Here is a 72,089-nt window from a genome sequence, read left to right on the forward strand (position 1 = left end):
TACTATGGCTGGACCACCTCCCTTTCTTCTCCACTTGATAAACTTCCGGTCATTCTTGAACACCAAGTCAGTCACAGCCCTCTCTTGGGCTCCCAGAACTCTGTGCACTTTTTCTTTCAGAGCATCTGGCAGGGCTGGAATGGCAGATGTTGGTCCTAGGTTGGCTTCCCTGGGAGACAGACTCTGAAATCAGTCGGGAATGAAGGCGGGCAGGGGCAGGGGCAGGGTACAATTATTAAAGGAATAACACAGCAGTTAGCACCAAGATGACAGGAGCTTCAACTCCCAGTAGATCTTGAGCTTCCGTATACACTCTCTGGAATACAGTAGCTGCTAAACGGTCCTCCCACAGGTGCCAGGGCAGTTTCAAGGCAGCCCATCAAAGGTCAACAGGTGGGTGATGGCCTACGTCCCGGGACTCCCCGCCCCTTCCCCGAAGCAGTTGGAATAACCCTCCCACGTGTTAGCGTATGAAGCCACTGAGCCCATGAAAACTCACCACCCCCACCCTGCGCTCTCTTTCACGCTCGCTCTCGCCTTCGGAGGTGGCGTGTATGGGGCGTGTGTTTACTTTAACCTTAAACTAAACACCCCCACGCCTCTTGGCCTCTCTCTGGCCTCCTGAGACAGCCTGCACTCTGTCTGTGGTTTGCAAATCTCTGACAAATCTACCTTCACTCCACTGAGGCTCACTCTTGAGTTCTTTCCTGCGTGAAGCCAAGGACCCTGACTTGGTGGGCGCGTCCCAGGGACTCGCCTGAGACCTGGGACCCGCCATCCTCTCCCGCCCCACTTTCACTGTATCAAGTCTATTTGTAAGAAGCATGTTGGTGAGGTTTGCTCATACGTAGGTTCTGTCATCAAGTTCCTGGATTCTGCCCTACATTTGTGCAGCCTCGTCCTTTCCTGCAACCCAACAGGTCTGTCCAGATTCCTGAGCTTTGGATCCTCTGGCCTGGTTCATCCTGTTACCAACTGAAGGCCTCTTCTTTCTGTCCTTTCTTCATTCCCTTGAACACATGGAGATGGTGTGATGTGTTGTCTCATGCTTGGTGCCGCTTTGCCAAGGAACACCAGGTCCTTCCCAAACCACAGGCTTGGTGGGGATCATGGGCCGCCCGGGTCAGAAGCCAGGCCGGGACCAGGGGGAGGATGATGTGGTGTGTGTGACCCTGTGGAGTCTGGCCCATTTAGAGCTGTGAAGGGACGAGAAAATCTTGGGAGATCCCACACTGGTGGCAGAGCAGTCTCATCACGAGCCAGGAGCAGCATTAAGTTCTCAAGTTCAGCCCCTAGTTAAGTTACGTAATCTTTGCAATCATTTCTAATTCAACATTCTTACGATAAAATCTGAAACGCAAAGTTGGTTTCCCTGGCAGCTACGATTTGTGGCTCCACTGGCATATCTCATTTTCCTGGTAAAGATCCACACGAGGAGAAGGGTGTCCCCTCCTCATCGCATAGCTGACTCTGTGCTGGACTCCATCCGAAAGGTCACAGCCTCCCGACAGCCTGCTCTGTCTTTGTACTTCACCAAATAAACAGCCTGTTTTTCTATCAAGTCCAGTCCTTAGGGGATATGCTTAGTGGGAATTCAGTTATTTCTGACTGATAATGAACCCGATGAATGTGGAGACGACTGCTCTTGGTTCCGTTCTCAGGAGGAATAAATTAAAATGCTAAAAAGAGAAGTAGCCGATTTGGCATCGCCCAGGACTCAGACCTAGAGTTTCTGAGAGGGGCAGGTGGAAATCTCCCGACATCGCCTCTATCTACAGATGAAAAGACACTGTCTTTTTTTCAGGGATGTTCTCCTACTGATATCCAGTAAAGAAAAAAAGAGCAGAGATAGGGCAGTGTGTAAGCACTGTTAAGCAGCTAAAGGAATGTTCACCATTGTACCCATTTTTACAATTGTTTTATGCAGGTGTAAGTTGGGGAATGGCGTATACATCTGATGGAAGTAACTGAGACTAGTCGTTATCGGAGTCAGAATGCAGTAGGTTTTATGCAAAACTACAACTCTGCTGGGTAGGATTTCCTCTTTCTTTGATGATTCAGGAGGCACTAACGTCTTCTGCACAGCCCCAGGGTGACTGTGGGGAGCGCTAACTATCACTGTGCGAGCAAGAGCCAGTTAAAATAAATTCCTAGTTGACTGCTTCTTATTACCGGGACACATGAGGTCAGAAACAACATCATTTAAGTAGTGACGCGGCACAAGAAAATGTTTTGGAGTTACAGGGTAAACTCTCTTCCCCCGTGGTAACTGACTTGAAAATGATTTTCACAAACATCAGGTGTCCCCACCAGGACTGGAGAGTCAGGGCTCCCTGCAGGCCCTGGGGACAGCCTCCGAAGGCGGGTTTCCTGGGCCATCTCAGGACTAGCGCTCAGTCTGCAGGGTCTCTTGGATTGAGAAATGATTTTGGAAACGGATCTGTTTAACAAACAACCTTTACCAGGTTAAAAAATAAAAAAAATGCAGTGTAATGGGTTGTTTTAAAACAGCTATAGATGCAGTTGATTTTGTAATTAGCCAACCTTTTACCAAATTAGCTTCCTAAAATGAAACTCTAACCCACTAAGAATAAAATAGAATAATATTGTATGTCACTTGTGTGTGTGTGTGTGTAAAACTGGAATTTTATGCAGGGTGTATTTAGATTATGGCTAAGTATTTCAGAAGGTGCAGCACAGGTAGGCATATGTCTTTTGTTTCTAATTATTCACGTGTACTATTTTAAATGTTTATCAGACCCACCACCTTGTAGGTATTAAGGCCACAGTCCCTTCAATCTGGGTGTCTACACTGAGGGCCTGTCCTTGTTTCTTCATCCCACAAAGCCACCAAGTCCACCTTGTTGTTAGATCCAGTGTCATTTTCTTTAGGCCAGTTGGACATTTTCCCACAGTCGACACTTTGTTCATTTCCCGAGTCTTGGTATTTCCTTCCAGGTGTCAGGCACGGCGTTAGCTGTTTGTACACACCATCTCATTCAATCTGTGTGATGGTCACCATTATACCAAACCCAGCATTATCGCAAACCAGACTCATCTTCCTCTCTCAGCTTCTATTTTTTTTTGATTCTTTGAATTTTTTTTCAATTGCAGGTGTTTTAATTGCACATCGTGGCTAACAATTTTTCCCTAAAGCTGAAATAGGAAGTTATACTGTTCTGCTTAATAAATTTAATTTGCATACTTTTAAACTGGAGTCTAGCCAGTTTACAATGTTGTGTCAATTTCTGGTGTATAGCATAGTGTTTCAGTCATACATGAACATACATATATTCCTTTTCATATTCTTTTTCATTATAGGTTACTACAAGACACTGAATATAGTTCCCTGTGCTGTACAGTAGCCCACTTCTTATTTTAAACCACTTTAGGTTTAGGCTAGGAACTTTTGTCTGCTTCTTCATTATAATTTTTATGGGTTGGGAAGACATGGGAATAACTCCTTAAACCTGTCCCCGGCTTTATCCACTGCTTCTTTCTCTCCTCCTCTGTCTCTGGTGCAGACCGCGGTCAGTCAGCACGTGCCTTCATGACAGCGACCGAGTCCTGTGTCCTTCCCAGCTCCAGTGCCCTTCCCTGTGGTCCAGCCTGGGTACCACCGAGAGGCTGAGCATCCTAACACTGCTTTCAGTGTTCCTGCTCTAATTCTCAGGTCAGAGAACTAACCAGTCATTTCTCAGCACTCCTCCACATACTTAGTCACCAATGTTACTGTTACTTAAGAAATAAGCTGAATGTGGAAATGTTTTTACTTCTGCCTTCAGAATGGTTATTCGATAATACGAGCGACTAAAGTTTATTATGACAAGTAATGTGCCAAACACTGGGCTAAGTGCATCTCAAGAAATCACTATGATGCTTACATCCCCAAAGAGGGTACCATTCTCCTCAGCTAGCTGACGAAGACACTCAGGTTGACTGTAGCTTGCCCCAGCCCCACGACCAGAGGATGACACTCATGTGCCTGGGGACAGGCCCTGCGGCGTGAGTCGCGAACCTCATACCACCAGGTCCCCGTCCAGCTGCTGCCCAGCTGTGGGTTTTACCTTGGCTCCCGCTGGCCTCCTAAAATGGTCTCCTCCTCAGTCTCCAGGTCCAGCTCTCCCACAAAACCTTTCCTGCTGTTAAACTATGGTTATTTCTTGTCAATGCTTCTGATCCTCATAAAAGAAACTTAAATCATCTTCCTAAAATATAGTATGAGATAATCACTTACGACTGGTCCCTTGCTGTCTGGAAACCCCCATTGTAATAACCACGCACTGGAAAGGCCAAACGGCTTCCTCGTTTTTACTGTGTAAGGCATCCTGTAACATCGTGCCTCTGAGATTCATCCTAGTTTGGGGTTTGAAAGCTCCCAGTTCATGAACTGTGGACATAAACTCTTACTAAATACTGTTTTACTGATTTGGTTTTCTTTTTTACTATTTCAGGTTTTTCTTTGACACTGTCCACCCCACGCCTGGAAGCCCTCTCCATCCTTTGAGTTCATTCTTATTTTCTATTTGCAGGATGCTGCGTGGCATTGGAATCTGAAGGCCCTGTGTGGCTGGCCAATTGGTATGTGTTTCTTTTCCACCTGAGAAACCGGGGATTTCCTTGAGAGCCTGCATTTCCATCACTTCTACAGCACTAGGTTTCATTTTTCTCCTGGAGGAAAATGCCTGAAATCGGCTTTAATAGCAGCAGCTAACAATCATGGGAGTGTTTGCTACTACCTGCCAGGCTCTGGATGATGGTTTTCCTTCACCGTCTTACTCAGCCCTGGGGACACCGAGCCCGCCACCTGCGGTCAGCCCAGATGTACCTGTTTCCACAAGAACTGAGCTTTTCTTAGGCCCAAACTGGGCCCGGAGCTCCTGACAGGGGCCCCATGGGTGATCTGTGAGCCACGCGCAAAGAACTCTGTAGGGACAGTCCAAAACCAAAGTGTGCAAAGAGGTCAGTTACTGGGAAGTTTTACACGCCCAGAGACTCCATCTACTTACCTATAAAGGTAACGATTCACTGTTAAGTTTAGTTTAGTTTTGTTTTTTTTAGTTTTGTCCAGTATCCTGATTTTCAAGTCACTGCTTATATTTTTGAGGGGGGGATGGGGGAAGTTTATTTTATTTTTATTTTTATTATTATTATTATTATTATTATTATTATTATTATTATTATTATTATTTTTAATGGAGGTACTGGGCATTGAACCCAGGACCTTGTGCATGCTGAGCATGCATTCTACCACTGAGCTGTACCCTCCCCCTTCAATACATTTTTAAAACTGAAACAAATCTAGGCTCTCAGATGATTTTTGTGGCTTATACTGGAGTTTTTCCCTTTACCTGTAAATATACTATATGACTTACTCAGCAAACTCTATTCTGTGTCTGCCCCCAAAGACAGCATCTTTCTTTCTCCTTAGCACATTCCTGTCAGGAAGTCACACTCACACCCATCTCTTCTCAGAGAGTTTCTCTGGCTCACAGGTTCGGTGACCACAACCTCCCATGTGTCACGCGCTAAGGGAAATAAATACACACTGTTCAACCATTTTATGCCTGAAGTAAAAAGCTACTTATAAGCACTTGACCAGCTATTCAGCACAACACTCATAAAATACCTATTTTCTTTCTGCCTTAGAAAACTTAAGATTTGCAGGCTTAAGTGTCACTGGTCAGCCAGAAAGGCAAAATTTGAAGAGTCTAGGTTCTTTGACTTTTTAAGTGCCTCTGCCGTGATCTGAAAAGTGTTCTTGGTGGTACAGCAGGGTTCCACAGACAGATGGATGGGACATTGTCCTGCACCTGCAACCAGCATCCCTTCCCGGGAGCATGTCACCAGCGGGGACATATGAAGTCATCGCCTGGCACTGCCCCGGGCTCTGCTTCACTCTGCCCTAAGACAGGAGGCCTTTCTCAGCTCCCCAAATTCAGAGGGAGCAGCATGGGGGAAATTACAGACCAGGACAAAACAGGCAGTCTATTGTACCTTGTAATAAAGTTACACATGCCATAAATTACAGTGACCTTTAAAATCTAGCTTAGTCACTGCTGAAGGGCTGGGACCAGGCTTCCAGTTTCAAGGTCACATTGTTCTAAATTGCAGTCATCACGCCGTGTACCAGGTTGGAAACACCTACACAGAGGAAGGTTTTCATTATGCAGGTGAGCACAGAAAAAAAAGGGCACTTCTCCCAAGAATGCAGCAATTTGAAGTAAAAATGTTTACACAGAGCAGGAATAAAGTAATGTGGGGGGTTTCGGGTAATTACGCTCATGTCTTTGAGCATCTGTGAACTCATTAGAAGGTTAAATATTGATGGCTAATGGGCTCCAGGTTTCTAGCCACTGCTTAGACATGGAAGTGAAGCAGTTATATACATAAATATCCACATATGTATATATATAATTAACATAAATAATGGGGGAAAATATAAACACCCTCAACACTCAGCTTCAACTAAAAATAAATAATGTAGATATTTAATTTATTTGCCAAAGACATTAGCCATAGTCTCATCTTCACACGTAAATGACAACAAGCCTAGCTATACACTTGTGGGACCTCATTCATGTTGGAAAGGAAGATGCCTGGTTTAAGCGAATTCCCTGGACAGTGGAAACTGTCATTTAAAAAGCAAGCCTCTTAAAAATGGAATTGAATCATTTTGTATGGAAATGCATCTTAGTTTACTCTAGCTCCTTAAACAGAAGAGATGAAACATAGTTTAACACTGTTATGAAAATGGTGTTATTGAAATAACATCAATTAAAATTCTGTGCTGTGATGGGGGCTGTTTGCCCCTGCCTGAGAGCTCTAGACGGCAGGTCTCTTCCTTTTTTTTTTTTTTTTAATTTAAATAGTCAATGTCAGTGCTGTGTTAACTTCTGGTGCACAGCACAGTGATTCAGTTATACATATATATATTCCTTTCCATATTCTTTTTCATCATAGGCCATTACACGGTATTGAATATAGTTCCCCGTGCTCTACAGTAGGACCTTGTTACTTATCTATTTTATATATGGTATTCTGTATTTACAAATCTAGAACTCCCAATTTATCCCTCTTCATCTCTTTTCCCCACTGGTGACCCTAGGTTTGTTTTCTATGTCTGTGAGCCTGTCTCTGTTTTGTAAATAAGTTCGTGTCTTTTTTTTTTTTTTTGGATTCCACATATAAGTGATATCATATGGTATTTTTCTTTCTTTCTGGCTTTCACTTAGTATGACCATCTCCAGGTCCATCCATGTTGCTGAAAATAGACTTACCCTATGACCCAGCAAGCCCACTCCTGGGCATATATCTGGAGGAAACTCTAATTCGAAAAGATACGTGTACCCCAGTGTTCATAGCAGCACTGCATACAATAGCCAAGACATGGAAGCAACCTAAACGTCCATCGACAAGATGACTGGATAAAGATGTGGTATGTATATATATACAATGGAATATTACTCAGCCATAAAAAAGAATCACATAAGGTCTTTTCTTCTTAATCTGGGTCTGTCTCTCACATCAGGCCCCCAGCAGCAGCGGCTGCTCTTCTTGGTGTTCTTACCAGCAGTGAGCACAAGGTTCTCAGCCAGGGTGGCAGTGAACTCGGATCCACCAGCCACACAAAGCTGGCCAAGCAAACTTTAAAAAATTTTTTTTCAAACTTTTTTTAAATGGAGGTACTGGGGATTGGATCCAGGAGTATACATACTTGTATACTGCCCCAAGTATTTATACGTTTACCATCATAGTGACCTGAGTGTGTCTTGCCATTTGACTTAGAATGGATACAATTTGCTCTGAGTAAGTGAGAAGTTGCCGGGTTCCCAGAGCATGTGACCATTCCTTGTTCCTTCCAAGGACACGGAGGGCTCAAGCAGGAAACTCTTCTTCCCAGGTGCAGAGCGCCAGAGGCCAGAGGTGGCACAGGCACGGTGGATGCTTTTATGCAAGTTGAGAGCCAGCGCTCATTTAAGGCTTCGTAAGCAGTTGTCCAGTAATTATTGCCAGCTTGCAGCTTGAGACTTTTAATTTTTTATTTTCACTGTGCCACCAAAAATTATAACATGGTAAGCATGCAAAATCAAAATCTGTGAACAATTGGGTAGCAACACGCCCCTTTATTTTCTGTGGATGGGGAAACCAGAGCAGTAATTTAACTAGCGCTGTGTGCAAAGGAAGTATAAGCCCCGAGGGAAGCAAAGAGGGGGCTTTTTTAATTAAACCTGCTTGACTGCTGAGCTGGGAAAATGCTTAAAAGCGCTTTTACTTATTTCTGGGCTCCTTATTGCATTTTAGAAAGCTGAGGCTGCCTGACAGTGTGTACTCGATAAATGAGCTGTTTCGAATATCGTCTTCGGCAAACCATTTGAGTGTTTTGCCTCACACACAAAAAAGCTTGGACGTACTGAATTTTCATAAAGTGAAAACACTTGAAAAATAAGACATCACCATGGGGAAAACTTTAAATGGACTAAAGAGACAGATTTGAAATTTTACTGGGCACAGTGAAATACGGTAAGTGGTAAAGACTATGTTATTTCAATTTCAGCTTTCTAAGGAAGTTTTGTTCCTAAATTTGCCCAGGGATGATCTGTTTGACCACGTACATGTTTCTGAAACGACACCCCCCAAAGGACTGCCTTCCTGAATTGAGGATATTAAGGTACCCCACAGCGCTCCTCAGCACGGGAGCTTTGAAGGTCAGTCGCCCCGTGGGTGCGCCCTGCCAGCCCATTGGCAAGTTCCTGGGCTGATAACTCTAAAGGGTTAAAAAATGTTTTGCATCGACTATTTCAGTTACCTTGACATCTCCAGATTTTCCAAAATTTCCATTCATTTTCCAAAAGGCCCAGAAGGCAGATCGGTAGGAAGTAAGGCCATGACTGATTTCCAGGCAAGAAAGTGACCTCGTCTTAGGAATTTAATCATTCCCAATTTTCCTGAAGTCACTCATGAATGGAGTCATTGGGGCCAAAGGTATGTCCCGTTCTTTTTTCTAATTGAAGTATAGTTGATTTATAGTGTAGTTTCTGGGGTACAACATAGTGATTCAGTCATCATATATATATTCTTTTCATTATATATATATTCTTCTCATATATATATTCTTTTGCATTAAAGATTACTATAAGATATTGAATACAGTTCCCTGTGCTGTACAGTAGGACCTTGTTGTTTATCTATTTTATATACAGTAGTGTGTATCTGCTAATCCCGAACTTCTAATCTATCCCTCCTCACCCCTTTCCCCTTTGATAACCATGTTTGTTTTTTGCGCCTGAGTCGGCTTCTGTTTTGTCAGTCAGTTTATTTGTCTAATTTTTTTAGATTCATATCATACAAGTGGTACCATATGCTGTTTTTCTTTCTCTGGCCCACTTCACTCAGAATGACAATCTCAAGGTCCATCCATGTTGCTGCAAGTGGCATTATTTCACTCTGTTTTATGCCGAGTAGTATTCCATTGAATATGCACAGCACATCTTCTTTATCCAGTCATCTGTCTATGGACATTTAGGTCGCTTCCATGTCTTGGCTGTTGTAAATAGTGCTGCTGTGAACATTGGGGTGCATGTATCTTTTCAAATTAGAGTTTCTTCTGGATATATGCCCAGGAGTGGGACTGCGGGGTCACAGGGTAAGTCTGTTTTTTTGGGAGATGACTCCCATGTCTTGGTCTACAGTCTCTTTGATTTCTGCAAGGTTGAGAATTCTTACTCTGAGACACTGTTCTCTCTTCATGTTGCGTGTGTCTGCCACCCCAGTGCACCCCTGCCCTGGGCTCCCACCCTTCAGTAACACTCCACTCATGCTTAGGACCCTCTCCTATAGTGTGAACTTTGACCTCCACCTTTATACTCTCTCACCTCTGGCCAGAGGGTTCCAATGACAGTTCCAGTCCAGTCACACTGCCATGCCGCCCTCTACAACCTGCCCCCAGAGGAGCCTGTGCCTATTCCCAGGTTGACATGGCTCACCCCTCCCTCAGGGCCCCAGGGCGGCATCTGCCCCTTGGCCGGTGACAGAGAGTCCGGGGAAGACACACTCCCATTTCATATCTGACAGGTGTGGGAGGCAAAACTTGCTCCAGTATTTGGACCTCATACTTCACATTAAAAATGACAAAAAGAAATTAACACAACACTGTAGATCAGCTATACTTCAATTTAAAAAAAATGGCAGAATTTGCTGATTCTGTTTACAAACCAAAACAGACTCACAGACACAGAAAACAAACTATAGTTACCAAAGGGGAAAGGGCAGGGAGGGACAAATTAGGAGTTGGGGATTAACAGACACACACTACCATACATAAAATAGATAAACAACAAAGACTTAGCACAGGGAATTATTTTCAATGTCTTGTAATAAACTATAATGGAAAAGAACCTGAAAATACAGGTATATATAATTGCATTGCTTTGCTGTACACCTGAAACTAACACTGTAAATCAACTACGCTTCAATAAAGAATAAAATTTTTTAAAATAAACAAGGACCTACTGTATGGCACAGGGAACTTCAATTTCTTGTAATAACATAAAATGGAAAAGAATCTGAGAAATATGTATTTTTTAACTGAATCACTTTGCTGTACACCTGAAACTGACATTGTAAATCAACTACACTTCAATTAAAAGTTTAAAAAAAAAAAAGACAAAAACAATGTGACAAGCAGTATGGTTTAGTGTAATCTCTACAGATTCACAAAAGCTTTGAAAGTTAAGTCCTGCTGCATTCTACTGCTTATTAATGACATCCTGATTCAGAATTTTCCCTTTAGGCTCTTCCTCATTTGCTGGACTTTGCACTCTCCTCTCAGATTACAGCCAAGGCGTCATTTTTTATCCTGCGTTGAGGGAAACGTGATATTCTCCAGGTATAATGCACTGATTCTGTGATTTCTCTTTCAGACTCCCTGTACCATCCCAAGTGTCACAAACCCCGTGAACTTCCCAAAGCCAGTCCTGACCATGAAGTGTGTCCCTGTTCTCCAAGGAGTCTCTACCCTACTCCTTAGCCAGTTACTGGCCCAGGGTGAGCAGTCTTCCACTGTGGAGACAGAAATGTGCTTATGGGAAGGCGTAACCCAGCTCAATGGAATAGAGTGACATGTTTGGAATTAAACAATGGAAAGGATCTGCTGAGGACAGTTCACCATCACAGGAGCTCTGGAGGGGCACGGGGGCTACAGAGGTAATGTACTTCCTTCTTACGGTTTGGCTGCTCTCACACCAGATGGGATTTTATGTAATAAAGAAGGGCCCTGTTCTAAGTCAGGGGGTACAGCGTTTGAAGGCTGACAGCAGTGAGCAGGACGGGGCTGGTCAGGGGGTTCCCTGGCGCGGCGCATAGACTTCCGGGAGAACCCCCAAGGTGGGGATGCTCTACTTGGTTAGCTCACCAGCAAGTTGATTTTACCAACACTTCAAGCACCACCTCCTGAGCAGTTGCCAGGGAGATGAGGCTTGGTTAGCTGGTCACTGAATATTAGTTACCACACAGGGCTCAATTTTCTGTCCTAAAATTCCTAACAGTTTCCTGAGTTCAGCCCTGAAGTATTGCCTTTATGGTTTCTATAAAGGCGTGCAGTGCAAACATATTATCTACAGGGAGGAAGACTTTTCTTGCTATATTAAAGCAAGAGGTGGCAACCAGCTATGATTTTTATTTCTTTTAGCTTATAAATTAAAAAAAAACAAACCTCTCACACTAATTTGACAGAATCTGTTCACTTGGGGTTTGTATGTTCACAGCCTGTGCTTTAGTGCAGGGGGACTGCAAATCACAGCGCACTTTCAAAATAAAAATATCTTAACTATTTTTGTTTTAGTCTTCATTTCTTGCTCATTTCCAGAGAAACGCTTTCAAACATTTTAGACATTTGATACCATACTACTGCAAGAGGGTAGAAACATTTATTGTAGCAGAATACTGAAGTAGCTCACTCATAAGTGCATTATTATGCTCCTTACTTTATTACAGCAACTCTTGATTCTTTAGTATAAAGAGAAATCAAAAGGAAAAAATCTCTACAATCTTGGGTTAAGAAGTGTGCTGGGATCTGGCGTCCTAAGCCATATGTACAGGATATAAACATATTTATACTTTATATGTACACAGTTAATGGTTATTATCTAGTCATTATAAATAGTAGGTTTAACTTAGAGTCTACAAAAATAATGACTTTGGATGGGCCCATGCAAATTGGTACACATAAACTTATTTATAAAACACTTCTATGCGTCTTTTCTGCTTTTAAATATAAATGTTGCTGTCTGTCTCCCCACCAGCTAAATGATGTAAATGCAAATCCCGAAGTCCCCAGCGAAAAGGGTAAAATCTGTTTCTGTCCACAGCGGCACCTGGCTTCAAGCATTCTTCACCGATTAGTAAAAGTAAAGTCTGGATAATTTGGGACTTACAGGTGCATACCCCGTTTCCTCAGATTTTAGACAAGTCCTCTGGAGTAAAAACTTCCTTTGTTCTATTTCACCCCCCAAAAAAATCACAAATGGGAGATATCTGTTAAAATATCACCTTGGATTTTACATTCTCATAAAAACACACAAACTGCAGCCTCTTCCGCGGCGCTGCCCCGGGCTTACTGGCTTGTGGACCCATCGGCCATGGCTGGCGACGGAGGGGCCACAAAAGGCTCGTTCTGTTTCTGGTCCTCCTTGGCGCCGGCCGCCTGGTCCGTGATGGAGGAGAAGGACAGCTGGTCGTGCTCGATGATGTGCACCTGGTCCTCGTCCTTGTCCTTTTTCACGTAGAACATTTTCCTGAATTTCTTCAGCTCGTGCAGCTCGCAGAAGGTCTCCAGCACGACCAGCATGGCGATGAGGCCGAGCAGCAGGTAGCCTGCGTGACAAGGACAGGGTCTCAGTGGGGTCAGGTCACGACACAGCCTGTCTGTTGATGCGTCAGTTCATTGTTGCTTCTCTCATTTCTTAGGGATGTTTTGGATTCCATGGGTCAAAGAAGGACAACCCAGAGGAAGATGCCGAATGACTTAACCTCCTACAAATCTGGATTATTCAGAATCACGTGCTAAGGCGGACAGGGTATAGCTCGGTGGTAGAGCATGTGCTTAGCATGCACGAGGTCCTGGGTTCAATCGCTCCATCAAAATAAATAAATAAACCTAATTACCTGCCCTCCCCCAAAAAGAATCACATGGTACAATTTTGGGGGGAAAAACGTTGGGGCTGCTGTGGCACCGTTAAAGACACATACTCACACAGGGGTGACCACCACCTCCACTGGAGAACCAGTCCCTCACAAAAAGCCAGTGACGTTTCAGAAGAACTTTTGATTTGTCTCGAGTGCCTGGAAAAATGTTTGGCACCCTTTTCACACTCCAGGCTTTGATTATTTATTTCACAACAGAAGAAAGATTTTGGCAATAAAAATTACAGTGCAAGCTAGATGAAAATTATTTTAAGAAGGAACATAGATATTAACAAGGTCTTGGTGTGGCTATTTACACATCCATTGAGATCCAGCAGCAAACTAATGTCTCCATTATGGGACAAGTCATTAAAGGGGCACATGGACCACTCATCGAATAACTCTACCAGCTTCTTGCTCCGAAATAAAAGACAACCTTTTGCTCTTCCTTGGGATCAGTAATGGGAAAAGGGTCATTTTAAGTCAGTTCCATGTGTTTAAAGTCAGTTTTTAGGGGAAAAAAATCATCAGGGAGAATAAAAAAGTGAAAATGAAAACGCTTAAGAATAACAGGAATCCCCATTTCACGTCCCAGTGGTAAAATGTTCGAGGGAAGATTTTCAGAAAATAAATGAACCAGAGAAGCCAGAATAAGCAGTGTCATAGGAATAAGGAGGCTGATTAGGTCCAGAATGCAAAGTGACAGTCACAGTATCTTTAGAATTTGCTGTTAAGTTTCCATAATAATACAGCATATTTTAGAAACAGCAGTGACACCGTTAGACTAACTGGCAAATCTCCTACTTTTCCTTTATCCATTAGTCAAACTGGAGGGCTGACAAAAATACCCATGGGGTTTCAAACAAAAGCTGTGGGGTTTTAGCCTATCCACAAACGAATATACCTTTGGAACATTCATTTGCTCCACCCAGCATATACACTATGTGGACTGCCTTAAAAATACACATTGTAACAAGTGTTAAAATGTTCTACAAGGACTTAGTGCTGTATGAAAAACTGAGGAAGTTACACTGTTGGGCAGAATTTCAGAGAAGACAATTAATTAACCCAACAGAAAAATAGAGCTAGCAAACATAATTAATGACAGAAACATACTCAATATACGTAAGTCATGAAAAAATTAAAATCAGGAGGTAACATTTAACCCTAATGTAGGAAAAGAAAGTGAACATGATGTTCATCTGTGCTATCAAATTCACAACAAAACCCTCTACTGTGCTGCTGCTGGCCCACACCCCCCAGGACTCCTGCAACGGTTGCACTCAGGAAATTCTGGTGATCGTGTAAATTCGTAATGCCTTTTGGAAGGCACTGGGTCAACATGTTCCATGAGTCACAAAAGGGCATGTTCACTTTGGGTCAGCAATCCCACTTCTTGGAAAGATACCAAAGTAGAGAAAAATGTAAGCATACAAAAATATTAACTGCAGAATTATTTACAGTGTCCCCCAAACTGGAAACAATCTAAATATTGGACAGTAGAAACATGGCTAGATTGTGGTATCGTCGCCTGGTAAAATATTATTTGGGTATTAAAAATAAATACGGTAATTAGAGAAAATATGAAATCTCCTTTGTAACCATTTAGCAAATATTTCTTGGTAGCCAGGCACTGTTCAAAGCACTGGAAGTTTATGAGTGAAGCCTTTTTCCTGGGTGAGCATGATTTAATGGAAATGCTGAAATACATAGTCCAAGTAAGCATTTTGTTATGTTAAGACTTTAGGAGAGGGCCAGGACAGAACATCTGACTGCTTCAATGTGTTCTGTGATTTCCTAGAAGACCTGGCATAAGCTGAAACTTGAAAAATTCTAGAGAAGGCAGAAATGAAAACTCTGTGCACATTATGATGCAATTCTATGCACTGTGAAAAGACTGGAAAGGGACACACAAAAATAGTTGTCTTGCAAATGGATTTCCAAGTGTTTCCATGCTATTATACTGAATTTTTATAAACTGTTTAAAAATGGTAAGTCACTGGCCATCTGAATTTTAATGCCTGTTTTCCACCTAAAAAAACCTGAAATCTTCCAAACAAACAAAATCTGAAAGTGGTGAACATACTCTTAACTTCAAAAAAGAACCAGATGGATAAACGAGATTAGCAACTGTTTTAAGATGTTCCTTGACAAATTAAAGAACAGGACTGATTGTAACAGGCTACATCCCAGCCCCAGTTTTCTTGAGCCTTAAATATTTAATAAAGTAAAGCAACTTTTTTTAAAAATGAAAAGCTGATTATCAAGCATATTCTGAGTGGCGCATTTTTACACTAATTTATAATGCCTATGACATTATTAGTAAGAAACTGGTACTTTGAAAGTGCCTGGGAAAAATAACTCTCAGTAATAATAAGATCTTTTGCATAAAGGGTTTTGAAGGGACTCGTGATGAAATGAAATCGTTTCAGTCAGGCGGAAACATGGAAGACTTATCCATGGAAAGCAGTCAGAGCTCTGACGAGGGACGGCAGATGGGTATCCCCCCAGGCAGAGGCTGTGAACCTGACCTCGATACTCACACGTGATCCCGATCTTGTAGAGCTCTCTGAACTTCTGATTGTAGCCCTCTCCGGGAACGTAGTCCCCCAGCCCAATGGTGCTCAGGGAAATGAAACAAAAATAGAAGGACTCGAGGAAGTTCCAATCATCCTCCAGGACGGAGAACACGGCGGCTGGGATGAAGAAGAAACAGGACACAGTGAGGAAGCCGAGGAGGACAGCATGGACGATGGCCACCACCTGCTTGGAGAAGCCCCAGCGGACGTGGACGTAGAGGACCGGCCTGCGGGTGACATGGATGGTGACGCGCTGGACCACCGCCGTCAGGAACAGGAGGGTGAACGGGATGCCGATGACGGAGTAGACGATGCAGAAAGCCTTGCCCCCGTCGGACAAGGGCACGGTGTGGCCGTAACCTGCAGGGGCAAGAGGAGGAGGACACCTGGTAAATAACATCACCTGCTGTGCCCCCCTCCCCCTTCAAACCCTCGGGAAGCGCCAGATGAAACTGAGGTGGGCACCGTAAAGGCTCCCTCGTAACTGTTACTACAGTAAAGTTAACGGGATGCCAGGCATTCGCGATGTCCACCACTGGATCACGTCTGACCGGCTCCTCCCACACATCCGAACCTGGTTTTGAGTCCACTGTCGGGCAGAAAGAAGCTCCGTGTGCTAGGAGCTAATGCTGCGCTGTCTTAAGCCATCAGGGGAGACACATGCAAGAAGCCTAGCTCACCGGGAGGACGCACTCCCCTCCCCAGTCCTCATTAACGGCCCAAACGCCTGCCTTGCGTCCAAAACAAACTGCTCACAGCACGTTCTAGCAGGGAAGACTGTGACAAAGGCGCGGGGCAAGAACCAGGCGGAGGAGGGAACGGTGGGAGGGCGGCCACAGGAAGAGAATGGGAGGTGAAAACACACCAGCCAAAGCACGGGGCTGGACAGTTCTTTCCAAATATTCCGTTCAGAAATACTTAGAAATAAACCTGACCGAAGAGGTGGAAGACTTATACCTGGAGAACCATAAAATGCTGCTTAAGAAAACTAAAGATGATTTAAAGAAATGGAAAGATATCCCATGCTCTTGGATTGGAAGAATTAATGTTAAAATGGCCACATTAACCAAGGCAATCTACAGATTTAATGCAATCCCTGTCAAATTACTGAGGACATTTTTCACAGGACTAAAACAAATAATCCTATAATTTATATGGAATCACACACAACCCCCCCGCCCCCAGAATTACCAAAGCAATCCTGAAGAAAAAGAACACATATTTTGTTCAATTGTCTGGTTAAATGACACATCCAAAAACTAACATTTTCTTCCCTCTTGCCATTTCTGTAGGTTCCAAGAAGCTCTATCTTCCACAAAACAGACATCAAAAAATCCTGCCTTAGGGCCAGTGGTCAAAACATATGTCTGTTTTATTTTCTACTAGGTTTGAGTCATTCCCAAATCAAGGCAGTCAGGAGAGTCTTCATCCAACAAATGGCGTCAGAGAGAAGCCAGCTGGCCGTGAGGCTCAGCTGACCGTTTTTAAAATCTAACAAGCATTTCATCCTGAAAGGACCAACATGTCTAAACAAGTCAGTTCAGGAAAAAGCCAACTAAATGCATTTTCTGTGAAATCGGCTTCTGGACAAAAAAAAAAAAAATCCAAAAAAACCTCACTCATGCTGTGGTAATTGAAAAGTGGTTTCAAAATCTGATTTCTAAACTCTCTCCAGCTTAGAAATAACTCTGAAAAGCCTTTCGCGTCAGATCTCCCAATTCTCTGCCTTCTATCAGTTTCCGAGTGCAGGCCAGGTACCTGTGGTCACTAAGAGGTCGCCCATTATTCCTGTGCACAGTCTCAACACAACAGAGTGGTTGACCCCAGAAAGTTACGAATGAGCTACAGGGAGTCCCAGCAACCCCCTGGAATTGTATCGACTGGAACCTCTCCGCACACGTGTGTTCTTCTGCACGGATTCCGGAGCTTAGACTCTCAGAAGGATTGAGAACCAACGTTCTGAGCATCAGTTCCTGAATTCGTCTAAGTCCTTGCATCACCAGCTGCTCCTGGAACCTTTGGCTAATTCTGGCATAGTTCTAGAGGGATACAAGCCAGTCAGAGTTCCCAGAGAGTAACAAAGGATGGAGAAAGCTTGCCGAATAAGGTTCATGAAAAAAAAAAAAATAGGAAGCAGGAGAAATGTAAATGTTTTACTTTTGAGAAAAAAAATAATGTGACAAAGAGGAATTAGACTTTGTGAATAAAGCAGCTCACATCCCAGGAGACTGGAGCCAATCAGAGCTATGCCAGGCATTAACAAAGGGTTTTTTAATGGCCAGAGATCCAGAAATAGAATCTGATAATGGAATTTTATTTACCCACAACAAAGCCAACTGGAAAGTGATGCACAAATTTGGTTATGAGCCCGTAACTACAAGTACCAGGATGGGGGAGGGTACAGCTCAGTGGTAGAGCGCATGCTTAGCATGCACGAGGTCCTGGGTTCGATCCCCAGTACCTCCATTAAATAAATAAAATAATTAATTTGGCTGTGCAGCTGTATCCTTTTGCTTAACACATTTCCCCCTTCTGCTAAAAAATAAAAATAAGAATATTAAAATAATAAAATAAAAGTGCCAGGAGACAACAGGGCTCACACAGAGATAGCAAGGGATGGATTAACTTTGGCAGGAATTTTGTAGAGAAAACCTAAGATCAGCTGAATCAGTTGAACTCGGTAAAAGCCTTGAAGCCCATGTTTTATTATTGTTTGGCAGTAATGTTATGAATTATCTTTACTAAAAGTGTAACACACCTATTTCACAGAGCCCACCTCTTTTGTATCATCCATTCTAATAAATGGCATGATTTCAGTTCTAGTAGAAAAAAATAAACGAATTTCTAGTTTTAAAAATTTTTAGGATATAATTTTTTACTCTCAAATGACAATAGCTCTTTTACCTAGAATCTTCACTAAATTTCCACTTACTAAAATGGTATCTCCAAGCAATAAAGATAATCATTACAAGATTCCAGGATGTCTCTTCTGCAGTAAGACATTTTAATGAGAATAATAAGGTTCCCACTAAGAGGTTAAAAATCACCAAAGTGTAGATCCTTATTGAAAACCAGCATCTCCTGATGTTTACATAAATCATTTTCATTAATGGAAAGTATAATGTAAAATTTACATCTCATGCACAGTCACTTTCAGTGCTGGCTGCATTGGGAGAACCGTCGTCTGTGCCGAGTACACAGCACTTCTTCGGCAATAGACAGCTTAATGCATCAGATGGAAACCTTCTGTCCTGGTGAGTTTTAATGAAGTGGTGAATAATTTACTCAAGTTCAGTCAACTGAATCCCCAAGTAAGTCATAAAGCAAAGCTCATATTTTAAAATCTTATAACCTTATGAGAATCCTTTTACAAACTATGATGAATTTAGCAAAATGTTAATAAACCTGACATATCTGGTGTTCCTTAAATCTTTCTAAGGCTATGCATATAATTTGGGGGCCCTAAAGATTAAGCATAGCCAAGCCTACTGAAAAAAGGAACTTCAAAAACTTAGGATCCTGAAATGAAACTGCCATGTACCACTGTCCTTGTGTTGTAGCCTCCTGCCCCACAGGTGCTGGGCTTCCTCTTACAACTCTGCACCTGTAGGGGTGTGTGTGTGATGGGGGGCCGGTGGGGATGGACTTCACACCGATGACAGTCTTCTAAGAAATCTGACTTCACAAATTTGTCACTGTAACTGCAACAGCCCTGGCACACGGCTAGCTAACATCCAACCTGGGGCCGTGCCATGCTTCTGGCTGTTAAGGCCTTCTGAACGAGGTCCATGAGAACGTCTGTGGTCTCCTAGTCAGACCATCAGAGCAAGAGACTAACGTGCGATGTCTCCACATGTCCCCGATGCTTTTGAGAGAAGTGTCGCTCACCACCCCGCACATATAATAAATACTCTCATTTATTCACATGACTTAGTAGAATATGGTACCATGTATACATTTTCCATTAAGTTAGCTGGATACATGCTATAAAAAGAGAATCTCCACCTCTCGATCCCAGCAGAGATACTGAATGAAACTGCATGGTCTTCTCTTCCGTAAAACAGACTTTAATTTACAATCCCGGCCTTGGGCTTTTTTGCTCCCTCGTTCCCACTGGACTGAGCCCCACAGTGGGGAGGTCACGTCCCCCTCTGCTGGGGGTCTCTCCACACTCCCCGACCAGTGCCGGCCAGTCCAGGAGGGCAGCAGCACTGGGACTGTAAGTGACTTCAAATTCGGGAGAGCTAGAAACTCACTGTACCTCAGTGAACAGCCTTCAGGTCACGTTGACTTTTTCTGCCACTTTAATCTTACCTTTTACTTGAAGTTCGTTTTTGTCCCACCGTGGCAATAAATGGTTAACTTCTGGATACCCTGCACACTTCTCCCTTTACAGCAACCCTCCTCAAAGACTCACACACGGATAAACTGTTCGCCCCTGCCATCAGAGCCGTCTACGCAACAGGGGACGTACAGCTTCTGTTACTTTGCTTAGAAAAGGAAGTTTGTTTACCAGGGAGAGACAACTCAAGGGACATCTAAACCAGACCAAGGAGAAACGGTGGCGAAGACTGAAAGTGACAAAGGGGTAGCAGAGGTAAGAAGTCACGGGAGGTCCGTGTGCTTTTCTCAGCATCCCCTTTCGCCGGCCTGTTCGTTCAGTGCTTTGCTGTGGTCGCTTCACTCAGTCACGGATGGTTTCTCCACATCCGAGGAGAGAGCGAGTGGCATTCCTAGGTAGGAGACGGTTCTGGCTCTTTACCTTACAGTGGCCATCTCTAAGAGACGGACCGTGTTGACACACTGCATTTAAAAATCAGGGGATCCTAGCAAATGGCTTGAATGTCACAGATGGAAACACCCGGCACTTTTTTTGCAGCGGACGTTTCAACCAAAAATGGCAGCAAGGTGAAAGAACAATTAGAAATAATAGCTGAGGCAAGGGACACCTGCCACAATGCCATCAGTCTGAGGAGACTGAGGTTCTGGAAGGTTCTGAAAGGAGGGAGGCGAGCTCAAAACTGCCACCATTGCTGCCTGTCGTGTGTGTGTGTGTGTGTGTGTGTGTGTGTGTGTGTGTGCGCGCGCGCGTGCGCGCACGCAGAATTGTGAATCTCCCTAAGATTCAAACCCTGAAGTTATATTATTTCTTTTCTGGGGGAGGGGAGAGGTAATGAGATTGACTGACTGACTGGGTGGAGGAACTGGGGATAGAACCCATGTCCTCATGCATGCTAGGCACGAACTCTATACCTGAGCTCACTCTCCCCATCTAAAGTTATTATTTCTACTTTACAAATAAGACTGAGTTTCTGAGAGCTTAGCCAACTTGCTCAGTCATACAAATAAACAGATCTCAATCTTTCTGCCGTGCCACCCCGACGTCTTATGCAGTACAAAAGCCGGTGACGCCTCAAAAGTCAACTTGAGCCCTGGTACTACTTCTCAGGAGCCCGTGATCACAAGGTGGTCGTGTTGGCCGTCACTGAGAAGGAAGAGCCATCATGTTTTTCCGGCAGCTCCATGGGGCCAAACGTGAGAGAGTGAGACTCTGGAATGAGTGGGCGGGAGAGATGGAACATGGTGTGCAGGGAGGGACAAAGGCCTGTGCAGCTCTCACCCAGAGATGGCAGGTGAACCAGAGCCCGGGGTCACTCTACAGTATCAGGAGGCAGGGCAGCACGAAACCCCTCAGAGGACAGAGAATGTGGGTGTGAGCCACATGGGTGCCATATGCTTGAATTCCGGCTTAGAAGCCACGTGGATGAACCACTATGGTAAATGGTAGGTCATCAGTGAAGAAGAGGACAGAGGAGTGTCCTTACATTCTGACAGGAGAACACGAAGTCACAACAAAATAGTGGTGTCCTTGGAAAACAGGGTTTCAGCGGTCGTAACTAAAATCAGTGATGTAAGAATAGAATAAGGAGGGTGGGTATAGCTCAGTGGTTGAGCACTTGCTTAGCATGCACAAGGTCCTGGGTTCAATCCCCAGTCCCTCCATTAAAAATAAATAAAACCTAACTACCTCCCCCTGCCAAAAAAAAAGGTAGAAATAATAATAAAAATAAGTTTAAGAAAAAGAATAGAATAAGGTCCAATACAATTCCTATATTCCTGTTTAACTGTTAAACGTAACATTGATAACTCCATATGGAATCCCTGTCTGTAAATCCAGAGGCACCAGTCAAGTAAGAGAGGATGTCCAGCGGCCCCGATGATGAGTTATAGTCCAAAGATGCCAATGTAAATATCAGGTAAAAGTTCAAATCAAAATTGTACGTTGTAAAAATGATCAGTTACACAATACATAAAGTACATTTTCACTGGAAAATCTGCAAATACTGATGAAGCCAAAATGTCCCTGACCACCCACCTCCCCTTCAGTTCCAGATCTCTAGAAGTTCCTGTTCTGAGTTTGTAGCCAAAATATCTGAAAATTTTCTAAGCGTTTAGATACATATACATATACTTCCAGGAAAACAGTTTTATTTTGTTTCTATCAGAAAGAATCTACCACAGGGCTTGTTCTAGTGTTAAGTTTTCTTTGAACAATACATCCTGGAGACGGCTCTGTGTGAGACTGTGGAGACCCACCTGTTGCTGAAAGGCAGTGTTCTAGGCTACGCCAACACCCTAGCTGATTACCCATCCCCTGGCTGATGGAATCTGGGTGTTCCCGGTTTTCCATAGTAACACAGGTCACAGGCAACCGAGTTACGTCTTCAAGTCACTGGTTGAGAGCAGGACACAGTGGGGTCCGTGAGCTCAGACATTCCCTCCTTTATAGATTTCCAGCTACTTCTCAGCAGAGACCTCAGCATAACTCCTCCACTGCTGAACAACCCCGGCGCTCCCAGCCGAGGGCTCTCCCCACTGCTCACATGCACGGTTCCTGGGAGGTGTTTGCACAAACAGTGCTCGGCCCCTGGACTTCCTGGTGAGAACTGGCCCACCGCCCTGAGGAAGGTGCTCACCTCTCCCTTGTGGCTTTTCCCCCTTGGCTTCCTCACGGTCATGTGGATGGTTTTCCACTATTTAAGTAAGGGCTTGCTGGCAATGCTATCATTTTCTTTCTTGGCTTCGAGTCAGCAGACAATCTCTTACAAACAACTGCTTTTGCTCTGATGGTTCTGCTTCAGTGGATCATTTTTCATTGTTCACTATCTGCTTATTGTCTGTCCCGAATGAGCCCATCGAAAATATCTAATTTTCGTTTTTCCCAAATAACTCAGCTAACTTAGGAATTCCTAATATGCTTTATTATTATGTACTATAATTTATCATATTTGTATATTGTTTATATTATATAATATTTATGTTTATATTATTATACATTTATATTCTTATATAATATATAAATATATATTATACATTTATATTATAGAATATAAATATACATTTATAATATGTAAATATATAAATATGTAATTTGTTTATATTATTATATAACATATTCTATTATTATTATTATTATTTATAGTAAAATAATGATCATAGGAATCCCTATGCTTTCTTTTCTAAGCATTAACAGTTTTCAGGGTTCATCTCCTGTGACTATAAAACATGGGCTTACTCATTTTACCCCTTAAACTAGTTAATACTAATAATGCCTAACTCTGAGTGATCTCAGTTACTTCATTCCTACGTGTTTTCTTCGCCCTAGCACTGTTTCTTAGTTGAACTTTTAAATTTCCTAAATGACCTGTTTCAGCTCCAGAGGACAAATGATGATGATCTTTTTTTTTTTCTTTTTTTCCTATTTTGGGAATTGTTCCTCAGTCCCTTTGTAAGACATGGATCCTATAGCATCTTCCCACCCCAGCCTCTGCATAGTCTCACAAGCCAAGATCACCTCACAAAGTGCTCCCTCATAAAACTGAAGTTTTCAAAGGAGTAAATATGTTGCAAGAACTTTTTCAAACTGTCCCTCCTCCTTCCTGCCCTGCCCTCTGAGTAGGTGGGTACCTGGCTGACAGTCCAGCTTCTGCTCCACCTGGTCCTCCTGTATGGTCCTCACTCTGTGAAGATGCTAACAGGCCTGCTCACACTGTTCAGTCATAATTTTTTTTTTTAGCATGTGCTGGAAAACTTAGTGTTTATTCACCAGGCATACAACTTGTTTCAAATCACACTGAGTAACAGATTCTCCAGGTCCTGAATCTGAGTCCTAGAATTGTTTCAATCTCTCCATCTCCTCTTGGCTCTCTGTGTAACGGCCAAGAATGGTGCTCACTACTCAGGAAGGCTGGGTGTCTCTGAGTTACAGCCATTTAGACAAGGAGCACAAGCCACCTTCTCACCCACTGACCCATAACCTCTGATTTCTCATGTCTGCCCTCTTAACTCTGTATCCTTCAGTTTTTTTCAAAAGCACTTTTTTTTTTTTTCTCATTCTCCGCCGGCAAAGTTTCTTCTTCTCTCAAGTAACATTTGCAGGCAGATGTTACCTGCCACGGTATTGCTGCAAAGGAAGCAGTGGCTGCGGGCGTGTTTCACTAATCATCATAGTAATACTTGTTCCCTGTGAAGAAGAATCAGGTCATAATCTTCCCAAACAGCAGCTCCTTCAAGTGGCTGCCCACTGAGCAATGTCACTAATGCCCTGGCTGGCTTACGAGAGGCAGAAGAAGTCAGCACATGACCCAATAACCGAGATGAGATTATAACTGGTTACTTCAAGTTTTTAGTACAGCTTTCCCAGAATTCCAGGCAGTCACATTTCTTGTGGTTTCCACAGGCGGCAGGGCGGGGTAAACAGGCTTAGGACTGGCTGGTTTGCGTGATTTCAGGGGGCTCTGGGACACAGGGGCTGGGGTAGGGAGTACCAGGTAGCACCCTGGCCCTAGACCAGCGAGACAGCATCCCTGAGACTGAGAGCCAGATTCTGGGGTGTGGGGTCTGGACTGGCAGGTATGAATACAAAAGCACCCTTGCAGGTGAGCCCTTTCTTATCTAGGAGTTGGCTAACCCTGGGAGGGGCAGTTTCTGTCAGGACCAGCAAGGCTCCAAGATAACAATGCATCACAATTCAAAGACACACTTGATGCAGAAGGAGAGCAAGACCAGATAGAGCCTCGCTCTAGGAAGGCACGGCCTCTGGGCTGGCCTAGAGGCAGTGACAAGTCCAAGGAGCTCATTCTACGACCAAACCAGGAAGCACCCAGCATGCTGGATTACAGGGCGGAGAGGCGCTGGAGAGCATTTAGGAAAAGTCAGGGAATACAGTTGACAAATAATGATAAGGATACTTCCAGTTCCTAGAACCTTTAAAACATCCTCATGTTTGTTACTGGTTAACTCTTTTTTTTAAATATTATTTGATTTGATTTTTGTATAGAACTGCAGTTGATTTACAATGTTAGTTTCCAGTGTACAGCATACAAAGAATGAAATCACGCCACGTGCAATCAACGTGGATGGACCTAGAGATGATCACACTAAGGGCAGGAAGTCAGAGAAAGACAGATGCCATATGATATCACTTACATGTGAAATCTAAAACAAGATACAAGTTGTGTTGTTGGTTAACTCCTGGTTCCCCCGCAGACCTGGGAGGAGTATTCCAAAGAGAAAGTCAGTGGAAAGCGTTCGGTATGTTATGACCCAGGCGTATGCTCTAAAAGCATCATCTCCTTTAACCTTCGAACAGCCGTCTGCGATAAGCACGAAAGTCCGTATTTTACAGAAAAAAGAGACTCTGCAATTACATCCTTTACAGAAACTCTAACAGCAAGCACATGAGGGAGGCAGAATCTGAATCACGTGCTTCCCAATCTTGTAAATCAGGCCAGAGGGACTGTGATGAGGAGGGGTGATAGCTGACTATGTGGGAAATAAAAGCTGGAGAAATCCTCTGAAATAGATCTGACCTAAGGCAGTGACCACAGGGCCTGGCTAACCCACTCTGGGAGCTCCCAGAAAATCACCTTGCCCTGTGGATCCAGTGCCCTAGTGAGGGCTAGGAGGCCTGGGCAGCACACTGGCTTGTCCTGATCCTTTGCTGGACCCAGGACATCCACTCAGCCCAGCCCGTTTGTACTGGCTGTTGCCTTCGCCTGGGGGTTACTTCCCAGGATTTCTTACCACTTCTGCTGTCCACCTTTGAGCTAACCTAGATGAAATGTTCAGGTCATCCCTGGTCTCCCCGGTCCCAGTTCCACGAGGTCAGAGGGTTTATACGACCTCATGGTGAATGCAAGCCACGTCAGTGTCTTGCAGGCATCACAGCCCGCTGTAAAGGATGCGCTACCCACAAGTGCCCGGGAACTGTCACACCAGGTGCCACCGCCGTGCCCTTTGCAGCACCCCCTCCCACCCCTTGTGTAGGGGTGGGCACACCTGCACAGGCCCGGTGACACACAGACCCACCCTTCCACCCCCAGGACACTTGACAGGAAGAGTTAGAATCCTGACCCGCAAAGCCTGATGTGCATGGAAAGCCCCACAGCTGCAGAATCAAACGTTATATTCAAGCCTGTCTTTTTCAGTATTTATTTTGGTTTTCCTCTCTCACTCATTTCTGGCCATTTCCTTAGAAAGTTCTGCCAACAGGACAACAATGTGGAGAAAAACTAAAGAAAACAACAGAACAACCATTGGGTTCGTCCTAAAGCGCCAATATTTTAAACGAGGCTTTCTGATCTATTAAACCTGAATGGGATTTCCTCCACCTGCCTCTTCCCTCGGGTTTGCCTTCGGGTCTGGCATAATTTTCCTGCGGCTCTCACTTCCCTGAGGTTGAAAAGTCACTCTGCTGTGAAGGCTCCCGAGTAAGGCACTTTTGGAGCAGGGTTTTCAAATTCATGCTGCGGCATTTCTCCCCATGTGCAGATGCTGTGCAGGCAACTTAGGACTCAGGATTTCTCTTCCCTGGGAACGGCGGGCACTTTGCCCATGGAAGACAGGCTTGAAAGATAACCAGGAAAATGCTGGATAGCAAGGCGAAGACACACCGTTGACTGGACCCTGAATTTCCAAACCCTAGCCCTGCAGATAATCAACATAGTTCTCACTCGGCCCAAAGCTTAACTCCAGACTAGAAGTGGTCTTAAACTCCTGTATGGTGGAAAGGGGTGGGGGAGCCCTGGACGTGCTGAATCGAACCACCCTTTTCTGCCCAGAGACTCAAAGCGGTGATGTCCCAAGGCTTCTGATGACTCTGGCAGGAAAACACAGGTGTCCACTTCACCTTGTGGAGAGAATCTCTACACCTTAAAGGCAGAGGTTCCTACCCACAGACTTACAGTCAATCTTCAACAAAGGAGGCAACAATATATAGTGGAGAAAAGACAATCTCTTCAGCAAGTGGCGTTGGGAAAACTGGACAGCATGTAAATCAATGAAGTTAGAATACTCCCTCCCACCATACACAAAATTAAACTCCAAATGGCTTAAAGACTTAAATACAAGACCAAACACAATAAACCTCTTAGAAGAAAACATAGGCAAAACATTTTCTGACATAAATCTCAGCAGTGTTCTCCTAGGGGAGTCTACTCAGGCAATAGAAATAATTAAGCAAAAATTAACATATGGGACCTAAATAAACTTAAAAGCTTTTGCACAGCAAAGGTAACCATAAGCAAAACAAAACAACCTACGGAATGGGAGAAAAATACTTGCAAATGATGCAACTGACAAAGGCTTAATTTCCAGAGCATATAAACAGCTCATACGACTTAGTAACAAAAAAAGCAAACAATCCAATCCAAAAATGGGCCTAAGACCTAAACAAGCAATTCTCCAAAGAAGGCATATGAATGGCCAATAGGCACATGAAAAAATGCTCAACATAGCTAATTATCAGAGAAATGCAAATCAAAACTACAATGAGGTATCAACTCACACCAGTCACAATGGCCATCATTCAAAAGTCCACAGATGATAAATGCTGGAGAGGCTGTGGAGAAAAGGGAACTCTCCTACCCTGTTGGTGGGAATGCAGTTTGGTGCAGTCATTATGGAAAACAGTGTGAAGATTCCTCAAAACACTAAAAATAGACTTACCATATGATCCAGCAATCCTACTCCTGGTCATATATCTGTAGGGAACTCTTAATTTGAAAAGATGTATGCACCCCAATGTTCATAGCAGCACTGTATACAACAGCCAAGACATGGAAACAGCCTAAATGTCCATTGACAAATGACTAGATAAAGAAGTTGTGGTATATTTATACAATGGAATACTACTCAGCCATTAAAAATAAAAATGCCATTTGCAGCAACATGAATGGACCTAGAGATGGTCATTCTAAGTGAAGTAAGCCAGAAACAGAAAGAAAGATACCATATGGTATCACTCGTATGTGTCATCTAAAAAAAGAAAAAAAGAGGACACTAATGAACTCATCTACAAAAACAGAAACACTCACAGACATAGTAAACAATCTTATGGTTACCAGGGGGGAAGGGGGTAGGAAGGGATAAATTTAGGAGTTTGAGGTTTGCCACTATATATAAAAATAGATTAAAATATTAGCCATTATTTATAAAAACAGATTTAAAAAAATACCCAAGTTTCTTCTGTATAGTACAGGGAACTATAGTCAATATCATATAATACCCTGTACTGAAAAAGAATATGAAAATGAATGCATGTATGCATGACTGGGACACTGCTGCACACCAGAAATTGACACATTGTAACTGACTGTACTTCAATAAAAAAAAAATAGAAAAAGAAAAATAAAAGCAGAGGTTCCTGGAATCAAGTAAACCTTTTTCCCCCTTTTCCATTAGACTTTAAAGACTTTGAGTCTCTTGAACATCGAGAACACAGGGAAGGAAGGTGCAAACAAGAACAGTCCTTTGCAATATCACATTTGTAAACTGAAGGCGGTGATTCAGGGAACGGACTGAGGAATCTGACTTCCTAATTCAGATTTTATGCCTTAGTTCCCTCATTTGTCAAGTATGAATAATACTTCCTAACACCTATTGGAGGTGTTAATGAGGATTACGTAAAATCGTCCAGGTAAATAAATCCAGATGCTCACGCACAGGAAGCAGAGAGAAGTAAACTCTTCTGTTGATGCTGAAAGGGATTAACTAGCTGAATGATCGACACTATGCACGCTCTCTCGGACTGGACACTGGGCACACGAGTTAGAGGTTGTCTGTATTCACTCCTCTGTCCTCTGCACACATGTGAATTTTCCCTCCGTCCTGCAAGATGTCCTCTTCCATCCACACTGGTGGTCAGAGCAGTTCCTGGTAACAATTAGAGACCTGACAACACACTGAGGGGAACAACCTGACATACAGGAACCTTGTGGCCTCTCTGTCCTTTGGGAGAACATTAATGCGCCCCCAACCCCAATGGAAAAATCCAAAGGCTCCCTGTCAACTTCTCACTCCCTTCATTGTAAACTGACCTAATAGGACGGGCATTCACTACAGCCACATTCTTACGGGGACACCCCAGTGGGGCCTGAGGGTTGAAGCTGGGGAGAACTGTAGCCCACCCCTCCCGTGAAACGTCTCTGCTAGGTGGTGTGTGACAATGAAAAGAGGCACAAACTAGTCCCACCAGCAGCTCTGAGCTCAGGGCAGTTCAATTCTCCCTCCTTTAGGTGCAGGGACCAGCAGTCACTGGAAAGGTTTGGTGGGGGCAGACACAACGCTGTTCAAGAAGCCAGGTTTCAACCACCTCCTGGTTAAATCAGGTGACAGAACCCTGAGGATCCCCCGTGAGGTGACAGAGCATTCCCTGAACCGGATGGAGTCCCAGAGCTGGGAGACTACACTGAAGGACCTCCATCTGCTGGGTTCAAAAGATTTGATACCCCTTCAGGCAAAAGTAGAGGAAAAACATCTCGAGTCAATCTACGTAACCTGGAAACCACCCACCTCACCCAGGCAAATTACTTCTAGGGCTCCTTATGCGACCTAAGGGACTGTCTAGCTATTTAGGCCCTTGTTGAGCCATCCTTAGGAGAGAGGATTCCAGGCTAAGGTCTTTCAAATGCTAATTACTTCCCCTGCAGGACACATCCCTAATGAGGGAAGTCCGAACTTTACCTCCCTGCCCCTGGAGTACACATTAATGGATAGGAAGCTATCACACTACCTCTGTGGGAAAATACAACACTTCTTTGCTTCTCAGATGGTCTTACAATGGGACTGACTCTTCCTTTGAGGAAATGTCACTTCTCTGGGCTCTGACTCACAGCCAGATCGGTGCAGGATCTCCCTCACGGACAACCAGAAGCTGGTCTTCCCGGAGGGGCCTGTCTTCCTGCCTTGGCCCCGGAGCAAAGCCAGTGAAGAGCAGAGCCACATGGACCCACAAAGGACACGTGCCTTTGTTGCTGGAAGCCACTGAGATTGGGGCCATGTCACCACAGCATCGCCTGGCAAAAAATTTACTCACACAATATGCCAGGAAAAACTGAAAAGCAGGTTGAGAGGTGCGTGGGATGGATGTTACGCGGGTGGGAAGATTCAGAGTGCTGACAGCTGGCTTGTAGGCACATGGAAGGTTCATTATGCAGCTCTAATTCTGTACATATTTGAAAATAAGCTAGAATAATACATCTAAAGCTGAAGGCTTCGAAATGAGGGTGTAAGAAGACAGTTTTTCATCTAGATAACCTCTAGGAGGAAGTTCTAAGATTCTTCTTTACTCCTTAAAATCCTGCGTTTGTGTGGACGGTGCTGGGAGTTCGCACATAAACAGAAGATAAATTATGACCCAGAAGTGCAGCACCTACAAACATTATGGTACAGTCAAATGTGCTTCCTTAATTTAAAGCCCTCCAAATCTGTAACAGTTCCATAATCTCCTTGGACAGATGGGTTAACACTTCAAATTGTTCTCTGAGGGCACAAACTTCCAGGTTATGGGCAGCTCCAGCGTGCAGGGGCCAACTGGTGGAAGGTGGGAGGAGGATAAATTCTGGGGCTTCCTCAGGAGAGTTTCCGGCGGGTTGGTGCACACCAGCTGTCTGCTCTCGTACGTGGGACACGAGCCTCAGGTCCATCTGCCAGGCTGGAGGGGGTGCAGCTGAGGGAGCATCTCCTGGTCCTGCCAACCTGTCACTGATAAGCAGTGTTCCGGAAAATGCTATTTCTCTAAGGCTGCAGGAACTGCAGTCCCCGCCTACATGCTGAGCTTGACTGCATCATCCTGTGAAACCCCCAGGGTTATACAGGATTCTTTGAGGGCGGAGGGCCAGAGCGGAACCGAAGATTTGTAGCCAAAACTCAAAGGCGAGGCAGCCCGCCCCCCTCACTGCTCAGCATCGTGGCAAGTGGCAGAACGGGAGAGGGAGGGTGGTGAGGGTGGTGGGGTAACGTGGAAAGGGCCAAGTACTGCCATCCACCAGAGTGGCTGGGGTGCCCTCCTCCCAGGGGACTTCCAGATGTGCAGTTGGCTCTCCCCGGGGCAGCTGGGTCTGCCTTAGGCTTATTTTAGCCCTAAATTTCATCTGACCTTTGCTGAGCCCTGTCTGTGGTCCAGGCAGTAAGGGCTGACAGCCCTATATTTACATCTGGGTCTGAAGCAGCTGTGGTGTGAGTCGTTAAGCAAGAATCACCTTGCTCAAGAGAAACCAGGCAGTGGGGAGGCTATAGCTCAGTGGTAGGGTGCATGCCTAGCATACACAAGGTCCTGGGTTCAATCCTTGGTACTTCTATTAAAATAAATTTAAAAAATAAATAACCCCCCCCCCCAAAAAAAGAGAAACCAGGCAAAGCCCGCCGGTTGCACCTACCCAGGGAGAGGATCTGTCTGTGGCAAAGTCAGACTAGAAAGAAAAAGATTTAAATGGACAGAATAGGGGCGCACATAACATCCCATTTGTAAAGCTGACACATTAACAACGGGAGTCAGGTACCACATTCCCAAAGATGAAATATCGTGCTCAATAAAGTCACTTCAAATAGAATTTTCTAGCTCACAGATACGCCAGCTTCTAAGAGGGGAAGGCTGAGCAGTGTGCCAATCAGAAGCCTCCCTCACTGCTCCAGGTTTGACCCAAATGCACTTTCTTCCACTGGTTTAATCCACCCAAACCACTCTGGTGACACAGGGCTGCCTTCCATCTCATGAAATCCCCTCAGGAGAGCTATCCTCACATTTCTCAACTGCTAAGCGCCACTTGACCAAGCTGACTCCCCCTCCCTCTTGAAACACTTTCTTCCCTTGGCTTCGGCCCCGCCCCTCTCATCCGCTGTCCCAGTGTCCCTCGCTGGTCCTTGCTCCTTGCTGTGCTCACCATACTAGAGTCCTCCAGGACTCTGCCCTCATGCTCCGTCTACACTCACTGCCAACCCCACACTCCCAGAGGGATCAGAGTCCCTCTGCCTGTGATCTGTCAGCAGCATCTTATCTTTCAGGCAGCCCTGTCCTGGATGATCTTATCCAGACTCAAGGCTTTTTTTTTTTAAACTGGAGGGACTGGGGATTGAACCCAGGACTTTGTGCATGCTAAGCATGCACTCTACCACTGAGCTATTACCCTCCTCCTCCAAGACGTTAAGTATCAGCTTTATATCTGTGGTTCTTCAACCTGGCTGCATGTTAGACACACCTGCGAAGCTCTTAAATACCTAAGAGAGTTCCCTTCAGTGGGTCTGGGATGGAGTGCACATATTGGTACAGATTTTTTAAGCTCCCCGAGAGACTCCAGCGTACACCTAGGATTAAGAACCAGTGATCTATGCTATAGTCATGGCTTCCAAAGTTACTTGCCCTCGCCGTTTTTCTGACCTTTAAATCCATCCATGCCTAACATTCTATTCAAAAATCCCATCTTGGAAGTGATACAGGCGTCTCCAAATGAATAGGTCCACAAAAGATTTCTCGATTATGTCACACTCAGGCCCCCACCATCACCACTCACCCTGACCACCTCAGCCCAGAGTTGCCCCGCTCCTGGCCTCCCTCATTTCAGGTAACAGTGCTGGTATCTGGTTAGCTCTTCAGAACAAATACCAAGGAGATTTTTTAAAATTCTTCTTTCCCTTGTCCCCAGCATCTCATCTATCAGCAAATCCTCCTCGGTCTACTTCCAAAAGAAATTCTAAGTCAGAGCACTTCTCATCATTCTTACTGCTGTTGATCCAAGCCATGTGGTTTTTCTCCTGGATTACTGTAACAGCCTCCCACTTCTCCCCACAATTCCACTCCTCCGGACCCTAACATAGGCCAATTCTAGGGCTGGAGCCGCCTTAACACATCCCCACCTACCTGGTGGCTTAAAACAGCAGAAATGTATCATCTCACAGTTCTTGGGGCCGTAAGTCTGAATCCAAGATGGCGGCTGGGCTGCACACATGTAGGGACCACTCAGATAACCCAGATGATGTCATCTCGAGATCTTTCCCTCAGCTACACCTATAAGGACCCTCTTTCCAAATTAGGTCACATTTACAGGTTCCAGGATTAGGGCAGGAACCTAAATTGGCGGCCACCATTCAACTCACTTCAATTGAACCCAGGACCTTGTGCAGGGCAGGGTTGCCTTTTCATAATGAAAATCTTATTACATCACTCCTTAGATTAAAATCCTCCGGCGAATTTTTACTGCAGGGACTGGAAATAGAATGCAATTTTAAATTCCTTGCTGTGGCCTATAGGGCTCTGTAGGATTCTCTGACCAAATTTCCTCCTTTTATTCCCCTCAACTTACCCTCTGGATACACCAGCCTTTTGCCTACTCTTCAGGAAGTCCAAGCTCCAAAAAGGAGTGGCTTCTTTTCTTCATTCAGGACCCAGACCAATGTTACTGCCTCGGAGAAGGTTCCAAGTCTCCCTCTCTAAAGTGGTCCCATCACCCTGAAGCCATGACCCTGTTTCAGTTTCCTGTGGCACCGACCACCAGCTTACTTGGTTATGTACCAACTAAAACGTCTTGTCTACTGTTCTATGCCTAAGTGCCCGGGGGGCCGCTTGGCCAGTAGGGGTGAGCTTAATAAACATTCCTCATTGCCTGCTGAATTAGTTGAGTATCTGTTTGAGAAGCACTGTGAAAGCCCCTGAGGTGGGTGGCAGTTTTATTGTAAAGACATGAGAACTACAAGAGCTCTTTTGGAATTGGTGCGGCACAGTTGATTTCTGTCTCCTCCACCTTCTAAATACTCTACCTGAGCGTGGCTAGGGGGACAAGGTGGACTCAGACGATGCTGGCTCTGGAGATTCGGCCACTTCACACCAGGCAGTGGTGGGGGGGAGCAGCCATGGCTGTTCCAGACAACCTGGTCTTAGACCCCACAGGCATCCCACACCCAGTTAAGAGGGTCTCCGTGCCACCCCTTCTGACTTCTATAAACAGGAACAGCGGGGACCGGAGTCTGAGGGCTCAATCAGGAAGACAAGCGGAGCCAGGGACGAAGTGCAGTGTTTAAAGGGGGCTCACTCCGGGGAGAGTGCTTACTCTCATCGGGAGCTCATCAGAGAAAACCTCTGAGGGGCGTGTAGAACCACGAATTCACGTATGGACATGAATTCTGGTCAGTGTTCAGTGAATGACAGTGAGTGGGCCACCCTCTCACTCCGGAACTCCCACCCAGACATTTGACTTCAACTAGTACCTCCAGGCTCTCACTGCCACACACACACGACACCTCAAACCCCCATGTCTCTCATCCAACCCAGCCCTCCATTCCCAACCACCTGGGGGACGAAGGTGCGATCGCGACCTCTGACCCCACAAATCTACAAATGAACTAGCGAGCTCAGCCCTCCTGCCAGCTTGGAGATGGGCTCCACCTGCCGTCCACCCACCCGCTGCTGCAGAGTGATGCCTGGCTCACACGCAAGTGCACGCCGAGGGCCCCTGACTCTGGGAGAATTTCCCCGACTCATCCCTTTTTTTCTCTCCACTGCAGTGTCACAGTTGAGGATTTTATTGTCCCTCCTCTGAACACAGAGCCTGGACCAGCTCTTCTCCCACTGTGCCCATCCCTGGCTGCACAAGGTTAAAACTCAGACCACCCCCCCTCCCGGGTGAGCTCTTGGTGTCCATCTGTGCAGCCTCACTGCCTGCTCAGGGCTGCATCAGAATGAACCCGGAGATGTTCTCAGAACATCTTCTGCTCTTCACAGTTGTGTGATTTCACACGTGCTGCTCCCTTTCGTCTTTCCGCCCTGTCCCCAGGCCCCTCAGACCTCACGGCTGAATAGAAGGTCGGTGCCGAAACATGAAGTGGGGACTTTTTGAAGACTTTGGGCAGAGGAAACTAACCATCCTTGGGCTTACGTGTTATTTTCTCAGACAGTGAGTGGGCAGTGCCCTCAGGGAGCAGAATCGGTGGATACGCACGCTACCCCGCAGAGCCAGGTGCACGAAGGGCAAGCTGCTTGGCAGAGTCACGTGAATTCCTCCCTTTCTAAAAACAGTACTTTCTGGCACTTAACACTTTGCTGAGTGTGGTTCAACTCGGTCACGGAGCCCAGGGACGCAGAGATGGGAGAGTCATCACCACCTGCTTCCTTCCCACCAGCTAGGTCCCCACGCCCTGCATCTGCCAACAGGGTGGCTCAGCCAGAAAGAGCGCGGGAGAGCCTGCGGGAGAGCCTGCGGGAGAGGAGGCTGGGAGGCTGGCGGGCTCCACACGCCCCCGCTGCTCTGCAGCCTCCAAAACCCGTCAGCACTTTGCAAAGCTGCTGCACAGCGAGCTCCTTCCGCTCGGCTTCCGCACGGCTTCAGTCCCATCGGTCTCAGAAGACATTCTCACTTCAGCTAAACCATCATTTCCTGAGCTGATCACTTCTTTCTTGGAAAATGATCATTAAATAAAAACACAATGAGAAGAGGGTCACCTTTTTTTTCCTTTTCCTAACCCACATCTTTGAAGGAGGGGCAGCGAGTTCCCTGTTTGGGGGGGGGCACACTGTAGAGCCAGGGGCAGTAGAGGCACATGGGATCCCCCCCACTTTTAAGCATCTCAAATCAGACCCTCATCTGGCTTTGTTTTGCCATGCCAGACAGAAAGAGTGAGTATCCAAACTGGTATTTAACTTTAAAAATCAATGCTCCCTTTGGATAAACAATACAAGGAAAATAAATCTATCATGGGCTGGGGGGTCGTGCCGCTAACTGGCAGGGGAGGGGGTGTTAAAGATAACCGTTGATGTTTTTCCACACCCCAGAACATCCTCTTAAGCATTAATTTCTGTAACTTGCACTGTAATAGGGAAGAACAAATCTGACTCCGTACTGGATCAGTTTCTTTGAAAATACCTTTGTATTCCATTGCTTTTGCTTCAAATTAAGAGTGCTGCTTATAGCTTGAAATACAGAGAAGAGTCCATTCTCAGGGCTCTGACCTTTAAAGGTGCAACACTTTCCCATTCACACAGAGATAAAAAGTTCCAGAACAGAGTATAACATTTGCCTTATTGGAGGTTTAGAGTAACATCATGACTAGGTGGACAGGTGCGAAAGCAAAGGATTCCGACACCAAGAAGTTTGCACCAACCAACCACACACCCTCCCCTTTTATTGTAAGACGCCTGAATTCTAACTCGGGTAAGAGGGTTCTTTGGAACACTGGTCCACCATCTTCTGGATCTGCTGGCTCTCCCAATAAAGCCACTATACCTTCTCCAACAAGTCATCTCTTGATTTACTGGCCTGTCGTGCAGTACAAGCTTAGACTCGGTAACAGCATGTTAAATAATAAGTATAAAACATAATACTTAGTATTCAAACTATACATCCTTCTTCCCACATAGCCACGGAGAACCTCTGGTCTTAAAGCCCTTATGTGTTGTTTCTAATCAGCCCAATAAATAGAACTACTTAAAATGTAAAACCAGTTTCTTGCCCCTCAAATGGCCGGGCTGGACTTACATTTAATCCAGAGTTTCCCAACAAATATACATTCTAACCACTTCATGTACCAAAAAAGCAGACTTCCCATTGTGCAAGTTTTGTACAGGTGCAATCTCACCACTGGTCAGCCCTGGGAAGTACACCACCGTCAGAAAGGACCCTCTGAAAGCTCGGTACCTCTGTATTTATGAAAAGATAAACCACCCCTTTCAGAGGCTAGCTTGAAAGAAACAATGGTGAAAACAGAGATGGGCTGGAAAAACTGGTTACGTATATGGGTGAGGTTTTAAAGAAGTAAACACAGGCGAAACATTCTCTGACATAAATCTTAGCAATGTTCTCCTAGGGCAGCCTCCCCAGGCAATAGAAATAAGAGGAGAAATTAACAAATGGGACCTAATGAAACTTACAAGATTTTGCACAGCAAAGGGAACCATGAGCAAAATAAAACGACAATCTACGGGATGGGAGAAAATATTTGCAAAAGTCCTTTTGTTTCAGATTCTCCTTGCATCTTCATCTCGTGGAGAAAACAGAAGCCAAAAGAAAGGACTTCCCACGGGAACAGAGCTGCACAGCTCTCCACCCATAATGATGAGCGCCAGGCTTTCTCTTCTGCTTGAGGCCAGCTCTCTAGCCAGGCACGAGGTCCCAGCCCCACTCAGCTACCAAATACTCAGCCCAGGACTTCCACCTTCTTTCCACAAACACTGTTACTCTCCCATCTTAAATGAACCAGCTAACCCTTCCCTCGAGCCTCCACTCCCCGACCAGCGACTCTCCATTTCCCTGCTTCTCTGTGGAGCAAAACTTGAAACCAGTCTCTGCCTCCTACCTCCAATTCCTCTCCTCTCTCTCTCTCTCTCTCTCTCGTTAATAGCCTTTACTTTTTAGAGCAGAACAGTTGGCAGCAAAATTGAGCAGAAGGTACAGAGAGCTCCCATAAACTTCCTGACTCCACACAAGCACAGCCTCCCCCATGATGAGTGTCGCCCACCAGAGTGGTGCCTCGGCTACAGCCCACGGACCTGCACTGACACGTCATTATTGCCCAGTGTGAAGGTCACCGTAGGGTGCGCTCTTGGTGGTGTGCATTCTATGGGTGTGGATAAATGTAGGATGACATAGATCCATCATTACAGTATCATATACAGTAGTGTCTCCCTGCCCTAAAAACCCTGTGCCCCACCTATTCACCTCACCCCCAACCTCTGGCCACTTTTTCCTGTCTCCATAGTTTTGTCTTTTCCAGAATCCTGTCTTTTCCCTATCGTTGGAATCCTACAGTATGTAGCCTTTTCAGATCAGCTTCTTTGACTTACCCAGGTGGATTTACGATTCCTCCGTGTCTTTTCATGGCTCGCTAGCTCATTTCTTTTCAGCACTGAATGATGTTCCCTTGTCTGGAGATTTCTCCATTCACCTCCTGAAGGACACTCTCTCATTTCCTTCTGAATCTTACTCAGGTAGGGCTTTTAACCCCCACCCACTCACTGACCGGGCCACTGCTAAATCCAGTGGCCAGTCTCAGCCTTCACCTGACTGAGCTGTCAGCAGCCCTGCTCACACCTCCATGCAAGACCTCTACCGCTGATCTTTGACCTCCAGGCAACCACCGGGTTTTCCTATGAAACCACTGACCACCTCTGGGTCTTTCTCATTTGATTCCTCCTTTCTGACCTCTTAACGGTTGACAGCCCAGACCCACACATCCATCCCCCACTCAGTATCTCCACTCAGCCATCACACGAGCATCTAAGCCACACATCCATAGCAGAGCCCCGGATTTTCTCCACCAACTCCCAACTCACTTCTACCTGGGTTCATCCCCCTCTGTCAGCGGCACCTGCAACTCCATCTCACTGTGGCTCCAGCCAAAAGCCCTGCAGCTGGATCTCTTCTCGTTTGCTCTTTTTTACCCACGTCCGATCCACCAGCAAATCCTACAAATGTCTCTGCCATTAAAGGATGTCCATATTGGACCAGTTCTCACCATCCCCCCCCCCCCGCCTCTGCTACCTGGGTCCAGGCCACTGGAACCTCCCTGATGATCAGAGTGATGGTCAACCAACTGGTCTTCCTGACCTGTCCAGCCTCTGCTCTCCAATCAGCAGCTCAGTGACCCTGGGAAAACAAGTCAGATTGTGTTTTTCCTCTGCTTCAAATCCTCCAGCACGCCCTGCCTCACTCTCTCACAATAAAACCCAAGTCCTAATCATGGCCTGTATGATCCTACCTGTGTGACCCCCCCCCCATCTCTAATTTCATCTGCTACTACACCCTGCTTTTATTCAGCTCCAGTCACACCAGCCTCCTAACCCCATGGTAGGCTCAGTCCCGACTCAGGGCCTTTGCACATGCTGTCCCTACTGCCTGGAACGGTCTTTCCTCAATTATCCATTTGGCTGGCTTACTCACCAACTTCCGGTCTTTATTCAAAAGTCATCTACCCGGAGAAGCCTCACCAAGGCACATTATATAAAATAGCAATGCTCCTCTCAGTGCAAACCTTGTATCACCCTCCCTGCTTTATTTTATTTTCCCTTAGCACTTATTTTATATAAAATATTTTATAACTTTGTAAGGTACTTATACTGATTACTGTCATTCTCCTTTTCTAGAATGTATACCCCATGGCAGGAATTTGGGTCTACATTGTTCGTTGACATCCCTCAGCAGTTAAAAATGCTCCTGGGACAAGGCAGGTGCCCAGAAGGTATTTTACCCCAAGTATGAATGAATAAATGAGGGAGTGAATGGATGGTCTTCCCTTGGCAGGAGCAAATTCAAAGCATAATCTTTAACAGAAGCCCAAGCTGCTGGTCTTGGTGGCTCATTAACATGTTATTAACCGGATCCCATGTGAAGCTGCAGAATTTCAAATAAAAATATACAGCTGTGGTGCTCTGCTGGCTTAAGCTTTCCATTTTTATTCAATCATTCAAAAGTATGAAAAACAACAAAAACGGGATGATCCGGAAGCCAGAATCCAGATTCCCTCTGGGCAAGGACTGTTATGTGCTGTTTATTCCTATATTTCAATCCTAGGAGAGGCTGGCTCTCAGTGGGAGCTCCGAAGATCTCTGTGGCCTGAATGAACACTAAATAAGGCTTCTATTTTACAGCAGTTAAGGGTCATTATTCACTGAGCTCTGCTAGGGTGAACACACCCTCAGGGGTACTCCCCCCATGCAGGTATATATGTAAAACATTTATACAGAAAAGAGGATTATTTTTCCATTTACAACTTGATTATTGCTATTAACAGAAAATTAAAGTAGCTCCTGAAAAATGAAAGTAGGTATTTACCTACTTCAGCTATTATGAGAATTCCATTTTTGAAAAAGACTTTTGTTTTTTAGAGCAGTTTTAGGTTCATGGCAAAACCGAGCAGGAATTACAGAGCGTTGCCACGGATCTCCTGCCCGACACATGGACAGCCTCCCCCAGGATCCACGCCCGCCACCAGAGTGGAGCCTCTGTTACCACTAATGAACCTGCACTGACACATCGTCATCACCCAGAGTCCACAGTTTACATCAGGGTTCACTCGTGGTGGTGCACGTCCTTTTTCATTACTTAAGTATTGTTGATTTACAAATGCTGTGTTGGTTTCTACTGTACAGCACAGTGATTCAGTTAAATATATATATATATATATATATATATTCTTTTTCATTACTACAAGATATTGAATATAGTTCCCTGTGCTGTACAGCAGGACCTTGTGGTTTCTATTTTATATATAGTATCTACAAATCCCAAACTCCTAATTCATCCCTCCCCCTTCCCCTCTGGTAACCATGTTTGTTTTCTATGTCTGTGAGTCTGTTTCTGTTTTGTAAATAAGTTCATTTGTGCCATTTTTTTTTTAAGATTCCTTGGTGTCATACATTCTATAGGCTTGGATAAATGTATAACGACATTATAGTGTCATCCAGAGTAGCCTCATTGTCCTAAAAATCTTTGGTGGCTCTATCCACCCCTTCCCCACCTCAAGATAATTCCATTTTAAAGAACTGGCTTAAAAACAGTGGATAAGTTGGACCAGACTACTTCTATTTCAACATTCTCTTCCGGAGTTGGGCCGATGGGTAGAAGCCTTAAATATCCACGAGGGTTATAATATGTCCATTTAACTTCGGAGAGAAACGGCTGTTTCTTTCTATTTCATTCCATCTGGACAAAACGACCACTTTATACTCAGATGCTCAAAAGATGGTCTTGACTTTATTTCAACTTTACATTAAGTGATTCGCAGGAAGGTAAGGACACGGTCATTAGCAGCAGTGGAGGTCCCCTAGTGACCCAAGAAGAACCAGAGGAGCTTAATAAACTTAAAAGTCACCGTACGCAGGGCACTGAGTGGCCATGACCCCAGGAGCCCCGCTTCCACCGAAGGTTCTGGTCTTCCCTCCTTGCCGACTCCCCCAAAGAGCCTCCCAGGACTGTCCGAGCACTGGGGTTTGAGTCACAGTCCACTCCTAACTGCTCCCGGTTAAACAGGACACTTTCATTCCCATCGTTAAGACTACAGGGATAACTGAGGGCTGCCCTGCTGTCCACACACTTCAACAATTGAAGGATGCAGTGTTAGCGCGAGCAGTTTGAAAAACCAAAATGCAAATATTCTCATTGTTTAGATTTCTTATCATCTCCTGATCTCACACCCTGTCACTGCCAAACACTGCTCTTCACAAGTGCTTGTACCCAGCAAATACTCGGTAAGTGAATAAATGGAACCATTGTTTGGTGGGAAACCTGACAATGTTAACTCCCTCTTCATGGTCCTGAAAGCAAAAATGGTTTTCCTGGGCACCAATGGGGAGTGAGCATGAGTGTTTTCTTCTTAAATACTGAGCCTCTGGTATCAACTCATTTCCAACTGTCTCCTCTCTCTCAAACCAAAACCAAAAAAAAAAAAAAAAAAAAAAGGACTTCTTAGAAACAAAACATGGCATTTTAGACACTGGAAACTACTCAAGCTTGGCTCCTTTTCAGACTGTCCCTAAACACTAAGTCAATACAACATTTTACAGGGTACTAGTCAAGATTTTAGATCAATGAGCATCACGAGTTTGTTCTTCAAAAGAGAAGGCTCCAGTGGGATTCCAAATTCTGTCTTACAAAACTGACAGTTTAAGGAATGTAACAAATATTGTCAGCTTTGAGACTATTTCTGGGATTCCTCAGAAAAATAAACATTAGGTTTAATGAGCTATCAACATCTCCCAAGTCTATTACGTTAATCTGGCTCTTTTAAATGTGCTGACCTACATGAGAATGCCCTGGGGAAGAGACCTAAAATTCATACTCTAAAGGAGTTTTCTTCTTAAAATGCTAATTTCTGTTACATATTTTTTCCTGTTTCATACCTGTCAGAGGATGGAAGTGCCAAGTCCATCTATTACATCATTATATAATATATAAAATAGTTATTACTATGTATTTTAATAAATGCTAAATATTTGATATTAATATAAAATGATTAAATCTACCTCATAATACATAACATACAATAAATATTTAAATACATATTTTGATAAATATTTGATATTTAATAATTAATATTTAATAACTATTAATATATAATAAATATAATTAAGTCTACCCTATTATATATTATACTACTAATAGGTAATATTATATATTATAATACATAATACATCTAAATATTATAGGATAGAAAGGTATAGAAATCTATCCTATAACATATATTATAATATAAAATATAAATTATTAACTATTAATATATAAATATTAATACATACACATATAATATTAATATTACAACATATATTACATATATAATACGGCAGATTACTAAGAGTCAAAATGAAACTGTACTGCTTTGAATGTCCTCTGCATCCCATGTTTATTACAACATTATAATATAAACTATATTATATTATAGGGTAGATTTCTAAGGGTCACAAAATGAACCTGTATTGCTTGTAACCTCCTCTCCACTCCAAGTTTCTCAAGGAGCCCACAGCTGTTTTCACACAATTCACTCAAAGCCATGAACACAGCTTTCACTGAAACACAGGGACTCAGACCAAAGCTGACAGCTAACCTAGCCTTGGAAGGGCCAAGGAGGAAGCTCTGGCGCAGAGTAGACACGAAACACTGGGAAGACAGATTTCAAAACATTTCTGAGAATACAGAGTATGGTCTCCCAGCTCTGCTTAAGAGATGAGAAGCTTCCAAAAGCTAAGTTCTGAGCTAAACTGCAAAGAAGCCTAACGGGGAAGAAAGGCTGGAGGTGATCCCTCTGCTGGGACCAGGACAGGGCTCTGTCCCAATCAGAGGGGATCGAACTAGAAGACGGCCTCATCCCTGAAGCTTCTGGATGACACTCTCTCCCTCTGCGTTTAATGGGAAATGGAGTATCACCAGCGGGGGAAAAGGCAGACCCCATCAGCCTTTAATGAGACCACAGGGAGCAAGGAGCCCGCCAGTGAGAAGGGTGAGGATGCTGCTTTTACAAACACATCGTGAGATTGTAGCCCAGCTTCATTTCACAGGTGAGGGGAGGAGAGGGCAGCCTGGGAAAACTCAAAAACAAGCTGTCTCACCGTATACCCCAGTGCACGCCACCTTCTGAAACATGCAAGGTGGACTGACTCTACTGCACTCTTAGGTAGAAGGGAGAGTCGATTTCAGAACCATCACAAGCACCAGCCGGGGGGAATTCAATTAACTTCACGGTGAGCTAGCCCACTGCATACTCTCTTTAAGGAATTAGGGCACAAGCTAGAGTTCATTTCTTCTGCTTCTGAGCTGATAACTGCTGGACTTAAAAATCCCACCATTAAGAATTATAATGAGGTGAATCCAGTTAAACTGTGTGCCTTTTTTGTTTTTAATGGAGGTCCTGGGGATTGAACCCAGGACCTTGTGCATGCTAAGCACACACTCTACCACTGAACTAAACCCTCACTACCCCCCAAACTTTGTGCCTTTGAGCAATGATTCTCATCCTTTTCCCCAACAGCTAAACAAACATTAGCTCTCCAGTGAGTGGCGTACCCCACCTGGGTATATTCCAATGTCATCGGGACCCGACGAGTTGGTGGCCAAGGGAAGGAAGCAATATGATCACCAGTCACCATCATGATTTTTAGAATGACTAACTGCCAACATTGGTAGAAATGAAGCAGACTATGGATGGTGCAAAATTCTCAGGGCCAGAGATAACACGTTTGTTTTTTTCTGTTCAAGAAAGCATATAGAATGGAAGGGTGAGGATATAGGAATAATATTTAACCCAGTCCAATTAATCAGCCTTTTGGAAATGCCAACGCCCCGATTCTCACCTGCTGCAGGTGAGCTCTGTATCACACTCCCTGGCCCTCTAACTACTCTGAGAATCCATCTGACCACGGAGACCTGGGGGGCGGTGGGAGCGTGTCTAACACGGAGATTCACCAGGGTGGATCCTCAGAGGGGTAGACACCAGGTCTTTAAGAGAATACAAAATCTCACCAACTTTGCTTTTCCACATTCCCATGTGCTGGAATCACTCTCAGACTCACCTGGGAACAATGGAAATACCTTGGCTGAGAGAATAACCATGAACACACTTCCTGAATTCACAGCTTTCCAATAAGGCAGCAAGAAGGAAAAGGAGACTTGCAACTGTGACCACGTGTGTGGTTAAAAAAAAAATAATCACAGCTGATGAGGCAGAAAACACAAGAAAAAAATATTTTAAATGAAATAAATTTATTATATATTATATACTATTACGTATTTTTATAAATGTAAAGCTGTATGCTAAGCGGTGCCTTCTTGAAGCGTTTGAGTTTTCATACAGTTGCCTGGCCATCCCAGCTCCCTTGTGAAGAATGAACTTGTAATATTGGATGCCCTTCAGCAAAAATGAAGGCTAAGAGATTAAACAGGTGGCCCAGGTAGCCTGAGTCTGAGTCCAGGCACTAAGAAAGCATCTTTAACAATTACGAAAGGCAAAAAATTGCATTTATGTATTTATGTTTCTTTTCAAGTCAAGAGCTTGGTCATTCAGGAGCTGGGCTGAAGTTGAGATGTTAGTATGTCCAAAAAGAACTTCCTTAAAGCCAAGTAAGAGCAGAAATCCAGTCTGGGGAAGGGCTATTCTACTTAGAACACTGAATACTTACTCTATTTCACAAATGCTAGTTTGTAACTCGATGGCGTATGAATTACAAGTAACACCAGCACGACGCCCTGGGGCACTTATTCATCGTCCTCTGGCTAAATCCACGAGAATTTGGGGTGAGAGACACAGCTCCCCACAGCCTCTCTACGACCCCCAGAAGCACACGGAAGTCTACAGTCTGGCCATTCCACACAGGTGTGAGGAGGTGAGGGAACACCGGACTGGGGGTGGTCCCAGCCATGCACATACCCGACCAAGACCTACATGTCCATCACCAGGAGCAGGGTGGCTCCCTGCCCAGGCCTCACATGGGGTGCGGGCTGTGAAATCCTTGATGTGCTAGCCCGGAGCAACCTCCCATATCCCACTGTGCCCCAGGGCCTGGGAGTCCCCATTTATGTCCAGCTAGGTGCTCTGTGTGAGGTCTCCCTGTAGCTCTCCCCACCCCATCCCTGCAACCCTCCTTATTCTGGTGGTCCTCTGGGCACATCTGTCTCTTCTTCTGGGCAAGCTACCTGTGTTCAAATGACCACACAAGTCCGCAGAGCCCTGGCCCCCACCTCCAGCTTTCCCTGTTTCAAGCCAGTCTGCAGGCTGGGATGTTCATCGTAGTGCAGGCTCAGGAACCCACCATGGCTCCCTAGTACCAACAGGGTTAAGAGCAGACTCCGCTTCCCACACTAGAGGCCCCCGCCTCCACCTTTATGTCTCTTCATCAGCTGCGGGCCCACAGGGAGCTCTGGGCTGGGTGAGGCCTGCATCCTCACAGTATTTTAATTCCTCCTTGGGTACCAGTGCTGCGCCTACCTCCCTTTCGCTCAGAGCGTGCTTTCCTCTGCGCCACCCACCAAACCTTAACCCTTACCGCATCTTGGGTCATCTCCATGAAGCGTCCCTGAACACCTCAGCCCGCCCTGGCCTCCCCTCAAGACCCTACAGCTGCCACCAGGGCCCTGCACCATTCCCAGCTCTGAGAGTTTTCTGTTTTCCTTTAGCCTCCCTGGCTGGACTGCGGGCTTTTTTCTATCTTTCTTTTTTTTTTTTGATTGAAGTATAGCCAATTTACAATGTTGTGTTAGTTTCTGGTGTGCAGCATAGTGATTCACTATACATACATTCCTTTTCATATTCTTTTTCATTATAGGTTATTACAAGATACTGAATATATTCCCTTTGCTCTACAGTAGGACCTTGTTGTTAATTTTATATATAGTAGTGGGTATCTACTAATCTCAAACTCCCAATTTATCCCTCCTCATCCCCTCGCTCCACAGTAAACGTAAGTTTGTTCTCTATGTCTGTGAGTCTGTTTCTGTTTTGTAAATAAGTTCATTTGTATCTTTTTTTTTTAATATTCCACATATAAGCAATATCATATGGTATTTTTCTTTCTTTCTGGCCCACTTCACTTAGAATGACAATCTCCAGGTCCATCCATGTTGCTGCAAATGGCATTATTTCACTCTTTTTTATGGCCGAGTAGTATTCCATTGTATATGCACACCACAACTTCTTTATCCAGTCATCTGTCAATGGACAGTTAGGCTGCTTCCAAGTCTTGGCTATTGTAAATGGTGCTGCTGGCTTTTGGCGGTCAGTGGTTATCTGTTTCGGTATTTTCACATGTCCCTGTGTGTTAGGCATACAGGAAATAAGCATTCAGTAATCCCTCCCCAGAACCAGGACCATAGAACCTCAGACCTGGAGGAGGACCTCGGCCCTTTGCTTGCACAGATGAAACACTTGACCTCTAGAGAAGTTATCAACGGATTCTTGTTGAAGATAACTTGCCCCAGTCCCCAGATCAAGGTTTTCACAGCCCCCATCCACACCACCTTTCACTGAAAGCCCTGGGCTTCCTTTTTAAAGTTCCCCAAAGTACACTTTAAACAGCATTTACTTGGTCTATGTTGCATCATTTGGTACATCTGAAAGTAAAACTTCTCCCACAGGATAATTCACGATTCTCACTTTTCACTCACTGGGCTGTACTTTCTCGTATTAATTCAGGCTGCTCTCACTGAGGACAGCCATGCTTCACAGCCCCACTCCCTCGGCTAGTGAGGGACCGCCAGCCCCGCCCCGGGTTAGGAGGGAGGCTGCCTCGAGGTGCTAACTGGACACTGCAGGGGACACACAGGGTGGGCAGGAGAAACCAGTGGGAAACACACTCCCCCACCAGCCCTGAGTGTCGCGACAGCCCCGCCAGGCCAGGAGAAGACAGCACAAATCAACACACAAGACGCAGCTGTGAGCGACGCGAGCAAGGAAACCTCCCGGTGCAAGTTCAGGTGCCAAATCTTTCTTGAGCCTCATTCAGGTTATCTTCTCAAATTAACAGGTGTCGGGCGGGAGCTGCTGGAAGAGCAAATGCAGGTGTAGGCTGCGTTCCACAATCGACTCACGGGAGTTTGCATTTCCGTCACTGTTGTAGGTGATTGCAGTTTTGTACTTTCTTTCTATCTTTCAGCGCAGGCTGCATGGCGGAGGTGGGGCGCACCAGGTGGCAGGTCCCCGAGGCGGGGGTGATGTGGCATCCGTGCCGCTGCCGTGGGCTGTGTTGCTGTCACGGCTCATGTCACAGCACTGGTGGCAGGTGGGTTGCGATGTGGGGGCTTCTCTCCCCGCCCAGAACCTCTCAGTGCGGCACCTGCAGCCTTGCCAGCTTCTTTAATTAACTTAATCCACCCAACCAGTCTTTAAATAATTGAGTACCTTGGTTACCGGCACTCAAACATTTGAAGAATATTAGTTACAAGGATGTTTTAACCTTTTAATTCTAGTTTCAAACATTCCGCTTTCCTTCCTGTTAAGCACAAGCTACAGCGACATCAAAAAAATCAGTATTGGTTCAAAAGAAGAGGACGCTTAGAGCATAGATGACCCTGAGCAGTGAACTGTTAAACAAACGGGATCATTTCAAGCAGTAATTCTGCAAACTTAAAAAACATCCTTTGAAGAAATGAAAATTACGCAGGTGGTTTTCAGAGTCGTGTTATAATTGCCCCATCAGTGACAAACTGTAAATGTGTTTATTTGAAGCTGAAAGACTCTTAAATGTTTAGATCCCTTGTGGGGGAAAAAATAATTCATGTTTTTCTTATTTACTTCCTAAAAACAGAAACAACTTAGATTGATTCCTTGGTAACTGTAATGTTAGCTCCTCCTAAAGAAAAGTGTACTAAGGTGGCAGGGATGGGAGGGGATAGCTCAGGGGTAGAGCATGTGCTTAGCACACATGAGGTCCCAGGTTTGATCCCCAGTCCCTCCAGTAAATAAATATAATTATCTACCCCCACAAAAAAAAAAAAAAACTTTAAAAAAAGAATTTAAGGTTCAATTTAAAAAATAAAAAAATTAAAGAAAGATATTTATTGTTGTTCTTAAAACAATATACAATGTAAGTTTTATATTGAACTATATCAAATACTAAATACTATTTTTAAATTTCAGATAATATGAAGCAGATCCCTCTGCCCTTCCCACTCCCTGCTCCCACCCCCGTTTTCCACACAGGCTTACCTAACATTAAAGTAGAAAATACTGTAGTTTACATGTCCCTTCTTAGCCTGAAAGTTGAAGTCCCTGGTTTAAACCGTGGTTAAATGCACTCAAAGGGCCACTGGGCCCAGAGTATTCACAGTCTCAACTGGAGTATCTTTTCTCTCTTTTCTGCTTAAGGACACTCCATTTCTCCTTCAAGGACAGGTTCAGACGTCATTCCTCAAGAGCCTTGAGCCTCTGCCATCAGACACATGAGCCGGTGATGTGGCCTGAAATCATGGTACGCTGTTTAAACAGAAGGAGCCAGTCTCCCCAGGACCCCACGCTGGCATGAGCGCATCCTTCCTGACCACCTGGATGCCCAGTAGGGATCTCACGTTCAACAGGCCCACGCCTGGGCTCCACCCAAAAGCCTGTTCCCTCCCCGACTTTCTCCTCCATCTCCACATGGCCAGGCGCTCAGATCAAAAACCCTGGAGTCCCTCTCGACCACTCTCGGTCTCACCAGTCACATCCCATCCATCCGCAAGCCCTGATGGTTCCATCATCAGTGCGTACCCGAAATCTGACCCCTCTCACCACTCACTTCCACTGCCCTGCTCCAAGCCACCCATCCGCCCCCTCTGGGTTACTGTAACAGCCTCCCCTGCTTAGGCCTCTGCTTTTACCCTTGGCCTCCTAACACCAGCCAGAGGGCATGTGTTAGAAAAGTCGCTCAACATCTCCCAGTGCTTTCCACCCGACTCAGAGAACGGCCGAACACTTTGCAGCGTCCTCTGCCATCCGCCCCCTTTCTCTCTCTCCTCCTTGGTCTCACCACTGCCCCCTCCCTGGGCTCCAACCACAATGGCTTTCTAGCTGCCCCTCCACTATGGGGATCTGGTCCCAGAACACAGCTCCCCAGGGGGCTGTCTAAGGCCCTCCCACCTCCTCTAGTCCTTCACTCAAATGCCATCTTCTCGGGAAGGCGTTTTTTGGCTTCCTCATCAAAGACCACCATCCCGGGCTCCACCCACCCCGAGCACACACGGAGACACACTCCCTGGCTTCCTGGCTCACTCTGCTGTAGGATGTTTCTCCTTAACAGTTTATCCCTGTGGCCCGCACCATGCGTCTGACCTACTGTCTTGTCTGTTGCATCTCCCCCGTTGCCGGCCGGATGCATCCAGGGAGGCGAGCTCCCCGAGCGTTCAGTGAACACTCGTTGCAGGATGCTCGCCGCTCTGCTCTTTAGATCCCCGAGGGCCCTTCACAGGGTGCCGAGTCCACACGGGCGCTCAGCTAAACCGCTTTTATCTGAATACCTTCAGAAGTTACTTAAGCACTTTGGGCTTCAGTTTCCTCATCAACTCAATGAATTTATATCTCAGGTCTCCTGGAAATGAACAACACCTTTAGAACCTTCCTCATTTGACCAAAGAGGAAACAGACTCAGACATGTGAAGAAATGTGCCTTCAACACACTAACTGAGGATCTACTGAGTGCAAGCGAAGCAGAGAAGCTAAGATGTGCTCGTCCTCCAGCCCGCTCCTGGGGGAGGTCAGGTAGGAAAACAGAAGAATGGAATATTCCCACTGAAGGTGGTACGCAAGGTGCTGCGGGAAGCAGCAGGCAGAAGGCTCCCTGCTCGGGACGAAGAGCAGGAGGAAAGGGGGTCTGGGAAGACAGGGACGAGAATCTGCCTCTGCACAGCCCCAGCCCTGGGCTCTGGCCACCCTCCCACCTCCCCCGCTTCGTGCATGTTTGCACCAAAGACCCCTTCAGACCAAACAAGGAAACCAGGGTCTGAATAACCCACAAGAGGCTTCCATTGAGCTGAGTGGAAAGGGGACTGAGGCATCCACTTGATTAAATAGCCTAACTCAGGTCACAGCATCACCTAAGCACTAACAAGGGCTGGACGTCATCATTAGAGCCTCCCACCCAGTTCTCGTGTGCAACTTCTGTCGGCCACACCCAAGAGAAGTGAAAATCGGCATTTTAAAATTCTGCGTGTTTTGGCTTTCTCTGCTCTGCCCCCACCAGCCATGGTTACATTAACTCTGCAGTAACTGGGCTTCTGAGTCCCCTGGGGGCTTTCTGCCTAGAGCTCATCACGGGGGACCCACCTACCAAGGCTTCAGAGCGCAGGCTCTGATTTCGCCATGCGAGCCTGAGCCCGAGGAGCCAAAGCCAAGAGACTGATCTGGGAACAAGCATCGAGAAGCCAATTAGAACCCACTGCTAACGTCTGACGCGGCCCAATTAATCTCTTTAACAGAAGCACTGATTCTGTTTCACAGATTAAAGTAAAGAAACACGAACACGGCTAGAAGGTAACAGACAAAGCCCTGCTGTTCTGATTCATGCTCAGGGAGAGGACCCCCTCTCCACCTCCGACACCCCCTCTTCTCCGTTCCGACCTCGGGTCAGAGGGCATGACCTTGCCCTGACAGAGAGTGGCCACCAACTCTGAGGACAAGGGATCCATCCTAAAGGAACAAAGGAAGTCATGGCACAAACTGGGTCCAGGAGGGAGAAAGCAGCATTGCGAGGCTCAAGACGATTCCCCCGAAGTTGCCTGCTTTTTGATAAAGAGGCAGCCCTTGTCTCCCACCAGAAGCAGGCAGTGGGACCTCACAGCAGTGCACGCAGGAGCAAAGCACCTCTGAATCGCATGGATCTGGCCACAGCTGGGACGGAAGCGTGTCCCTAGCAGAGTGCACTCTTGACTATGTCAAAGACAGCATGCCATGGAGACAGCATCTCTGTGCCCGGAACCAGCTTGTAGGAAGCTGACCCACATGGCGCTGCTGTGGTTACAGCTCAGAACAGTCGAGTACCAGCACCTCCTCTGGCTCCAACCTTAGAGCACTCTTCCCCTCTCCAGACAACAGGTGCTCTCCCCCCAACGGCAGTCCAACAAGCGAGGCCATAAAACTGCTTGTCCTGAAAGGCACCAGATTTCCCACTCAGTTACCGGTTTCATCCAAGACTGCATGCTTGACAAGACTTACGGTTATGTCATAAAAGCATCACATAATTTCTTTCAAGTCATAGTCATTTATAACAGTAACGGTATGTTCCAGGGGCCATAAAATCGGCATAGATAACAGCATATTTACAGTTTGGGAAATAAAAGAACCTTCCAAGTACTAAGGTATGGGACGGGTATGGGTTTACACCTTAAACACTAAATGTCTTCTCTTTGATCATTATTGGGCGGGTATCACATACTTTCTCTGCTTTCTTAAACAGAAGCACGTTCAAGTATATTTTTCTTTTTTTTTCTTTAAATATTTTGCTTTTGGAGCGGGAGGTAGTTAGGTTCACTTATTTATTTATTTTTGAAGGAGGTTCTGGGGATTGAACCCAGGACCTTGTGCATGCTAAGCATGCACTCTACCAGTTGAGCTACACCCTCCCCTCCAAGTATATTTTTCCTGTTATCTCAAAGACATTCATTAGTAGACTGTTTCTACAACAATGATGTCCTCTCCAGGCGTATGAAATTGGTGGCTGCAACAGTAAAGACCTTAAAATTCTCTTTCCTCAAGATCAAGGTGTCAGTGGGTTTGGTTTCTTCCATGGCCTCTCGGCTTGGCTAGCAGGTTGCCACCTTCTCATAGTGTTCTCATTTTAACCGAATCACCTTTTAAAAGGCCCTACCTCCAAATACACAGTCACACGTTAAGGGGCTGGGGTTAGGACTTCAACCTCTGAACTGGGGGAGACAGGATGCATTCCGTAGCAACCTCTCCCAGCCAGACACTTGGCAAAACTCACAGTCTTAATTCGGACACGCCTGGATTCAGATCAAGACCAGTCACTTCTAGCTCTGTGGCCTAGTTAGAGAAGTCACTCAGCCACCCCTTCCGCGTCAGCCTCTGTAAAGTGAGGATAATGACACTTATGCCTCGTTAGTTCCTGGCCATTCATGGAAGTAATGTGTAAACACTGCTTGGCACACAGTATCAATGTTTTTTTAAGGTGTGTGTCTTTTCGTGACCTTTCACACCTGTTTGCCTGGAACCAGGCCTTTCCCTCTTTCATCGGTTAGGGGCTCGAAAGCCGGATAATTGGATTTCTTAGAATTAAATGTAAAGGCTCAAAATCGAGACCAAAGGCTCTCCTGTGAATACGAAGTGCCAACTTCTGCGTGTGGGATTCCAGATTTCTCTTCTGGCTGATCGAGTTTGCTTGTGTGTTTTGGGTGGGACTTTCTTCCTTGTGGTCATTTCTGCTCCAGATATAATACAGTATTTACTACCCATTTTAGATAAGGTAATCCCAACATGAAATGTAGCCTTGTCACTGTTTGAAAAAAAAAAAAAAAAAAGAAAGAAAAGGCAGAGTCACCAATTTGACCAGAAACTAGTGACACATCCTGTAATAAACAATCATTTATAATGGAAGCGGCTGGGGGTGGTCATGCAAAACTTAAATGTTGCAAACTGCATAAAAAAACAGCACAAACCCGAGAAGCAAAATTGTCCCATAGAAAGTTTTCCAAAAGGAAGTAAAGCACTTAGATGCTCTCGGACTTTGAGTTCCTTCCAAGTATTATTTTAAGAAGGGGGCAGCAAACTTTTTCTGCAAAAGGCCAATGGTAAAATGGTTTCTGTCTCAACTATTCAACTCTGCCAACATAGGTGGGAAGCAACCCTAATACAGAAACTCATGGTTGTGTGGCTACACACCAATAAAATCTGTTTATGAAAGTTTTAAATACAGAATATATCTTTTCCATTAAAATTTTTTGCTGGTAAAAAAAAATTTGTTTATGGGCACTGAAATTTGATTTTCATAAAACTTTCATGTGTCAGAAAGTCCTATTTTTCTTTTGATTTTTTTTCCAGCCACTTGAAAATATGAAAACCATTCTTAGCTCGGGCTGCACAGAAACAGGTGGTGGGTCCGATTTGGCCCAGAAGTGACAGTTTGCCCACCCCGATTTTAAAAGCTCAATAAATATTTGCTGGTGGTGATAATACATTTCTCCTTCTGAAAACAGTCTGAAACTCAGGGTCGATCAGGCACTGCCCCGCATCACTTTTTCCCACCTTCTCTTTTTGAAAACTTCCAGCACTGCAGTAAGCTGTCAACTTGACCAAGACAAAGGCCACCATAGACAAACTAAATTACGTTCCTTTTCTGAGCCCTTTAAATATGAGTTTCAAAACCTCTCTTCTACCAGGGGAGGCAGCATCCTGATGAAAGGCATCAGGCCTACAAGTGACAGGAACGGGGACTATGCTACCATGTGGACCCCACACTTGCAAAGCAGCAAATGCAGTGGCAACTTTATAGTCATATACACACAAAAACTGTGTCTTTACCATCCTCCATATGATAAAGCCTTGCTTAGGACAATGAATAAAGAGGCAAACTTATAGTAAACCGACAAGACAGACTGTTCTTAAGAATGAAGGGTGGGAAGGGATAAACTGGAAGTTTGAGATTTACAGATACTAACACATATAAAATAGATAAACAACAAGTTTATACTGTACAGCACAGGGAAATATATTCAGTATCTTGTAGTAACTTATGGTCAAAAAGAATATGAAAACAAATATATGTATGTTCCTATTTGACTGAAGCATTATGCTGTACACCAGAAATTGACACAACATTGGAAACTGACTATACTTCAATTAAAAAAAAAGAAAGAATGAGATCAGACACCCTATGTAACCAACCTGCCAAAGAAACTCAGCACACCTGAGCCTGCCCACTCTCCCCTTGAGAGTGTACTATTGCTTAATAAATCTTCATTTTACTCTCTTGAAAGAAAAAAAAAAAAGAATGAGGTGAGATAAACAACAAGGTCTACTGTATTGCACAGGGAACTATATTCAGTATCTTATAAAACCTATAATGAAAAAGAATATGAAAAATTATATATATGTATAACTGAATCACTATGCTGTGCACCAGAAATTAACACAATATTGTAAATCAACTATATTTCAATTAAAAAAAAAACTTGTGACTCATTCAAAATGACACCCTTGTTCCTTATCCACGTAATCTATACAAAATATATGTATTACTCTACAAAACAAATTAAGCTTCCAGTTTAAAAAAAAAGAATAAGATTGGCTTAACATTTCATATGACCACTAAAGACAAGTTCAATGAAAATTATTTCTTACTCTCCAAGTTTCACCTAGACATTATTTCCTTAATCCTTGACAAAAAGACCACCGTATAAAACTTCTGTGGGAATCCTTGAGTGTATAATACCTCCCTTTCTTTTTATACAGCCCTTCCCTCTGAAAAGGTAAAAGCGGATTTCACTCTTTCTTCCATTCTCATGATTCCTGCATAGACGTTGCTGTATCTTTTCAGAATCAAGGAGAAGTAAAGAAATGTTAAATTATTTGCTGGAAATAATTCAGAGGTCTTGGCAGAGCACAGAATGAAGGGAATATTGCTGAATTGCCAACTTAAGGCTTCTTCCAAATAGACCATGAAGATTTTACCCAGTTCCTTCCAGAAATGGAAGCTTATACATTGTGGGATGAGATGGTTCTGCCGTAAGGGCATTCGTGTTCCTGAATCACCGTGATGACTATCAAGAACTGCATCTTTGCGATGCTCACTGTTACCATTCTGGACAAGTCAGGAATGGACTACACTGATTGCCTGGGTGAGTTAAGTCAGTTAAGTTGCCATCAACAGGGGTAGAAGAGTTTGGGAAAAAAATTATACCATGGCTAACATCTACCTAAAGAGAAGCAGAAACCACAATTCCAATTCATTTGAGTTGTCTGGTACTTTTCCAGAAAATGTTTTTTGAGTAATGACATATACTAGATTCACTCTTAAAATTATCTAATCCTCTGCCAGTGAACCAGTAAACACATGCGACATCAAACGTGCCAGATAATGAAGGGGTCAGTACAAAACCAGCAGAAGAGTGTCTTTGATTTAGAACAGAATTCTAAATTTTATTAGAATTCTATTTGAACTAATCAATTCGATTCTATTCTATCGATGACAAGAATTCATTGATTTGCTAATTTTACAAACCAAGAGGCAAACTTTTTTCGTCTAGTTTATCCTTAAGTGCCCCTTGCACTGATTTCCTAAATGAACTCTTGTTTTGCATGAATACAGACTTTCTTAGGAACTACAATGCAATCTGAATACCAATACTGACATCTTTCCCAACTTTTTTTTTTTTCAACCAGAACTGCAGATTTTCCTAATCACAAAAAGGGAAAGAGGGGAATCTGGGAAATAACTGTCTGTTCAAGATGTAAAGTAATATTTTTGACCTTTAATTAGGTGCCTATGCTGCTGAGATTGCCTTGAGTGTATCAGTGATGCAAAATCCCACCCAGAACAGCAAACATGTTCTTTTTCCTCATAATGCGGTTCTTACTCCTGTTCTATACTTGAAGTACCATTACTTGGAAACTACTAAAAGTTATCATCATTTTTCATAATATTTCCCCAACACTGTGACCCAGTTGTAGACCTGCAGCCCAGTGAAAGCACTTCCTTCTGCAGAGAATGAATGACTCTCAACGTAGCACAAACACACTCCAAAGGAAAGGCACAATGAGTTCTACAGGATCTGAGGAATAGAGCAGGGGTAGGGGGACGGGTGGGTTTAAAGACAATGGAAGCAGAAGGGCTGGAAATAAAACTAGAGTAGTGTTGGAAAAGTTGAACAGTAAGATAACAGGTCTATCTTAGAGCTACCTTTAAAAAGTGTTCCAGTAAGAACTAGAAATGCACTTCTGTTTATTGCCGGGTAAACTCATGTCAGTTTAGTAATACGCCTTATGCTTCTGAATCACTGTTTGACACGACATAGGTGGATACTGTACCATTACTTATTACCAAATAATTACCACAACAATCAACTGGGTTTAGCCCAGGGGGATTACACAGCCCTAAACCCTGGGTGGAGGGGAGGGCGTGGTGCGATGGAAGAGTCGGAGTAATGTAAAGCCGATTCAAGTATAAAGGTGGGGGTGGGATACAACAGTTAACAGGCAGGCAAATCACAAGGCCCACGTTCCAGGACTCCAGTGGCTAACTAGAAGTATGTGTGACCTTGTGCAAGCCACAAAGGACTGTTCAAAGATTTGATCTCACGGACAAAGAGACCAGACTGCGCTGAATGCTCTTTGAGACCACTTTCCAGGGTCCAAATACCACTGTATAACACCTCCTCCCTCAGGTGTGTGCGCCTCAATGGGCCACAGCTGGGACAACTCAGCCTCCAGCTTCCGCCCGGCGCCGCGGGGCGTGGGGCCGCGCTCCGAGGCCCTAGGACGCTCTCCGTTCGCGAACGCCCAGCCGGGTGAGCGGTGCCAGGGAAGTGGGGTTGGAAGTTTAAGGGTGGCCTCGCGCACCGAAAGTTGGGGGGAAAAACTGCTGAATCAGGGTGCCCCCATTTTGCCAGATCCCCGGCAATCGGATGCGCCCTTCCCTCACCCCTCCTTCTGCTCCTTAAAGAACCCGGAGCGGCCTGTGCGCTCCGAGATCACCTGCGAAGAGCAGAGTGATGTCACTAGGGTACCCCTGAAGCCGCCCCCATGGTAGAAAAAGGCCGAAATCTCTCGGTACCTTCGAAAGAGAGGCCCTCTCTGTAAGGTGACCCTTGGACGCGTTATCCTTAAGTCCCGCAGCCTCGGCCGGGCGGGATGGGGGAGGAAGGAGAGCGCACTTGCACGCAGCACCAGAGTTTCCATCACCACCCTCCCCCCTCGCAGGGTACCGACTGCCAGCGGCCGGGCGGGTGGTGGAGGGTGGCACGAACAAGAGAGCGCAGCAGGGGACCCCTGCAGCCGCCCAGGCCGAAGGGTTAGGGACTGCGCTCCAAGAGTTCCGGGCGGCCACCCCAGTCGCGTTCTGAGGCCACCTCGCCGGCTTCCGGCGCCGCGGAGTCGGGCCCCTCGCGATCAGCGCCAGAGGGGCCCCGGGAAGAAGGGATCGGGGGAACTGACCGGGGGGGGGGCGCGGGCGGGCATCCTACCTGTGGTGGAGAGCACGGTGCTGGCGAAGAAGAGCGCGGAGGTGAAGTCCCAGTTCCAGTTGCCCGAGGCGTTGCTGAGCACTGACACGCCGTAGTTGCTGGCCTCCAGCACCCGGCCCAAGAACTGCTCGAGCTGCGGCTCCGACAGGCACTCGTGCTCCTCCAGGAAGCGCCGCTTCAGCTTGCGCAGCTCCTGGCGCAGCAGGTCCTCGTAGGGCAGCTCCACCGACGAGAAGACCACGGCGCCGAAGACCAGGTAGAGCACGTAGCCGAGCACCAGGAAGCCGAAGCACCAGGCCGAGCGGTGCCGCTCCACCAGGCGCACGCACGAGCTGCCGGCCAGGGACTGCAGCATCTTCCCCGCCGCCAGGCCCGCGCCGCAGACCGACCAGCCGCCGCCGCCGCCCCGCCGCCCGGCCGCCCGCCGCCCCCTCGGGCCAGCCCCGCTCCCGGCGCGCCCGCCCGCCCGCTCCGCCCGCAGCGCCGTCTGCCTGCGATTGGCTCGCTCCCGAGAGCTTTTTCTTCCTTCTTTTCCTGTTTCCTCGCAAATATAAAAAGCCCAGATGATGTGGCGCTGACGTGGTTGCCGGCTCAGGTAACCGGAGAGTCGCCCGGGACCGTGCGGGTAAACTTGGCGGCAGCGGCGCGGGGGCTGAGCGCGCGGCCAGGACGCCCCCGCCCTTGGCGACGTCCCGCCGGCCTCCCGGACCCCCGCCACTCCGCCTCCCGCTCACCCCCAAGCGGGGTTCAGCTCCCCAACCTGCCCGAGCGGACGGCGGACGGGGTGGGGAGGGAGGACGTACGTGTGTGCGTGTGTGTGCACGCGCGCGCGCACGCGCACGTGCGATTACTTCTGGGCAGCGCTGCGGGTCCAAGACCCGGTCCCAGGTTCACACTTTCCCACTTATTTCTTCATCAAAGCCATTATTACAAAAAGAAAAAAAAAAGAAAAGAAAAAAGAAAAAAGCGAACGCTGAAATACTTCCCACCTTCTCTTACTGGCCTGAGGATTGAGCGATCTGGTGCCAGGGATGATGGTGAAAATACCAGAATCTCAAGACTGGCAGGCACCTGGGACCTGAAAAGTAAGGAAGAGATTTGGAAAAGTCACATTTCTGAACTCTAATTCTGAAGAAAGCCTCCATATGCCAACTACTAGAAGAAACTGAGCTTTCCCAAGTGGCTTTTCTTTTTAAGGGGAGGAGGGTATTCCTGTAGGAGACAGTCAAAATTGGTGTGCCCTTTTTACAAAGGCAGTTTGAGGATGTGTTTCGAGAGCCTTGAAAGAGTTTATATACTGTCTCCCTGATGTGCCCTAACAAAAAATGATCAAAAAGGTAAAGATTTATAGACACGACTGTTGACAAGCAACATATATCTATGTTAAATATGAAATAATGAAGATCAGGAACAATCTAGGTGTTCCCAAAACAGGAATGGTTAAATTATGGTATCTCTACAGCTTGGATACCATATAGCTATTAAAGGTGTGTCTGAAGACCATTGAAGCAGAAGCCATCTCCTGTACAGAGTAGATTCAGTCTTATGTAGGAATCTCAAATATGTAAAACTTTGTATTTTTGTATTGTAAAATAGAGCTATTTGCATAATAGATCTACTGCAAATAAAACCAGCTTCTAACAATTGTCTTTGGAAGACCATGGAGTAAACAGGTGGCATTTTGTTTCTTGTATGTTTTTATATTTTTCTAATTTTCTCAAGCGGACATGTTTTTGTAATCGGGAGAAACATTAAAAATAAACACAACAGAATTATTTAGTACAATTCCTATCTGCCTACTTGAAGAAATTCTTTTAAAAAATGTAACTCGTTTGGGGTTTGTTTAGAAATTTGCATGGAAATATCTAACAGCATCAAGCTTTTTTTTTAACTTTTTTTTTTTTTAGTAAATGAAATTACCTCCTACTTAGAGGATTGAAGCCACCCCTCCCCTTTACTTCTCTATACTTCGGAATCTCTTAATAAGTAACCCACTTCTTTCCTTTCCTCTTACCCTTAAGGAAACAAGCGCCTGCTTATTTTCAAGGTGAAGTAATTCACCCACCCCTCAGTCCCTCGGTCTCCAGGAATCTTTACCTACCCAGCCAGTCCCCTACTTTTATAGAACTTGGATCCCTCCTGCTGTGCTAGCTCTTTTCTCTCTGGTGATTTTTTTAAATCACCAGCCTGTAACACACGCTCTCTACAACGTGCCTTGTAACCCTTCCCACTCCTCCTCCATCCTTCCTGATCTTTGCCAGTATGACACCTTGGGGGACCTACTTGCTCCTGGGGCCACCTCCTTCTGCCTCTCACAGTGCCTCTTCTCTCAGTGGCATTGCTTTCTTGGTTTTTGTTTGTTGGTTCGTTGTTCTGTTTGCCCTCCGTGTCCCTGCTCCAGTCTCCATCTGTGATGGTACTGCAGGTACCTGTCCTTCAGAGCCTGGCTTCAATGCTGTATCTCATCCACAAGGCCTGCGATGCCCCAAAGGGATGTGATTTCTTTTTCCTCCCAGACCACATAACCCTTTATAAACACCATGGTTTGTGGTGTACTTTGGTTAACTGCATACATGTGTGGTTTCAGCATCATGCACTCAACTATACATACACATATACTGCAGCTTTAACACATGGTTGCAAGTTCTTTGACCCTCTTCTCATCAACAGATAGGGTGTTGTGTCCCCTCCTCTTGAAATTGTGTGGATTCGTGCCGGTATCACCCAACAGAGTGCATCAGAGTGACACTAGGTAATTTCAAGGTTAGATCATGGAAGGCTAGAAGCTTCTGACATTTTTCACTGGAACACCCCTCTCTTGGAGCTCTGAGCCATGACTTAAGATCTCTGATGACCCTGAGGTAATTAAGGTAATCTGCCCTGCTGGAGAGACCCTGTGTGGGTCTTCCAGGTGACAGCTCCAGCGGAACTAGCCGTCCTACCACCCCCACTGAGGCTCGGGACATGAGTGCAGCTGTCCTCAATCCTCCAGATCAGGCTAGCCACCTGCTGAATACCACCAGGGAACCTCTGTCGATGCCCCTTGTAACAAAAGAATCTCCTGGCTGAACTTGGCTTGAATTGTGGGCTGCAATAAGGTAGTGGTTGTTTTCAGTCATGAAGTTTAGGCAACAATAGAGAACCTGGGACAGCATGCGTCTGGAGCAATATTAGCGATGTTAGGATTTCTACTTCTGTTGAAACCTTTACCCTACATGATTCCTACGTACCACCCTGCTGACGAGCTATTTCCCGGCCAGCCTCCTCCACCCCGGAAATCTACAAGCTGGAGCTGACATCCCTTCTACCCTACCCCCATCCAGTGTGCCAGAGACCATTCCAAGCATTTCTCAGAAGAAGAAAAAACTGGGAATATGAAAGAAAGCTCAGGGAAAAGTGTAGAGATTCCCTGGAAGGGAGCAAAGGTGAGAAGGGAGGGGGTGAGATGCGTGGGAGGGGGTGAGGTGCGTGGGAGAGGCTGCACGTCAGCAGGCTGCAGCTGCTTTCTGCATCACTGCGCTCCTTAATTGATGTAGTTTGGCAACAGGTGACCAAGCTTTGTGAGAAACACTTGGCACAGAGCTTGCAAGTTAATCTGACAGGGAGCTAATGGTATAGGTGATCACTACTGTGCTGTATTACAATTAGGGATAAATGGCAAACAGTTCGTGTAATGGGGTTAATTATCGCCACAGGTTGGGATGATGATAAGAGCCATTTTTAGAGACGGTAGGTCTATAGGAAAGTCTTTCGCTTGCGATCAGAAAGTGAAGTTCACAAACACGGAGTTGGGAAAACCCAGTCAATCAGCAGCAGGAACAAAATGCTAGTGTTGGTGATTCAGTTTTGTAGTTTATACCCAAAAGAATTGAAAGCAAGAACTCAAAGAAGTATCTGTACACCCACGTTCATAGCAGCATTATTCACAATAGCTAATGGGTGGAAGCAACCCAAGTGTCCCCTGATGGATGAATCGATAAACAAAATGTAGTATATACTTAACAGAATGTTTTCAGCCTTAAAAAGGAAATTCTGACACGTGCTGCAATACAAGTGAACCTTGAAGACACAATATTAAGTGAAATAAACTAGTCACACGAGGACACATACTGTATGACTCCACTTACGTGGGGTACCTAGAGTAGTCAAATTTGCAGAGACAGAAAGTAGAACAAGTTGTGGTTGTCGGGGACTGGAGGGAGGAGGGAACGGGCAGTGATTGTTTAATGGGGAAAGTGTTTCAGTTTTGCAAGATCGGGAGACGGCTGGTGAGGGTGGTTGCACATTACAAGTGTGCTTAATGCCACTGAACTGTTGGCTTAAAAATGGCTATGGTGGTACATTTCGTGTTATGCGTATTTCAAAACAATTTTAAAAAGTCAGCATTTGGGTTGACAGTGGGGAGACAGGCATCAAGAGTGGGCTGAAGCTTCTCTGCCGCACAACTGGCTCCAGGATGTCTCTGTGATGTGGATCCTTAAAGAAGTTGACATCCTTCACTTCCAGAGAGCATTGGACGGTTCAGGTAGGGCACAGCACAAGGGGCCTTAGTGACCTGGCAACTGTACACCCAAATGAGATACACCGGGTGAGTGATGGGTCTGGAAACTCAGCTTGGAGAAACTGGCAGGACTATTCCAGGCATGTGCCCCAAGGAGGGAAAATATAAGCTGCGTGCAGAGAAAACAAAAAAACAAAAAAATTGTGAATTTATTTTGTATGTCTTCCCAGGGCTGAGCTGGGGCTCGTGGGTGGCAGATGTGGAGTGGAAGATTTAAAAATCCCGGTGAGAGAGAACATTCTAATCCTAGGACTATCAATGAAACAAGCTGCCTCTCGAAGCAGTCAGCCCCGCTGCCAGGAGTGTTCAAGCAGAAGGCAAGCCGTCACAGACGAGAAGGTGAAGTGGAGAGCCTTGTGTCATTTAAGGCTCTTTCCCAGTCTGAGATGGCGGCAGCATTGGTGAGGTCAAGAGCCTGGGAAGAAAGGAGTGACACAGAGGAAGCACAGTCGCCCTGAAGTGCCTCTGAAAATTGCGAGATTCCTAACCAGGGATGCCCACGGTGATCCAGTCCTGTGGCGCCATCCCCAGGTGACAGGGAACCCCGCCAGAGCAGGCCCCTAGCTTCTCTGCCATCTTGCTCAAAGGGTGTCACAGTCCCCCTTCTTGCGGTGGGCAGATCCCGCTGGGTCTCTACACAGGGTCTGCTGGTAGGGTGGCAAGTGACAGTGACTTGCTGTGACAAGTGACAGCAAGTGAAAAAGTGGTCCTCCTGTCCACACAGGCCTGTGAAAGACTGTCCACCCTCGGTTTAAGGGATGCCCATAATTTCCCTGGCCTCACCTCTGTCTCCTGGCCACGCCTCCTAACCTCACTTTACCTGCCGGTGTGAATACAGAATCCATCCTGCTCAACTCTTATTTACACGGCCTTCAGGGGGCACAGAGATAAGGAGGGACAGCACAGAAGGGCTTCTGGAAGTTAAGAAAATGAAAGAGGGAGAAGGTGAAGTTAAAAAGAAATTAACAGGGGAGCCAAAAGATCCTGATGGCCTCCCCTACTCTGCCTGCCACGCGCCTTGGAAGGTGACCCCACCCCCAGCGGTGCGCTCCCCTCCCCTCCTCCCCACCCTCCCCTCCCTCCTCTCCAGCAGCAGCACTGGCTCGGGTGAGCTGGGACCCCGCCCCCAGCCCGCAGCCACCTCGCTGTGCCCTCAGCTTCCTGATCACTCTCCAAAACCAGATCCTGTGTCTCAGCAGCTTGGGCTGGGTTCCTGTAGGCTTGGTTATTCCATGATTTCAGACCATTACATAGTGTAGGAGGGGTTATGGCCCTGATGCTGGAAAAGAGAGAAAGAAAAAAAAAAGGGGCAGGACGGTGTCTTTTTTCTTTTTTACCTTCTGGAGTGTCCAGCCCAGGCTGCTGGCGATCGCCAGGGTCCTTGTGTCTTGTCCCACACCCCCCTAGGGGATACACCTGAGCTGCGAATTCCTTGACGACACAGGACAATACACTTCATGAACTATTGCGGTCGCATGTGACACAGTAGGATGAACGCAGGGCGCCAGCTGGCATCCAGGAAGCCTTCCAGCCCAGAGTGGCTTCAGGCTGAAGGGCAGTGGTTTACCTTTTCAAGAACTTATCTACTCAGAAAAAGTTCAGCTCTGGGCCTGGTAGATGCCCTACCCACCCCCACTAAACTGGAGGGCCAGGACTCCAGGTGAAGTCGGTAAACGCCCACCCCATACACGTCCGTATTTGCTCTATTAGACCCTCCCCTAGATTCCTATCACAGACCATTTCCAGGTAAACTTCCTTGTATTTCAACACCTCATTCAAATCCTCCCTTCAGGTCTCTTCTTTAACTATCAACACACACAAACCTCTCTCTCTTTCTCTGAATTCACTCAGTATTATCTGTGCGAGTCACCAGGTTCCTAAAATACACCTCCCAGTATCACTGATTTTATGAGTACATTCTTTGTCTTCTCCAAAGACCCTTCAGTCCCAGGAGGAATCTCTGTGTCTCTTAGTTCTTTGTATCCTTGCGAACACTCAGCACAATTCTTTCACATGACATATGTACAGTCAATATCTTTGATTGTTTGGTTAATAAATAATCACAGTGATTACCCTTTCCCCAGGCTGCAGTGTATTATTTAGTGAGAAATATTTTTAGAACCATAGTCAACCACCCTGTTCTTATGAAACATCTGTGATTGCTTTCAATGAGAGGAAACTGGTTCTTAGTACAAGGACCTGCCAGAGGAGCCCTAGACAGGGAATTATTTATTTAGGGGTAATTTTGTTCTATTGGATTTTAGGATTTTCCATTTATAAAGAAGACTTTTGAGACTCTTTTTTTAAAATGGAAGGCAAAGATCCTCTATTAGACTTTTAATTTTGAACATCTGCCTTGCCTATCACCCTTAAAAACAAAACAAAACATCCACTTACAGATTCTAGAAAAAGCAGGATGATGCCATGTCCCAGCCCCCATCACGACTGATTGGACTAGAGATACAACTTGGAACAAAACCAATGAAACTGATGATTGTCTGTTTACCAACTAGAGTCACTACAATTATTTGAAAACCAGTGGGGATCTTCAGGCAGTGGTGAGCACTGGGGCTGAAAGGATCAGCTTCAAGGTGAGGAAACTACTTGCATGAAACATAAGAAAGGAAAAGACGCAAAAGGAAGAGAAATTTAACTCAAGGAAATTAAAGAGTTGGAAGTAGATTGTGTAGCTTGAGAAGTAAATAGGAGATGAAAAAGCAAAAATAGCAAATGAAGATACTGCTCCCCCAAAGTCTGACTGTGAAAAGGGAGGAGAAAGGACAGAAGTTAGAAGGACTGAGAGAGTGGTATCTGTTATTTTAAGATGAGGGAGATTTTAACATAAAGACATTGGAGGAAATCTAGAAAGGGACTGGGAAGTGGAGGAGGGAGTAAACCAAGAGAGAGTGGTGACCTGTCAGACAAAGGAGGAGAGAAATTAACCAAGAAAATTCTTGGTTGGATGCCGCAGGAGGACACAAAAGGGGAAGGGGGAGATGTCACCATCAAGACGCTGCTGAGAACCTTACCTGGGGCAGTTTTAAGGGCAGAAGAGTTATTGCAGTTAAGGAGAGAGAGGCAGAGAAGTGAAAACTGTGCATGGGAGGAAAGGAAGCCCGCTGATGGGAACATAGGACACAAGGGTGTGTGGCTGTGGGAGTGGACATGTGTGTTAAAGACGGGAGAGGCTTGAGCATGATTGAGTATCGCAGGGAAGGAGCCAATGGAAAAGTTGGATTAGAAGCAAGAGAAGAGAGGAGACACTTGATGAAGAATGGTTCTGGGGTCAGGAGAGTGTAGCTAAAGTGGTAGATTGAGCTCATGCTCAGCATGCACGAGGTCCCGGGTTCAATCCTCAGTACCTCCATTAAAATAATAATTAAATAAGTGAACCTGATTATCTCCTTTCCCCAAAAGAACTAACAAACAAAAGGAATGGTTTCAGAGAAAGTAGGCATGACTGCCATCAGCAGTCTAGGGTGAACTGTTCATTCATTGGTCTCTTGCTTCATTTAACACACAGAGGTTGAAAGTTGCCAGGTAACAAGAATAGTGTTAGGCTCAGAGAATATAATATTCTCTGGGACAGGAACTGGTGGGGAAAGAGGCTGGGAAGGCGGCCGGGGCCAGATCATGTCTTTTCCTAGGATTCCAGAGAAGGGTTTTCAGCACAGGAATTCACATTTCAAAATGGCTGCTTTGCAGTGTGAAGACTGGGTCAGAGAAGCAGTGGGTGCTGACAGGACCATCAGTCTGGAGGGGCTGTCCCAGGAGGAGAATGCTGGCAGCTTGCTCCAGGGCGTGGCGATCAACAAGGGCAAGGATCACTGTGTGTTCCGTCCATCGCTGTAGCCTCGGCACCCAGAACAGGACCTGGCTCATAAAGTGGGCTCAATAAATGGTCGTGGAATGAAAATGAATGAATGAATGAATGAATGAATGAATGAGAGCAGAAGGGCATAGACCTGAGAGGTCTCCAGGGTTTGGGGCTGGACCACATGGGCAGGTAGGTGTAAGAAAGGCATCAGGTTTCTGGCTCGTTGATCAGTTTCAATGGCAGCGGTGCCATTAATTGAAGTTGGAAACATTAGAGGAGCCTAAGGTTTGCAGGGAAGACTCATGATTTCCATTAAGCTGAATGTGAGGTACTTTTCAGGTATCTAAGACAATCTGTTCCACTGGGCAGTCGTATATACAAGCTTGGAGCTCAGAGAATTCTTGGTGGAGATAGAAATCAAAATGGCATGTTATCCAGTTTAATATACATGGAACACCTCTAGAAAATGACTTTGTTTTGACTTGGCAATGGAAGCTTAGTAAAGGGGTAAGATGATTGGAGGAAAAAAGTTCAAGAACATATGGATATTGGTTGCTGGTTGGAACACGCACATGGATGTTAACTATCTCCCAAGAAGATGGTAGGAGCTGAGGCGTGACAGCCAGCGCCAGCCATGTTCCAAAGTCCTCGGGGACCTGATGAGTGACAGAGGAAAGAAAAGAAACAGGCTGAGAAACGGTCCCTCGCACCTCGAAGACCGCCAGGTACGGAGCAGGGCACTAGGCTAGGTTTCAGAAGACTCGGGCTCCACTCCCCACCAGCTGTGCACCTTGAGCAAGTCACTTCACGTCCTGAAGCCTCTTTTTCTTCACGTGCTTCACAACAAAAACAAAAAAACGAAGAGGTATGATATTAACCCATCACCTGTCTGTATCTGATAGTGAGAATCAAGGAAAATAATTTTTACATACATATGAAATTGAGCACTTCTGAAAAGTAAAGCCTGGCTGGGATCAGTTTCCTCAGCTGGGCTTTAAGAAAAGCCCCAAGTATTCAGAAGATAAAAGACACTTTGTGAACTGGGCTGGGTTACCCAAACTGTCTTCCTGAGGGGAGTCATTCTTGAGCTAGGACTTGAAATAGAAGCTGGTGGATAAGAAAAAATTAACGAAAAAATAATTAAGAAAAAATCTGAGAGAAGAATTAGCAAGACCATAAAATAAAAATTTAATTGAAGGCAGAGTACAAGTATATAAACAAGGTAAAAAGAAAAGATATAGATCTGCTATTTTTTTTCTATGATCAAGCATGTGGTTATATTCTCCAGAGTACAGAAAATGTTTAGCCATTCTTTTCAGGATAAAGTGGATGATGAATCTTTTTTATTCAGAAAAGAGTAGGATCACTGTAATTATCAGTGTGTCAGAGTAATAGGGAGTTTGTAGCACAAGTGTGTACAGCACAGACTTAGCAGACAGGAGCTAAAACCCCGTGCAGTGCCTCATCCAGACCTTTTCCTAAAGCTCAGCTCCCCATCAGCCTCTGGGAATTGGGTGAAACCGTATTCCATAACTGGCTACCTTTGGGGGCCCTAATTCACTTAGACACCCCAAATAAAAAGGCTTTGTGTTTCTCTCTGTGGTGTCTTAGCCGTTCACATGGTATGCAAAATTAGTGGGATAGGCATGGTATGTTTTAGTCCCCACAAGAATTCAGAGTTTTGCTCTGACATTTTCTATGCTTGTCTGGTACCTTCTTTGAAAGCAAAACTGCTGCATTAGCGATCACTCCCTACTAACCATAGCACCCCCCACCCCCTGCAGTGCTGCATCAGGACACCAGAGCAGAGGGGTAAGTGGGGTTCTAAAGAGATCCCCAGAGAGTTTTGTCCCCTGACTGTTCAATCTAACACAAATCTAGGCACTGCCATAAACAGACTTTGCCGGTGGAATTAAGGTTACTAATCAGCTGACCTTAAATAGGGAGCCTATGGAAACAAAGCACACAATTCGGTCTACTCAAGTTCAAGGTGTCGGTCAGTAATTTAACTGTCTGCCTTGTACCCCAATAAAGCTGAAACAATGAGAAAGAGCTCTAAAAAAATAAGAAAAAAAAGAAAGCAGTCACCAAAATGTGTGTTTTCAAATGTTGATTGTAGCATCACTCATAATTCAATTTGTTTAAATTGTATGAATTCATACAATGGCGTATCCCCCAGTAATAAAAAGAAATGAAGTCCTCATATACACAATAACATGGATGAATCTGAAAACAGTATGCTGGGTGAAGAAGGCAGACACAAAGTAACATGTATTGTATAATTTCATAAATATAAAATTCTAGCAGGTGAAGGTTACCCACAGTGGTAACCAGCTTGGTAGTTGCCTGCGGTGAGAGAGAGACTGACTGCAAAGGGGCATGAGGAAACTTCTGAGGAGAGGGAAACATTGGATATCCTGATTGGATTGATGTATAATCTGCACACTTCAGGCAGAGGGATGAATCTGAGCAAAAAGGGAAAGAGTGGAAACGTGCATGATGATTTGCAAAAGTTATAATCTGCACACTTAGAATAGATAAATGTTAGTGTATGTAAATTACACACAATATGCACACACATGTATACATGCATTATACATACAATATATTTTACATACAATGTATGTATAATAAATACATACAATATAAACCACAGTAATGATTTTCAAAAGTGAAAGAAAAAATGTACTAAATATCTACTCTGTTCCAGATATAAGGCAATATTCCGGGTATTTAGAACTAAGACCTCCTACCCTTAACAGACATGCAGATTGCAGGATAAACAATTATAACACACTGGCATGAGCGCTGAGAGCCTGGACTTTTGAGTCAGATCATCCAGTTTCAGATATCATTCCACCACCTGCAATTAGCATGACCTTCGTAGAATTACACAATCTCTCTAAGCCCGGTTTCTTCTGTTTCTGTAACGATGAGTATAGGAAGCATACCAGCCACTAAATCTCAAGGCTGGCTGCTCCCGGCTGTGGTCCACCTGTCTGCTTCTGCTCACCTCTCTCCCTGTCACCCTCGACCTCCCCCACTGCTCACCGGATACAAAAGCATGGTCACTTTCAACTTGAAAAATAGTGTCACAGTAAACCAACACCAGCCTGGCCCCGCCTTTGTTATTATTCACTGAACATAGGGTGCATGCTAGTTTCACTCTAGAATGACCATTCTTTTCAGAGCCCTTCTTTTTCTTTTAAATGCCTTTCAATTTTCCTAAATCATTTCACTTTTACTTGCTGCTTTAAAGTCTGTAGATCATTTCCGTAGGGCTCACTCATCAGATGCAATCAGAGTAATTTCATAGAATTTCATTATAGTATCTGTGGAAGTAGGTGAGGCATTATTATCCAGTTTTTATAGATGAGTAAATTAAAAACAAGAGAACTACTTTTTCAAGGGCATCTTAGTTCAATGCTCTTTCAGTGTCTTAGAGGGTCCCTTGTCCTTTGAATTGTGTGTATTTATAAGGCTGCTCTGAGACATACCTACAAAATCTCTGTGATGCATTTGGTGATATATTTAAAAATGAAACCCAAGGGCTTGGAATAAGAGCTTCTTGTCACTATACTTTGTCATCTTTCAAGGACTTTTAAATCACTGAGAAATACATTTGTCTTTGCTGAAGACCACACACACGCAGATGAAAGTGACATGGAATCAATGATGAGAATAAGGCAACAATAGAACAGTTGCTGAAAAATAAGCCCAAATAGACCTCTGTACTTCTAAAATTTTTATCATTCTAACAGACTAACTGCCTTTCAAGCCAGATTTCAGAAGGGCAGAAACCTCCCTGAATGAGCAACTCTTAGAATGAATTTGGCATATAAGTCTCTTGAAGATCAGGGAAGGAGAAGCTTTTGGAGTGACTTTTAATCTTATCCAAATAAACCTGACCAGAATTATAAGAAGTGAAAATGCCCCAAATGTCCGTGCCTTTAAGCGAAACAGGTAAAGTTGAGGGATTTGGCATATAAATCATCATAAACTTGTAATGACCCCACATCTGTTTTTAAAATTAGAAGTACAGTTGATTTACCATGTTGTGTTGGTTTCTGGTGTACAGCAGAGTGATTCAGTTGTGTGTGTATATATATACACATATACTCAAAGTGTATATATATATTCTTTTTCATTATGGTTTATTACAGGATATTGAATATAGTCCCTGTGCTGTATAGTAGGATTATATTCTTGTTGTTTATCTATTTTATATACAGTAGTGTGTATCTGCTAATCCCAAACTTCTAATTTATGCTTCACTCCCTTGCCCCCTGGTAACCATAAGTTTGTTTTCTTTGTCTGTGAGTTTTTCTGTTTTGTAAATAAGTTCATTTGTATTATATTTTACATCCCACATATAAGTAATATCATATGAGATTTGTCTTTGTCTGTCTGACTTACTTCACTTAGTATGATCATCTCTAGGTCCATCCATGTTGCTGCAAATAGCATTATTTCATTTTTTATGGCTGAGTAGTATTCCAGTGTGTATATATAACACATCTTCTTTATCCAGTCATCTGTCAGTAGGCATTTGGGTTGCTTCCATGTCTTGGCTATTGTAAATAATGCTGCTGTGAACGTTGGGGTGCATGTATCTTTTCGAATTAAGAGTTTTCTCCAGATACATGCCCAGGAATGGGATTGCTGGATCATCTGGTAACTCTGTTTTTAGTATTTTAAGGAGCCTCCATATTGTTTTCCACAGTGGCAACACCAGATTCCATGTCTTTACTTAGGCTTTATAGCAAGCATCTTACACTTCAAAATATTCAGTTGAATCATACAAAATTGCTGTTTTTACACATAAAATGATAGTCAAATACAAGCAATTTAATATGATTCAAAGTAACATTTATCTAAAATATATGATGGTTAGAAACTATGCTGTGACACACACTCCTCTGTGGGAGCCTTAAAAAAATCAAAGCTCCTAAAAAATAAGGAAGTGAATAAATAAAAACATCAAAGCTTGAGTTTTCCCTCTTGGTCAGTCTTTTCTTCTTTCTTTGAAACAGGTAACCCATGAGTCCCAACTCCTTAAGAATGTAACCTTTAACTCTTGATTTTGGGCCAACACTCCTACCCCTACCCAGGTCAGGCTCCATTTCCAAGAAGAAAGAGACTGAAACAGAATGAAAAGATGACAAAAGACCAAAAAAACCCCAAAGTCCCTCCCTAAAACATTATTAATCCAACTGGAATTAAGTAATACATTATTGCTCTATATTAATTAATCACCCATAGTGATTTCAGTGGTAAATAAAGATAAAAATTTACATTCTCTCCTTTCATTACTTTGTCTCGCACTAGAGTGAGCACAAATATAGTATTTCACCCCCACCCCAGGTTTATATTATACCCAGTTTAGGAATTTCCTCTACACAATTTGAAATGCTATGAGGATATCTCATGGTCAACTAGACCATGTAATGAAAAGTGATTATATGTGTGTTATGCACCAGGAGACTAAGGAAATATTGCCTTAGGAACTCGATGCTGAGTTTATAATCGTAAAATTTTCATTTGTGAAATTATAGTTGCAAAACATTTTGTACAGAAAGTTGGACCCCCTTCATCAAAAACAAGGAATGACCTTCCCACTTTAGAAATCCACTGTGTCCAACGTGAGAATCAACTATCAGTGAGACTGATGTTTTTCTTTTCTTCACTCCATCTCAACCAAACTCGGCATTTTCCAACAGGGCATCATTGAAAATACTTAAGATTCATGTGGCTAAGTGTATTGGCTTCACTTAAACAGGAGACTTTCTAAGGGGATAAGTTTGCGTTAATTCAACATAACAAATTAGAGCTGGCATACTATTTTTAATGGCCAAATAAAGAGACAGTAGTGATTGATCTTCATGTCTGCATTTCTCAACAACGTTAACAGAGACAATTCAGATAACAATGTGAATATTTGGCTGATCACGTCATCTCAGTGTGTGTTCACTGTGTTTCTAGTAGTGGTTGTATTTATTCTTTCTCTTTTCATTTCAGAACAGTGCACATTCAAGATTTCTATCAGGTTTTGGCATTCAACTTTTAACACGGGATTGGGGATTTTCTCAAAAAGAAGTTAACTGCGGTTGTGGGAAAATGAGGAGACGCAACCGGAAGCAAAAATCTTATGGGATCCATGTTCTGATCAACACACCTGACTAAAACAGACTCTGATGTGAGCCAGGCTTTAAAATCAGCCTGTTGACGGAGATTCTACCTCTGCAGTGAGAAACTCACATAGACTGCATCATAAGAATGATATTTTCACAAATGCTTTAGAATTAGTAACAATGAACAGACATGCTACTAATAGTATTTACAGTGCTTTTATAGAAGATAACCTTTTATATAAGATAACCATATATAAATCTTATATATAACTTATGTATAACTTTTATATATATAAAATTATACATATTTGCATATGATTTATAAATATTATATATAAATATATATTTATATAAGTATAAATACCTATTTATATGTTTATAGGCATAAATATAAAGCATTATATTATA

The 72,089-nt window shown here is 44.7% G+C and overlaps 1 protein-coding gene across 1 annotated transcript; it reads right to left on the reverse strand.

Moving 5' to 3' along the window:
- Positions 1–11,905: 11,905 nt before the first annotated feature.
- On the reverse strand, positions 11,906–57,977 carry KCNK1 (potassium two pore domain channel subfamily K member 1). Its single transcript, XM_006212374.4, has 3 exons — positions 57,173–57,977; positions 15,726–16,121; positions 11,906–12,873 (listed from the first exon to the last, which is right to left on the reverse strand). The coding sequence occupies exons 1-3, from the start codon at positions 57,525–57,527 to the stop codon at positions 12,614–12,616; spliced, it is 1,011 nt and encodes a 336-aa protein (XP_006212436.2). The 5' UTR covers positions 57,528–57,977; the 3' UTR covers positions 11,906–12,613.
- Between the last annotated feature and the right edge of the window lie 14,112 nt (positions 57,978–72,089).

The sequence above is a fragment of the Vicugna pacos genome, chromosome 11, assembly GCF_048564905.1.
Source record: "Vicugna pacos chromosome 11, VicPac4, whole genome shotgun sequence".
Classification (NCBI taxonomy): Eukaryota; Metazoa; Chordata; class Mammalia; order Artiodactyla; family Camelidae; genus Vicugna; species Vicugna pacos.

Bases quoted from the DNA above. Each gene is read 5' to 3' on its own strand.
- KCNK1 (XM_006212374.4), bottom strand. From the start codon at position 57,527: ATGCTGCAGTCCCTGGCCGGCAGCTCGTGCGTGCGCCTGGTGGAGCGG. The intron at 16,122-57,172 runs GTAGGATGCCCG...TTGCCCCTGCAG, and splicing joins CACCGTGCTCTCCACCACAG to GTTACGGCCACACCGTGCCC. The intron at 12,874-15,725 runs GTGAGTATCGAG...CTTGTCACGCAG, and splicing joins CTACAAGATCGGGATCACGT to GCTACCTGCTGCTCGGCCTC.